This window comes from Rattus rattus, chromosome X, assembly GCF_011064425.1.
Source record: "Rattus rattus isolate New Zealand chromosome X, Rrattus_CSIRO_v1, whole genome shotgun sequence".
NCBI classification, from domain to species: domain Eukaryota; kingdom Metazoa; phylum Chordata; class Mammalia; order Rodentia; family Muridae; genus Rattus; species Rattus rattus.
In genome coordinates, this window is record NC_046172.1 from 129,055,528 (window position 1) to 129,126,212 (window position 70,685).

At 48.7% G+C, this 70,685-nt stretch overlaps 4 protein-coding genes across 4 annotated transcripts in view; 2 read left to right on the forward strand and 2 right to left on the reverse strand.

The window, feature by feature from the left end:
• Positions 1-982: 982 nt before the first annotated feature.
• On the reverse strand, positions 983-2,566 carry Trex2 (three prime repair exonuclease 2). Its single transcript, XM_032890466.1, has 2 exons — positions 2,548-2,566; positions 983-1,942 (listed from the first exon to the last, which is right to left on the reverse strand). Exon 2 carries the CDS (start codon positions 1,906-1,908, stop codon positions 1,198-1,200), a length of 711 nt encoding a protein of 236 aa, XP_032746357.1. The 5' UTR covers positions 1,909-1,942; positions 2,548-2,566; the 3' UTR covers positions 983-1,197.
• A 1,517-nt stretch (positions 2,567-4,083) lies between these two features.
• On the reverse strand, positions 4,084-24,373 carry Haus7 (HAUS augmin like complex subunit 7). The gene is given in 11 exon segments (XM_032890077.1): positions 4,084-4,336; positions 12,170-12,284; positions 13,290-13,424; positions 13,426-13,503; positions 13,971-14,067; positions 14,204-14,362; positions 14,822-14,913; positions 18,593-18,654; positions 20,636-20,703; positions 23,105-23,220; positions 24,071-24,373. Coding segments are annotated over 11 exon segments (1,098 nt in total). The 5' UTR covers positions 24,176-24,373; the 3' UTR covers positions 4,084-4,265.
• A 22,742-nt stretch (positions 24,374-47,115) lies between these two features.
• Bgn (biglycan) lies at positions 47,116-59,290 on the forward strand. The gene is made up of 8 exons (XM_032889590.1): positions 47,116-47,223; positions 54,510-54,762; positions 55,051-55,162; positions 55,663-55,876; positions 56,471-56,581; positions 56,728-56,821; positions 56,964-57,102; positions 57,963-59,290. Exons 2-8 carry the CDS (start codon positions 54,521-54,523, stop codon positions 58,158-58,160), a joined length of 1,110 nt encoding a protein of 369 aa, XP_032745481.1. The 5' UTR covers positions 47,116-47,223; positions 54,510-54,520; the 3' UTR covers positions 58,161-59,290.
• Positions 59,291-65,334: 6,044 nt separating this feature from the next.
• Atp2b3 (ATPase plasma membrane Ca2+ transporting 3) overlaps positions 65,335-70,685 on the forward strand; it is a 67,624-nt gene continuing 62,273 nt past the window's right edge. Inside the window, 1 exon segment of the mRNA XM_032889591.1 lies at positions 65,335-65,568. The gene's annotated coding sequence lies outside the window, so the exon portion shown is untranslated.

Sequence of the window (70,685 nt, forward strand, 5' to 3'; positions counted from 1 at the left end):
GTCATTATACAGCAGCAGGGACAGTATGCTAAGGGCACCACTTTCTTGTATAGGCTGCCCACATAAGCCTGGCCAGACAGCATAATAGGAATTAGGTCTGAGATACAACAAATACATAAGATGTTGCCTTTCTTTTAGACACAACCCTTTGTAACCTCCACTGCCCTCAGTCTCAGCCAGGCCATGTGATTATTCTGACACAGCCATCACCAGTGTCTTCTTACTCTGCCACCACACACATTGAAGCCTCTCTAGTCATTTTGACCTACTTAGGGGTCCCCAAACGGGCCAGGCTGGCGAAGCTGGAGGCTTCGGTCATGCGAGTCACTCTGGGGTGTGGCCACCCTACCCCTCCTTACCTGCCCCAGCATTTGGTGACACAGCTCTCACCTGGTCTGACTTCCTACAAGACATGAGTGCCTCAGGGTGGGGCTTCACAGGCAGGTCACCAGAAACAGCTGAAGCAGCTGATGAGAAGTTGCCCAGATAAATCATTCTGTGAAGGATCTGAGAAGATGCCATTCTTATCTATGCCTCAGGTCAGCTTGGCACCCTAGTCTTCCTGGATGGCCCCTCCTGTGGCATTCATGTGCTGTGTCCACAAATGATGAGATGCCTGCCTTTTCCTGGTGCTACTTTGCTGAGTGGGATCAAAGGGTGATGAGAGTAAAAGGTTGGAGCTGGGCATTGAACAAGGGAGGCACAGGCTAGCTCTCTGTAGGCTTAGTTACTGCTTTCAATTTGCTCCCTGGAGGATTCAGCCTGTTTATCCCAAGGGACTAACAAAGAGGGACAACATGAGACATACCAGAGAAGATAGCTGGGGCTAAGGGTCCAGCACTCCTACCTAGCACAAGCCCCTTCTGAGTATCTTCCCCTCTACATACTCACAGAGCTCACCACAGGGTCAGGCCAGCATGGGGCCCATCTGTCCTGGGTGAGATAATTTTGGGTATGGGCAGAGAAAAATCTGGCTAGTAAGTAAGCTGGTTAATAGTTGGTGATGTTTATTGAAAAATAGAATGGAGCAACTTATAGGAACTCATGGCCTGGCCAGAGGGTGCCCAACTGGAGGTGGAACACAGAGAAGACTCTAGGATCCAATGGCCACATAGGCCAGGGCTAAAGAAGGACATGAAGGTGCTACAGAGATCAAAGACATAACTCAAAGCCTGGATGAATGGATGGCGCTGGCATTCAGGCCTCGAGGCTTGGTCCATCAGGTGGCACATACATGGGCTCAATATGCACCCAGCTGCGGGCCTGCTCATCTGCCCAGGCAAGCAGCTCAGGAGCACGGTGTAGGAAGATCAGAAGCAGGGTGTTCACATCACCCTCTGCTGAATGGGCAGCACTGGGCTCAGCCTGGAAGTAGCGGTGGAAGAGACTGGCCAGGCTGTAGCTTTTGCGGCCTTGAGCCCTGGTGCCATGGCTATGCACACGGTCCAGGCCCCGCAATGCAGGCAGTGTGTCCAGGCAAACAGTGTCTCGAGGCAGATGGGCACCCAGACGTTGTAGCTCCGTGCATAATAGTGGGAAGTCATAATCGAATCCATTGTGGGCCACAAGGCAGATGGGGCCCTCCTGGCGGCTCAGGAAGCCCTGCAGTGTCCTCACCACAGCGTCATTGAAAGCAGCCTTCCGGCAGTTCATCAGGCCTTCACTGCTCAAACCAGTAATCTCACTGGCCTTGGCAGTAAAGGGGCGCTCTGGGCACATGCACAATGTGAGCTTGTCCAGAACACGGGGCAGCACCAAGGAACCAGAATCATCCCGTTCTGGGTTCTCCAAGGAAGATCGGTGAACAGCAAAAAGGGATATCTCTGCAATCTCAGGATCCATGTTAGGGAGCCCAGTGGCTTCCAGGTCCAGGAACACAAAAGTCTCAGCCCGCAGTGGCTCAGACATGCTGATGTTCTCACAGCAACAGTGAGGCCTAAAGCTGCCAGAACAAGTGGCATTAGCCAGAGGGCTAAAAACATGGGAGCAAGACCCTACTGCCTATACCACCTCAGGTCAAAGCTCTACTACACAGAGCCTCGCTTCCTGCTGCTCCACCTCACCTCATGAGTGAGGCCTTTGGTGCTAGTAGTAGTTTCTGATGCATATTCATATCTAGGGACACTTTGAAGGGGACTCCATGGGGCCAGGATCAAGTGACCAGGGTCTGTTACTGCTGTCTATCCTTCCTCCCCCCTTTCCTGGGTCTCACTTCAACCCAATCTTAGTATTATCACCTGACCAAACAGACAAAGGACTAGACTTTTAACCCAGGGGCCCTTTACTTTTGCTGCCAGGCCCAGGATCTAGCCATTGGGGAGGGGGACAGGTACAGTCCACAACTGGTGCCTTAGCCCAGCCCAAAATACCTTGGCTGGGAGCCTCATTATACCCTGCTTTTCTACCTTTGGGTGTCAGACCAGAGGAATCTGGCATGACCCTGGTCTCCCAACCTTTTCTCTTTCAAAACAAGTGCTACCTCAACCTGGCTTCTACCCGCCTCTAGACTCATGGCTTTATCCACCTATCCCCACCACACTGGCTTACCTGGGCCAGGCTTCGGCTGGCTTCCTGGGCTGCTGGGCACCTGTCTCTGCACAGGCTGTGCCAGGCAGCCTTTAATCAGAGGACACAGCCCGCCCCCAGCCGCCAGTTGGGCAACCAGGAGGCCTGAGGCTGCAGGACCTGTGCGGCCGGCTTGCTTGCCACCCCCTCATGAGCTTGCAGCCACCGGACACACGCCCCATGTTTATAGACTGAGAAGTAGGCTCTGACGGCACACAGGCTTCCGATGAGTGATGAGCACTGTCATGAACCAGAGGAATGCGTCCTCACAGGCAGGAGGAAGTCAGAGTGTGGTGGAAGACTGTGGCTTCTGTTAAGCCCTAACCCCCAAGTCTCATCAGATCTGGGTTGTGGTTGCCAGACCTAGACAAATCAGGTGTACTGTTTAGTTCTATACCAGGACACATTACATAGACAACAGGTCCTCTTCTCCAGGCCCTGGTTTCCTCCATTAGTGGGGACCTGGCTGTCCTTCATGTGGTTGCTACAACCTCAGGAGTGACAAAAGTACCTACTTGTGTTGTAGTGACACCCAACCATAAAATTATTTTTGTTGTTACTTCGTAAGTGTAATCTTGCTGTTAATTGTAATGTAAACATCTGATATGCAGGATATGTGACTCCCTAAGGGGTAGTGACCCACAGGTTAAGAACTACTGCTCTAAGGGCTTTTCTGTTTCATCTGAGAGGCACCATCAAGATGGGAGAGTGGCCATAAGACTAGAAGATTATCCATGGCTTCTCCTGAAGATTTCATTCCAGAGATCACACACTGCAGGCCCAGCCTTGGTTGATGCTGTGCCACACACTGCATCCACTACTGGGCATTTCCATAGAGCAGTTGGTTCAGCTGGACTGTAGAAAACAAGGACCTGCTTACCCATCAACCTCTCCCAGCAGTGTGTAAGCAAGAAAGACCTAGAACCCAGCTGTCCAAAAGCACTCAGGGAGCCTGGAGGAACAAAGGTGCAGTTACAGGAGCAGGCTGGGGCAGGCAGCCATGGGTGTGATAATGGGCCTCACCAAGTTGTGCCTGTTCTGGTGCTTGAAGGGAGGGAGGTGGCTATGACAAGCACACTACTCAAAAAGATACTGGGTCACTATGGGAATCCCAGAGAGCAGTTTCCTGGATAACCAGCCAGGCCATGGTGAGAATTGCCCAATGGGTGCTAGTACCCTAGAAACAAAGGAAGAGACAGGCTGGCTCCAAAGGACATGCCGCAAGAGGCCTCTGTGGAACCCTGAAACAAGATAGGAGGTGAAGGGCACATGAGCAGGGAAAGGGGTCATCAGAATGCAGGGGAGACCTCCGGGACCGGATAGGTCAAACTAACCCAGCAGCATCAGGAAGGAATAGAAGCAGCAGAGAGAGGAAAAGCCAAGACCCACTGGGGGAGTAGAAGGCCTGCCACCAGGCTAACCTACAATAGTAAGGATGAGGACAAGAGAGGAGGTTGAGCATCCCAGCCAAAGAAGATTATGATATGCAGAAACAAACAATAGTCTGAAGGCAACATCTCTGAGCAGGAGTTTTATTTTTACTTTCCCTGTCCTACTCATCTCTGCCTTCCTTCTCTACCTCCCTCTCCCTCCTTCCCTTCAAACTGCAAGCATCAGGCAAGTAGAAATCCAGGCAGGTTATGAAGAGGACTGGAACTGCCCCTCCTGACATCTCCAGGGAGGGCTTTATCCCCCCTCCATTATCTTGTGCCTCTGTGAAATCTGTCAGTGAGGATCTTGTACTTCTGTGTTACTTCATCAATCCTGGCAGCTGTATAGAGAAAGAAACATGAACAGCCAAGTGAGTAAAGGACTTGAAGGCTTGAAAGAGGCAGAAGGTGGCAATACATACAAGACCCATTCCTTCCTGCCTTCCTATCAGAGCCCCTGTCCTTCCTATTCTGCTCAGGCTCTCACTAGGGATGACCAGGTGCTAGGAGGAACCACTCACACCTGGTACTCAAGAGGCTTGGAGGCTGGGGTTGGGGTCCAACTTCTTCCATGACCCAGAAACACTAATCAAGGAGCTGCTAATGGGGTCTCTTGACTGGTGGTACTAGGCCAACAGCTTGGAGTCCCCGGCTGGGTCACACTGACCATAATCCATGTCAAGGTTCAGGCCAGGCTGGGTCCCTGCCACCTCATAGCCCAAGAGTTGTTTGTTTCAAATGGTGAGTTGTTTTAATCTGAAACCAGTATGTGCACACGGTAACATAGCCAGCAACATGGTAACCTAAAAATCTTCCCCCTTTGCTGTTAATGTTTCCACTGGTATCCTAGTTAAAGAGTTACCCTGTGGCAAACTGTGTCCCTCTGAAAATGACAGTTTGCTGGGTTCTGCTCTGATCTTTTGGCATCTGCCTTTATCAATACCTGAGTGTTGCTAAAATCTAGACCCTGGGCCTCACCCCGCCCTGACCTATCAGCCCAATGGCTCATACTTTCCCACCTACAGGAAGGCCTGCTTTGCCCTCACATGTGGACCTCGGCAGTTCTCGGTCCCCTGTTCCTAAGGCCACATACTGGCTTTGTATCTTGAAGTTGTGATCTTATATCCTGGTCCTGCTATAGCAGGGTGGGTTCTAGACTTTGGGTTCTACCTGCTCTGGCCTTGAAATAAGGAGCCCCCTGCTTCATTTCTGTTTCTGTGGATCCAGCTTCTGTGTCCTATAGCATGTGCTTACTCTCCCAGCTCACTTCTGTTCCTAGAGGCTCACTGCCTCACATGTCACTGTTTTCTGGTCTTTCCTCTCAGCTGGGGCTTTCACAGATAACAAGCACATCTGCCTGTCATGTTGCTTGGAAGTTTTCCAAAAACAATTTCCTGTGTTTCCAGGTCTTCTCCCTTCACTATACTGGTTCTCTGTACCCTGCCCTACTCTGGAGTTGGGGTGTGGAGCCTGAACAAAAGGTATTCCCCCCACCCCCATGCTGTTCAGAGGTTTGCACCCTTTCCTGTGAAGGTGTCTTAAAGAAGAGGTCCATGGAAAGCAGTAATGACTGATTTGGCTTCAGAAAAAAGATGAAAGGTCAGCCCTCATCATATGACCCCTCAAGGCTTCACATCACTAGCTTGTTTGTTTATTCACTGCCATTGTTTTCTCCACAGGCCATCAATTAATTCTGTTCTTTTCTGGGGCAGCTGCTGGGCCTTGAGACCACAGTGGTTTTAATTGGTTACTATCAGAGCATCTGCCTCTAATAGTCCCTGGGGCTGTTCTGTCATTTAACTCTTCTATAGGTCTGAGAATTTGTTCCCATTTGCTATCTCCCTTCCATGCCTAGTACTCTCTTTCTTGTCATTTGTGCCCTCTCCCATTCTCAGCTCTGGCAGGGCCACTTTGTCTTCTAAATATGTAGGTATTGCTACAGTAGTATCCATTCACACAATGCCATAAGCTGGGAGACACAACCTTTAGATGAGCCTCTTACTTGATTCTCTGAGACATACATCACCAACAGGGCTCAGCTACAGCATCTGGATCAGTAAGAGGGAAAATGATACAGAAACAGGCTTCCCAGGTAAGGGGAAGGTTGTTTCTCATAGAGGCCAAAGCCCATAATGGGTCAGGTAAAAAAAAAATGGGCAGTGAAAGGCTCAAGTAGCTATGAAGTGGATTTGGATACTGGTCTTTTTCTCTGGGCATATCTAGTATCCAAGAATTTGTCTCAAAGCAAATCAGGATTCCACACTGACAAGAGCTGAGTCAGGAGCCCAGCCCTGCTCTACTCATCACCTTCACAAAACTGAGGCCATTGATAACCAAAGGAAGGGATAAGAGTGACCAGCTCATACTGTCAAGCTTACTACCAGTGCTAATATGTCCCAGTCACAGTGAGCGGGCATACTGTTAAGACCATTAATGATCATTAATGATTATTGTAGAAATGATGGCATAGATTATGAATAATTTATTAATATAATTATATGGACTGCAACGAGAGCCACAGTGACAGTGGTGATTAGGGTAAATACTATAATAAATTTTAAGATGGAGGATCCTCTTGCAACTCAATAAGCAAAATGAGATTCCAAAGTGTCTAGTATACATGTGGCAGGTATATGCCAGGGCAGAACATAGAAACAAAGCCAGAGAGAATCCCAATCAAGGCCCTGGTTATACAGGCCTATAGTCCCAGGTATGTAATCTCAGCTACTAGAGAAAATGAAGGAGAAGTGTCACAAGTTCAAGGTCAGCCTGGGCAACTTAATTTGAAACCCTGTCTCAAATTAGAGAGGGGGTGGAGGGAGAGGGAGAGGGAGAGGGAGCGGGAGGGGCAGGCAGACAGTCAGACAGACAGGGAGATGGGGAGAAAGAGGGTTGGGAATATGTTCAATAGCAAATAAGTGGGGGTGGGGTGAAGTCCCCAAAGGACATAGCATAAAGGCTGTGATCTAAAATCACTACTTGGGGGGGGGGAAATCAGTGAAAATAATTATAGTGCTCTACTTGCTGTTCACTGAAACAATCAAGGAAAATAATATACTAACTCAAAAACTTGGAAGGAAAGACTGGGGAATAAAGGTTAGGGAGTAAGGTTGCATCACTGTGAAAATGCCCAGAAGAAGGCTCTAAGTCCTTCTCCTAGCTGATCCTGAGACACTGAGCTAATAAGAAGTAAAAGAGAAAGAAGAGCTGCCAACTGCTTAGCGATTGAGGAACAAGAGGAATCTACAAAGTCCAGAGGCCTCCAAAATGAGTAAACTTACAGTTATTAAACTTATAGGAGTTCGCAGAAAGACACATAACCGAACTGGCAAAAGACAGAAGCTATCAGAAAAAGGGGAGGTGAAGAGACCTGTTACATATAAAAGCCTTCAATAAGAACACAAATTGGTTTTACATTAGAAGCTATGAAGGTCAAATGACGGTGGGATGATATACTCAAAGTATGGAAGAACTGCCGACCACGAGCAAAGAGCAACATGAAGGAGAATAGCAGATGCTCCTAAAAAGATTTTTGGTCAGTGGGTGGTGGTTAAAATAGAAATACAGGCACTGGGGCTGGGGATTTAGCTCAGTGGTAGAGCGCTTACCTAGGAAGCGCAAGGCCCTGGGTTCGGTCCCCAGCTCCGAAAAAAAAAGAACCAAAAAAATAAATAAATAAATAAATAAAATAGAAATACAACTAGGCAAAAAGTTGTAGAGTGCTAACTCACAAATGGGAAAGGTGTATCACACCTCCAACTCCCTAGGCTCAGGAAACATCAAGAAGGAAGTGGTGGAAAGACTGTAAGATGTTAGAGAGGACTCAAACAAAACAGTCAGAGATGCTGCACTCATGACTCACAGTGGCTGTAATTGCTTACACAAGATCAAGCTTGCCAACATTCGAGTATGAAGCTGGCACAGCTCACAAGCCTACACCCTAGTGAAGGAGTTCTTGACAGCTGATGGATGCCGGGGTAAGAAGACTCAGTTTTCTTTAAGAATGTGGCCCCTTCACATGAGGGTTTGTGCCCAGTTTTTTTGCATCTTGCTATACCATGTTCGGTTGATATCCCTAGGAGGCCTATTCTTTTCTGAAGGGAAACGGAGGCGGAGTGATGTGGGGGAGAGGAGAGGTAGAGAGGACTGGAAGGAGTGGGAAAGGGAAGCCTATAATCAGAATATATTGTATGAAAGATGAAGAAATAAAAATAAAAAATGAGCCCCTGATAAGTCAACCATGTTCCCTCCACTAAATGACCCCTACACTCCAAAAGCACATATAAGGACAGCACAAATTAACCTTGGTGAGATTAAAAAAAGAGGACATTAAGGTAGGAGAAAGGTAGGGATGAATCTAGAAGACATTAGGGGGAAGAGTGAGGACTGAGTATGATCAAAATATGTATCATATTCTCAAAGAATTAATAAAATATTATATTGAATTTTTTAATGAAGGAAAAAGTAATGAAGATATTTTAAGATCAACAAAAACTGAAGAAATTTGTCACTGGTGGCCCTTCCCTATAAAGCAGGAATGAACAGTAGATAGTGATTATCAGCCTACATCAATAAATAACTTGAAAGCCAGGTCTGCTGATTCACATCTGTAATTCTAGCATTTGGGAGGCAGAGGCAGGCAGATCGCTAAATATTTGTGGCCAATCTCATCAGCATAGTGAGTTTCAGGCCATCCAAGGCTACAGAATGAGACCTTGTCTTAAACAAAATAAACACCAATAAAAGAAAGACAGATAAATATGATAATTGCATGAAGCAGTTATTATAAATTCATGATGATGGGCATATAATACATGAAATGACAATGTAAGTTTTAAAAATACCCAAGTGAAAAGGCAAGAAGTTGTATTAAAGTCCAGCTTTTGTACTAGTGAAATTAACACAGCACCGAAGTGCTTTAGGTTGTTAGCTATGATTCTAAAAGCAAATGGTGAGAAAATACATTTTTACGAAAAAATTATGAGCCAGCAATTCTGCTTTAGGCCAGAGAGAATCAAAAACATATTTGCACACAAAATTACAGCAGCATTATTCATATTAGCTAAAATGAAGGAATAACGTATGTCTCCCAATAGATGAATAAAACAAAAATATTTATTTATCACAGTCATATGAGCCATAAAAAATAATGTAGCACATGGATGAACCTCAAAACCAGGTGCTCCATGGAAAAGGATAAGCAAAAGTCATATACTATTCAATTCCTTTATAACAAATATGTCTAGAAGAGGCAAAGCTATAGAGAAAGAAAGTAGACCAGTATTTGTCAAGAGCTGGGGTTTAGGAAGAATGGAAAAGAGATTGCTAATGGTACAGACCTTTACTGTTGTTGTTTTTCATCTTTCTTTTCTTTTTTCATCTTTTCTCTCTCCTCTCTCTCTCTTCTCTCTCTCTCTTTTCTCTCTCTCTCTCTCTCAACTTTTTGAGATAGGGTCTCCCCACTTATCATTGGCTGTCCTGAACTCACTCACCCCAGAGATCCACCTGCTTCTGTCTCCCAAGTGCTAGAATTAAAGGCATCCACCACCACACCTGGCTCCTGGTATAGAACTTTTTTTTTTTTTCTTTTTTTCGGAGCTGGGGACTGAACCCAGGGCCTTGCGCTTGCTAGGCAAGTGCTCTACCACTGAGCTAAATCCCCAACCTCCTGGTATAGAACTTCTTTTGGGGATAATAAAATGTTCTAGGGGCTGGAGAGATGGCTCAGAGGTTAAAAACACTTGTTGCTCTTCCAGAGGACCTGGGTTTGATTCCTAGCACCCACACAGTAGCTCAGTTCCAGATGATCCAATGGCCTTAGTGCGTACTAGATCCATACTACACACAGATACACATGTGGGCAAAACACTCATATACATAAAATAAAAATAAAAGCATATTTAAAAAATATTCTGTACTTAGATATGATGGTTGGCAAGTATATGAAAACACTTCAAAAAACTAGATTGTTCACTGTTAGAAAGGGTAAGTTTTATACTATGTGAAATTATAGCTCAGTAAAGCTGTTATTAAAATAGGGCTTGGGTGTATCTCACTTGTACAGCATATATGAAGCCCAGATTTAATCGCCAGTGAAGGGAGGGAGAAGGAAAAACAACTTTTATTTGATGAGTTATTTTGCCATTTTTTTCCTGATCTCTAAGACAAAAGAGAAAGAGAGAAAAACAGACTAGAATAGAGAACTCAGAGACCTGATGATTAACAGAGGTGATGGGTTTACAGACCAATGGGGAAAAGAATGAATTTCCATTAAGTGCTACTGGGACAGATGTGTATCCATATAGAATAAAATGAAACTGAACTTCTGTCTCATAGTATACAAAAATCAACTCTGGAAAGATTACTAACCTAACCACAGAAGGAAATACTATAAAACCTTGGGAGATAATGTGTCAGAGTAGGAATGCTATCTATAATAAATACAAAAGATTCTATCCATAAAGAAATTATGACTACATTTGACTATATGTAAATTATACAACCAATGACCACATACACAAGTTATGAAAAGATAACACACATTTTGGGGGAAGATATGCATGCTACATTAAACATCCCAGGACTTGTATGTACCCTATATGAAATAAGCTAAAAATCAGTGAGAAAACAAGCCTTTACAAGAAAGATTGCGACAGGCACTTCATAGAAAGTGTAAATGATCAATAAATGTATGCAAGTGTGCAACTCTGTAAGTAATCACTGAGATACAGAATAAACATGCAGCAAAATGCTGTTACACATGCACTAAATATCATCAACCAAACCAGGTCATAGCTAGAGCTGATGAAGACATGCAGCTATGATACATCACACTGGTGCTAGGCAGTGTGTCAGGATGGAATAATTCTCTTCCCAGGAAGACATCCTGGAGAAACTGTCATGTATCTACACAGACAGATATGTTCAAAAATGTTGAGAACAGTGGTATCTATAAGACTCTTAAAATGACTGAGTATGGAAGCTGACACTGTTATCTCAACACCAAAGAGGTTGAGACAGGAGGATTGCTATGAGTCTATAGCTAGTCTAGGCTAGACAGTGGGTTCTAGATAAACATGAGGTACAGTGACAGGCCTTATCTCAAAATCAAACAAACAAAAGAACCCTCAGTTGGAACAAGCCCTAAAGTCCATAAAGAGTGGAATGAAGAATATTTATAGCATTGACAGCATAGTGTGACACAGGGTGTGCTGGCTAGTTCTATGTCAACTTGACACAAACTAGAGTCACTTGGGAAAAAGTTGTAACCTAAACTGAGAAAACATTCCTACCAGATTGATTGATAATTGATATGGGAGGGCCCAGCTCACTCTGGGTGGTGCCATTCCTGGGCTGGTAGTCCTGGATACTCTGAAAGCTTGCTGACTAAATCAGTAAGCATCACACCTCCATGGCCTCTACATCAGTTCCTGCATACAGCTTCCTGCCTTGAGTTACTGTTCTGACTTCCCTCAGAGATGAACTGTCAGATAAAATAAACCCTTTCCATCCCAAGTTACTTATGGTCATGGTGTTTTTATCACAGGAATAGAAAACTCTAATACATAGGTAAGATGTAGCACTATGTAGCAGGATCAACAAACCAGGTCAAGTGCCTATTATGGAGGAATTTTTACTGAAACATAGCCACACCCATTAATGGAGGTATGGCATGCCTTTCATCCCAGTACTCAGAAGGCTGAAGCAAGAGAATAACCATAAATTCAAGGCAAGGCTAGGCTATACAGAGAGACCTCACCTAAAAAACAAATAGTACAAAAACAAACTTAGAGATGGGGAGATAGGATGAAAATTAAATTGATAAAATTTTGCTCCTATCTAAAAGCAATAATATAAAAAGAAAGGAAATGATAATAGGGAAAAGAGTAACAAGAAACTGATGAAACTTCTCACACCCAGAACCTATGTTTGCCAGAGTGTGGTTCATTTCTTTTAGTTTTATAGCTACATATTTCTGAGTTATACTCTTTCCTGCAAAGAATGGTGAAAGCATTTTTTCCAAGGGAAAGAAAACAAACATTAAAAGAAAAAACTAAGTGGCCAGCCTCCTAAGGACTGGCCCAGCACAGAAAGAAAGAAGAGATCCTGCCATGAAGTAGACCTGGGTTAAGTAGGCAAGGACAGCTGCCCCTCAGCCCCAGGCACTTACTTACCCAGGCTTATCCCAGAGTTGTTGCTGCTCCAACAGTTCGGCTCTCCTTCCTGCTTCCTTGCTGCTTCCATAGCTTCAGCAGAGGTGTCTGCAATCTCCATGACTGCTTTCAACAACTGTCAAGACCGAGAGGGCACACAGGCCATAGTGAGGCTAGTCTGACATAGGGATGCATCTGTAGCATTCCACTCAACCTTACACTGCAGGCCCCAAAGACAGCAGAAAGAGGCAGAGCTCTCATCTGGAGTTGGCCCCTCCAATCCAAGTCTCCTTTTTCTTCATTCAGTGGAGACTCTATACTATTGTGCTACTCTGGTACCACTCAGTTCTTAGCTAGCACTGCAAGTTGTGCCACCTGAGCAAAGCAAATGGCAAGCGGGAAAAGATCTCCTACCCAAAAAGTGCCTTTGTGATAAGAGCTTCCCTCTACTGGGAGAGTCTCATGAGAGACTGGGAAGGCTTGGGTTTTCTTGTTATAACCTAAAATCAACATCATGGCACTATGAGCTAAAGCTGGAGTTACACACACTGTAGCTACAGTGATGAGAATCAATTCAGCTGCTAAGCCTGGCCTCTGAGAACCTGAAATGCAGAGGAGCCAAGTGAGCCACATTCCCCCGATGGCTTAGCCATAGACCCAAATGTCTACCTACCATCTTGCTTGTCTAGCTGGCCTAGTGCTCAGACAAAAGATCAGAGGTAACTCGGCATGTTTGGGCATATGAAAACAGTGAAGTAACACCAGCACAGACACTAGGACCAGGAAATCCTATACTGAATCAAGTAGATTCCAATGCAAGCAATATATAAGCTTCCCCAGGGGTAAGACAAATAAGAATGGAAACTGCCTTGGGGGGTGGATCTCTTGGAGAAAATGCCCATGTCTCTATCAGCTTTCATCACCTTCCCAAGGAACTAGAAATGTTTGTCCTCATCTGACAAAGGTCCAAACCCAGAGCTCTACCATGTGACTGGTTGAGGAACCCAGGCTAAGTCCTCTCAAGCTCTTTCCCAGCCCGTACACTTGACATCAAGGGTTGCTAAGATCCTGGGCCTAGGCCTGGTGGGCATGCACTCTTGAGGTGCTCAGCAGCACAGAGTTGGGGAGGGGAGTATCTTACTTGGCCACAGGAAGCCAGAGTCTGATAGACAGCTTGGATGATGGGACCACTTGGGTGCAGGCTGGGTACTGGGCGCTGGCAGCACTCGCCTAGCTCATCATCATAGACTTGCAGGAAGGCCAAGATGATGCTGAGCTGAGAAGTCAGAAATGACCAGACGGAGTTTCTGGTCTATGGTGCTGGTGTCAGTCCCTGCTTTATGCTGTGCAAAGCACTGCAAAATGAAGGGTAACAGTCACTTGAGGCTGTCCTTCCCAGTCAGCCTAGGCTGTCACCAGCCCACATAACATAGCACAAGTTAACATAACATGGCACAAATTGAAGGAACAAAGTCTCCATAAAGAAAGATATGGGGAGGGTGTAAATGGGGCCTCAGCCATGAGGCTAATGTTTGCACAGACCTCAGTCTCCATAGCTAAATATCTAGCCCAGCCAACAGACGCCAGTAGGGCTGAATTTGAGAAGATATGTAAAGGCATGCAATTCAGGCCTGGTGCATAGTTGCCTTCTGAAGGATATTTTTCCCTTTCATGCTCAGAACCTTAATCACCTACCTCCACACTCCTACTGTATCTCACTGAAGCCTCACAGCACACCAAGCTGAGGGGGACGCCACTTTCCCTAGAAATCAGCAGAGCCTGTTCCCCAAGTCCCACAATCCCCAGAGCTGATACCCTTCACCTGGTCTCGGAGTGTCTGAAGCTTAGTAGCACTCTCCTGTAGCTGCCTGGCCAAATCTGCCACCTTCTCTCCCTCTGACTGGGCAGAGGGGCCAGCCCTGCAGGAGAAAAAAGGAGGTACACTGTCAACTCTCTGCTACTGCTGCTACAGGCAGTGGCTACCGTGAGGTCCACCATACTGGACAGAAGCAAGATGGGGGGATACTAGGACTAGCGCCCTCCCGGGACACCTACTTTGGCAGGTCATCACATTGCTTGTTGAGAGAGGACTGCATGTCCAGGGGCCATGGGTCACTCTCAGGTTTCAAAATTGCCCACAGGTTGGGGCTGGAGAACAGCTCCCCAAGCAAGGCGTCATTCTTCTCTGTGGCACCTTCAAGGTGTTCCTTCAGGCTGCAAAATCAGGACAAGCCCTGAGTATACTCTTAGCAACAGGAGCACTGGCCCAGCATTCCCAAGGATAGGGAATTCCAGTACCTGCATCCCCCCTAGTCTCTGCTTGCTTTGGCCTCTCTGACACCCTCTTGTCTGCAGACATTGGGTGCTAATTCCCCTTCTATATGCCTAGGTTAGTTCCCCCAAGGCCTATAGTGCAGGGATCAGGCCATGTCCCAGCACCCTAGAAATACATCTACCCTTTGCTGAGTCACTGCCTGGCCTCTGAGCAGCTAGCCTAACCCTCAAGATGGTGACTAGGGGGAGCTGTCTCCAATTTATCAGTCCTGTAATTCCTGGATCAGCACATGGCTACTGTCACCAGAGGGGGCACATTCCCTCACCACCCTACCATCTCTATTAGTTAAGACTAAGACCAGCTGTCAGGGCACCTGCCTGTGCCACTGACACCTTTACCTAGAACTACTGGAGCATCCAGTGGCCAGGCTCTGCATCATATCCAGTAACTTGTCCATGAACTGTAGTTGCTTCTGGGGACACTCACGGCCCTGGCAGGAAAAGCCACACACATTTGCTACTAGACCCATCAAGGCCTAGCCAGCTGTTCCAGGTGCCCAATCCTATGCTGCCCTTGCTGGGGCCAGTGGCAAGGGGGCTGGCCAGACAGTTCCTCTTCCCTGTCCCTGACCCCTGCTGGTAGCCTCTTGAACTGGCTCAGCAATAGCATCCTCAGACTTCTGCCACATTTCAGGCTGCAATGATACCTGGAAGACCACTGCAAATGTAAAACGCAAACTGTTGTCAAACATATTACAGCGTGATTTTTGTCACATAGTCAGAGGGGAAGGATTATTCAGTGAGTGGGTGGCATGCAGCAGGGCCTACTAAAGCAGAATAGCACTCACAGGGATCTGATGGTGGCCTAATCCTCAGGGCCACCTCCAAGTAAAGATCTGGTATCCTCAGTCAATCCCTCCTGGCCAAGAATGGCAGACGCCAACAGGCACAGCATGAGGCCTGGACATGACCAGCAGGGGCCTAGACTTTCCACCATGAAGGCCACAGGCTTCTATGTAGCAACTCAGGCAGGGCTGACCAGGTCTCCTGTCTGCCCATCTGCCCAGGTGATGCAGGGAGTTGCCCAATGAAGAGTCCAATGCTTGCCTTCTTCTAGAAAGTTGATGATCCCCAGAAGCAGATTACTAGCTTAGAGGCCATAACTGCACCACAAATACCTGTGCAAATAAGGCACCAAGCAAGGCCTATCCCTTACCACCCAGGCCTGGCACACAATGTTCTGAGGAAGAAAAATCAAAGAGTCACTCAATCACCACTCCCAGCACCTTACAAAAATTCCCTTCAAGAAAAACAAGCACTAAAAGCTGGTGCTGAATGCAGATGCCAAAGAGAAAGCACCAAGTTGCCCCTGGTGAGGAATAATCTTGGGGGTAGTACAGTTCCAAGACTCACAGTTCCAAAGAGACCTAAATGCTACCTCCATGACTGAGTTAGCAAGACCCACTCCAAAGCCCCCAAAATTCATGTCCTTAAGTTTCTAGGACCCTTTTGCTCTTTCTTGTTGACTCAATTTCCTCATTTGTCTAAGAAACACATCTGTAGGCCAGTCTGGAGTAGAGGGTCAATATACTGTTTAAACTGGAATCAGCCAAAACACAAAAATGGCTCCACAAAGCCACGTATGACCCTTCTGGATGACCACAATCCAAGCTGTACAAGACCCAGAGTGCTACAAAACTGGCCCAGCGGGCTGGACTGTGGCCACCTTACCCTATCTTCTGCTTTGTACTCTCCAGCAATACTCTAGAAAGGTCTAGAGATATGGTGAGGTATAAGAGTTTGTGAACTCATTCTCTAGATCTTTCTAGAGTGCGATTATTGAGTCTTGACTATACCTTACAACATCAGCAAATCCAATGAGTCTGGCTGAATCTAGCCACTACTCCAATTTCCCCGCTACCACTGCCATTCAAGATATTTGCTTACATGCCTGGCCAGTGCTGTAATCTAGCAACATGTTCCTCACAGTCTACTTCACACATTAGCCATAGCAGTTACTGTCATACTAAATAGAAATCTATGTCCCCCAGCTCCAAGCTCCCCAAGCCACCACTGTGTATATGCTAAAGCCTCCTCTAGCCTACAAAGGTCATCACATTTATCCCTCTGTTTTATCCCCTTTCCTTATTTTCATTCTGCTCTACCCGAACCAGTCTGCTGACAGTTTTTTTTAACACATCAAGCACAGACTACTCCAGGTTTCTTGTACTTGCTATTCTCCTAGATGTTCTTTTTTTCATTTGGCTATAGTATTTTTGCTTGTTAAGTTTTAATTCAATGTGTTAAAATACATTAAATTAAATATTAAAAATTTTATATGTATAGAGCAGTGGCTATTAAAATAGTCAAAGAGTCAGGAGGCCATTGTCAAAGTCAATTTTTAAAAATTTATTTATATTATGTGTCTGAGTGTTTTCCTGCATAGATATCAGTGTACCACATGAGTGAAGTGCCCTAGGAGGCCAAGAGAAGCCACTATACCCCTTGAAACTGAAGTTACAACTGGTTGTAAGCCAGCATACAGGTGCTAGGAATCTGACCCACTCCTCTGGAAGAATAGCAAGTTCTCTTAACCACTGAATCATCTTTCCGGTCTCATAGCCACATTTTAGAAACATCTCTAGTATCCTCCAAACAAACTCTAAACCCACTGACAATCATTTTGTATTGACTTCTTCCTGAGCCCCTAACAATTACTATGTTCCTATCTTTCTTCATGGACTCACCTCTTCTGAACAGTCCACACAAAAGGAATCTTGCAATATATGACCATTTATGATGACCTTATACTACATTTTATTATCTGCTTCTCACTTAGCATAACATCCTCAAACATCATCTATGTTGTCACATGTAGCAGCATGTCTTTTCTTGAAAATTACCTTACCAGTTGATGGGCATCTATGAACATTCACAGTGAATTCTGGTATATGTGTATTAACTGCCTTCTACAGTAGCTGCATCATTTTGTGTCCCTACTAGTATGTATGAGGGTTCCTAAGTCTCCCTATCCTTGTCAGCCTGTGCTTTTTTTTCCTTCTAACTCTACACATCATGGTATGAGTGAAATATGCCATTGCAGTTCTAATTTTCATTGGTTGTGTAATCGGTGATAAGAAGTGTCTTTCCAGGACCTCTTGCTAGTTTTTCCTTTCTGCCCTACTGCTACTAAATCAGTCATGCAAGTGGGTTATAGCTGGAGGATAGAAAAAGACAGCTCCAGGGAAGTGAAAAGCTTAGAGAATGGCAGAGAGGAAAGAGATGAAGAAAATGACTCCAAAATTCAGTTTTGGAAAGTTTGGACCAGCCCTGACGATTACTAAGCCAGGAGTGAAGCCAGGCTCAAGCCTCAAGGTGACCACTGGGTGGCGCATGCAGGATAGTGGGGAAGAAGGTGAGCTGACAGTGGAAATTCAGGCCAGGGAGGAGGGGTTAGGGTTAGCCTGCTGGGACATATGGATCTTTAACCTCCCAGAAATTTAACAAGATCCAAGGAACAGCCAACATGAGCAGGAAAAGCTACAATCATCCAACACATGAAAAACCACAAAGACCTCAACTTGCACAAGAAAAGATGCCCAGTAGATGCCAATCCAGGGGTTATAGAAAGGCAGATGAACTGACAATTTTAAGTAGTCATTAGAAAAATGCTTGAATAAGCAATTGTGAACAAGAAACAGAAAGGAGAAGGTATCAGCAAAGAGCCATGTAACAACTTTCAACCAGAAAACAAGAGAAGCACAGCCCATGAGATATACACTTGAGAGATAAAGTTATCCTTATCTCTCTTAACAAATATTCCCACAGTGAGGGAGGCTGTCATGGGGCCAGTGGCAGGAAGGAGATAGGAATTCTTTGTTCTTGATGATCACATTCTCCATCAACCAGCTCTACTTGAAAGCAAGCTCTAACTGGAGAGAAACTAAACAGCACAATGGAATAGAACCCCACCAAAATGGTTTATTCATTAGCTCTCCCAATTGTTTGTCTCCCAAAAAGATTTCTTGCAATGCTTAACCAGGGGATGCCTAGAGGAGCAGTCTTGCCAGCCATGTAGGCTCTGGAGCCAGAAGCCTCTCCTGTCCTCTCACCAGCCCAGGATAAAAAACTGTGCATCCTCTGCAGGAACAAAAGAGGGTCCTTTCTTACCATTAGAAGATCCTGGTCATTTGGCGCACACAACATCAGGTCATGACCTAGCTTCACCATCTCTGTTAGAATACAAAGACCTTGTCACTATAGACCACCCGAACAGAGGAGGATATAAGACAGACATCCCAGCACTTACAGCATAAAGGATACTGAGGCTCTTTTTCCCATGGCAAAGGTTGGGGGCACAAAAGACAAGACGGACCAAATGCTTCTCATGGCCCATTCTCCTGCCATGCCCTCTTGAATGTGAGTGAGTCTAGGCTATGTTTTACAGATAAGGAGTCTAAGGCCCCTCAAGGAACAGGGAATACCTAGCCACATCTTCTGGAGTATTGAGCACATCTTTACATAGCCATCTAGTATATAAACAAAGGTCAGAGAGCTTAGGACCAACACCAGTGTTAGAGCAGTACCTTCACTCCCTCTCAGGCCAGGCTATGCCTCAGCAGAAGCAGAGCAGGTACAAACCTGTATAGGACATGCTGGAAAAGATCCACTGGAAGTAATGTCAGAGCATCTGTGTAACAACTTCAAAGCCCTGGGAATACTCTTCAGATGCCAATATGCCTTCAAGCCAGCCTGCTTCAACCATAGCCCTTAAACCCTTCTGATCCCCTCTCAACAAATCCAGTAGAGCACACCTTCCTACCAATTCATTCCTCAATATCTTGCCTAAGTTACTGCAAGAGCTTTGCTGCCTGCATGTTCATATTTTCTACCATACTCCAGGGAGCTCATTGAACCCACAGAGGGCAAAGCTTTCTGAAAAAAAAAAAAGCCAGTGACTCCATGACCCATAAGGCCTGGCAGGACCCATTTTTTCTCTCCTGATTTCCCACTCTATTATTTCCTCAACAGTCTTGCTCCTTTACTCTTCCTCAAAGCTGCCAAGAATAGTCCACTTCAGTCCCTTTGCATTGGACAGTACTCTCAGCCGAGCTCAATTCCGCCCTTCTAGTCATCTGCTGTCAATAAAATCCCCTTTATTCCAACTCTTTAGGTCTCACCTTTCCCTTGACTGGCAGCTTAAGGCCTTCTTTCTTCAGCACCTGTGCTTCCCATCATCTAACATACAAGTTCCATGAGTATGGCACAGTTCACTGCTGTACCCTAGCACATCAAACGCTGCCCCACATGGCAATGAAACTAATGATTCCCTGTCCTCACCTCTCCTACTTCCACTCAGATAAGTACTCAACACATTCTAAGGAGGTGAACAAGGCAAAGGTCTTCCTCTTCAGAGAGGGAAGTGAGACTGGATCCAGTGAAGTCTGTGGATGAATGAAGACAGCCTACAGGCTAGGGCTTTCCCCAAGTGTACCTGAGAACTCAGATACTGCTTCCAAGACTGTGAGGGGAAACCTGACAGCAGAAACACAGGGATGATGGGATGAAGGCCTGGTTGTTCTAAGACCAACAACCTATTACACCCAAGAAAACAACTCTCCTCAGATAATGCATTTGGCAACGCTGTCTGTTGCACAGTTCAGGGCCTAAGTTCAGCTCACTCACACTACAGTGGTCAGGCTTTTGGTTTGGAAAACTTAGCATTTTTAAATTTTATCTATGTTCGACCATACTATAAGGAAGAAAAACCTAGCCACTTACACAGATAGCATTTTTGCTCATCTTTATCTAATATTCACACTAAGTTAAGGACAGTTTCTACCAAAATAAAACAAAACTATCAAACTAACATTCAGACAAGGCGAACCACATTAAAGAGCCACCAGGAGGCTCCTAGGAATGCCATATAAACATAATATGCACACAGAGAGACCTCTAATGACACCAGAAAAAAAATGCTCTCTACATCTCAATGTTGTGGTAGAGTAATGTACTATTTGATCCTGCAAAAAGCTTCCCATTCACTATATCAGAGAAGGCCCTGATTCTAGAAGGCTCTAATAATTTCCACAGAGCATACACCATACAAAGTAAAACATTAGTTAACAGAAATTTTACAACTCAGTGAGACACTATGACCAAGCTCAGAATTGCCCAGAAATGCAAATGTAACACTCCCATAAAGAGACCTACCCTGTATCTTCATATCCACTGCATTTCCTTTCAGCGAGCTGAACTTGTCTTGCAAGGAAGGACAGACCCTGTGGGAAAATAACAAAGTCAGTCATGTGCCTGATTCCTCATCACCCCTCTGTGCCTACTCTCTAAACAGAGAATTGTTTGTACAATGACAGTGAAAAGCCACTTTAAAATAATTTATCTAATATCATGTTACTCTTATCATTAATTACTATGGGAAAATACTTGAGAAATGGAAAGAAAGTTCTCTCTCTCTCTCTCTCTCTCTCTCTCTCAACACACACACACACGCATAAGTGATGGGTGCACAAGAAAAGAAAAATGTGGCCATTTGCAGGGGAATTTGACACCTACCTATTTGGTCTGAGTATGCACCACTGGACCACCTTCCCATTTAGCCCTGGCATACCTAAGTTATCACTTCAACTCACTCCTCAGCCTGGACAGTCATAGTTATAAGGATTTCCAAGAATTCTACAACCTCTTTGGCCAAGGTACCCTAGACTTTTACAAGACTCTATCCTCTTGGAATGAAAGCTGGCTGGGGCCAGCAACTGGCTTTTCTTTGGGTACTTCCTGAGGCTAGCCCATTTCTAGGCAGTGATCAACACACAAAAAAAGAAGTCAGTGAATATATAATGAAGGAGCAATGGTTGCCTCTACCATTGTTACACTCTTTTCAGAAAAGGTGATTTTACACTTTTTTTCTTTTTTTGTTTGTTTGGTTTTGTTTTGGGAGATATGGTCTCACTATGGCTGTCCTAGAACTCTCTAAGTAGACCAAGCTAGCCTGGAACACACAGAAATCCACCTGCCTCTGCCTCCTTCATTCTGGGATTAAAGGTGGGTGCCATGGAGTCCTGTTTCATTCATTATACACTTTTCAAAAATCCCAGTTTAAAGGAAAGATGTTGCAGGATATTTGATGACACTTTGAATCCCAAGATTGTGTTATTTATTGAAAAATACCTGTTTCTGGTTGTGGTGTGGCTCAGCCTTAGCACACACCTTTAATCGCTTTTTGGAATACTGACACATCTTGGGCACACACTTTTAATCCCAAACAGTGAATGTAAAGTTAGTTTGCAGAAGGAAGCACCCATGTTTGAAAGATGGCTAACTGAGGGCAGAGAAAGTGATGAGTCAGAGAGAGATTTGACAGAATAGGATCTGCCCAGCTCTCATGAGAAGAGAGAGCAAAGAGAGGCACTTAAGAGAGCAGCACAGGAAGTAGGAGGCAGGTATTACCAGGAGAGTTGTACAGAGACAGGTTGAAGAGAGGGGACAAACTAGAAACTGGTGAAGACAGAGCCAGAGAATAAAAAGGACCCAGATTAGAACAGATTGCCAAAGTTAGTACGAGGCCAAGCAGAGCAATTCAGGAGAGGCTGAGAAAGAGAAGCCAGATTGGGTCAGTCAGCTTGGAGGGGAGTTTAACTCAGAACAGCTGAGTTGATCCAGCCAGCTAGAGTCAAGAAAGAACAAGAAAGGGTGAGCTTATTCAGCAGTAAGTCTCAGAGGCTGAAAATATTCTAGGCCTAGATTAGATTGTATGGAGGCTAGAAGCTTCCAGGACTAGGCCTAGGTTACCAGATGGAGGCAGTAAGCCCATGAGATGACAATTATATCAGGTGAATAAAATATACTTTTACAGAGAGATGAACCTGTGCATAGGCTCCCAGGTTTTTTTTTAAAAGAAGGTTTATTGCCACAATCACCCATCCATTCCTGCACATGCTGCCTATTGCTGTTTTTGTACTACCTTGGCAAGATTGAGTTGGAACAGTGTCTATCCCTTCAGAGAAAATGCCATGCTGAGCTCTTCTTTAAGACACTAGAAGGCCCCTATTGTGAAAGAGGCTCTGGTGACTTGGCTGTGCAGTCCTAGCCTTGAGAGGAAGCACACAGATAAGCTTAACAATGAAGCTCTGCATTAAGCATCTGTCTGGCCTTGGGAGCTCCTAGCTGGACAGAACTGGTTCCACAGATAATTCCAAGGAAAAAGTCCTCCAACACCTAGCATTCCATTGAAAAGGCCTATCCAGCCAGGCTGTCCTAGAAGCACAGCCCTTAGGATGGACTAAGAAAAACCTTCATTCTTTGCAAGTTGGGGTGGAGAAGAAGGCAAACAATCTAGAAGGCTCGTTTCCGTTACTGAGTTTCTGGGCAATGTCCCTCGCTGATCATCAGGTGCCCACCAAGCTGACAGTAATCACAGTTCAGTGACATGAACCACATCAAATGACTCAACATAATAAAAAACCCAGGGGCCCTGATGCAGAGAAGGCTTTCATTAAAGTCCACCTTGGATTGCCAGGGCCACCTCCCCATCATCTTGGTCATGGCTCAGTTAACTAGCCAGCTGCTTTCCTGGAGCTGGTTGGTTATGAGACCCTCTAAAAAGACACATTCCCATCTCCCCCAGGAGACACCCCATGGAAAGGAAAAAACAGAGAATATTACCGTATACACATCCATTCCAGTATGTCCAACCGGTACTTTGAGGGCCTACACAGCAGTTCCATAATTGTCTTTGGTTCTGTAATATACAGACCATCGAGGAAGGGGCAGCTAATACCCTAAACAAGGAATAGGCAAGTCAGAAGGAAGCCTGTTACTGTAGGGTGGCAAAGCACTTCTACCAGTTTGTGCCCCTTCCTGGTCTTGCCAAAAGTTCAAGTCCCTCATCTTCACCCCACATCTGTTCTTGTGACTTGCAATCCCACCACTTTTAAGTGTGTTCCCTCTGAGTTCCACGGCCACAAACTAGAAACATGCCTAAGTGTAGGTTAGGAAGACTAAGATTAAAACTGAGGGGCAGTGGAGAAAGACTGCAAGTGATCACTGAGTCAGTAGCAAGGGGAGATGGGAGGGAGCTTAGCGAGGGAGCCAATGGGCCTGGGATAGCTCTCTAACTTTATAGGGTCATGTTCCTCACTGCTGCATGTACTTTAGACCCAGCTGGAGTCCCTGGCTCTGACCCAACAAAATGGCAAGGTGTTCAGCCCATCTGTTCCCCAAACCCAACTCCATCCACTTCCAGCTCTTTGAGATTGGGGACTGCATCCTTCATTTTTTTTTTTTTTTTTTTTGTTCTTTTTTCGAGCTGGGGACCGAACCCAGGGCCTTGCGCTTCCTAGGCAAGCGCTCTACCACTGAGCTAAATCCCCAACCCCGCATCCTTCATTTTTGCACGTGCTCCAAGTTCCCAGCCTCAATCTTGTGAAGTTCTGTGGGAACAGCATGAGCAGAGAACCGAGAACCCCGAAGACTTAGGACAGATGGTCCACAAGTCAGCTGCAAGGCTTTGCCAGGGCCAGCCACTGTGGACCCCTGTAATGTGGTCAATGTCCACAGGAAGATCCAAACGGCGTTGGGACAGGGCCTCGCCTGGTTCCCTCCTGGAGCGGTTCCCTTGGCTCACAGTACCTTTAGCTTCTCGAACACCTCCACAGCCGCCTTGACCACGCAGTCATCACCCACATCTTCGTAGTAGCTGTCATCAGAACCGCCACCAGCACCCTTCTCCGCCATGTTTCGCGCTCTGAACCGAAAATGGTTCACGCCCCCAAGCTTACAGGCTGCTGCCGCACTGCTAAAGGTTCACCAGTTTCTTGGGTCTCTCCGCCCACTAGCCCGCGCGGCAGGGGCGGAGCCATCCGTCAGGACTGATGTCACAACGGCCCACCCTCTTTCCCAACGAGCCTTCCCATTGGGCTGTCGCTCAGTCATTGCCTGCGCGCGCCTCAGGGAGCAGAGGGCAGAGAGGAGGGCTGGACGAGGATAGAACAGAGGCGGGGCTAAAGGCGGGACTGAAGGGGAGGGCTGGCGGGAAGGAGGCGGGACGAGTGGGACTTACCCAAAGCCGGAGTAGCTCCTTTTAAAGACAAAAGTGAGGGACTCACAGAGGCTTATCCAGGAGGGGGCGCTCCTACCTTGTTCGGGTTCTAGCTGATGGATCCCCACTGATGAAGGCAAGCTTTGGTAGAGAAATTAAGACCATTTCTTGGGCCAGAGTTCTATCTTGTCTCCTTTGCACACGAAGTCAGAGGGAAGGGTCTTAAATTCAAATCAGGCTCTGACACTCACAGTCTGTGTAACTTTTGTTTTGGTTTGTGTGGTCTCTTTTATTTGGGGAATTGAACCACGATTCGGCTTTGTAGCCTAGACTGGCTTCAAACTTGTGATCCTCCTGCCTCTGCCTTCAATGCACTGTGGTAACAGGTAAAGCACCAGCATGCCTAGAAAACTTTGGACCACTTACCTAACCTCTCTGTGCTCCTTGCTCTCAGATAAACGTAGGGTGAGAGCACCTACCTCATTGGTTTACAAATGAGGATGAAAAACAGGCAGTTGTTTCTATGAAATTCCTAAGGTGAAGTCTGACAAGTAAATATTCATTGTTATCATTGTGCCAACCGGACCCCACATCCCATGGATGCTCTTATGCCTCAGTCCTGTCCAGTCCATTTAAAAATCTGTGTTTCAGGTTTCTTAAACTCAATACACCTGAAGAAATATTAATCAGCCTCCCTCCTTCCTAAACCCCAGTATGCTATCATTCTAACCCTGGGATCAGCTAATTGGATAAGACAAGAAGGAATTGAAGGGTGATTGTTGCTCAGGAGCCAAGAGCCAGTAACCATCTATTGCACTCAATGTGTAGACCCGCTGTGCATTGCACTGCCATCTCCACAAAAAGAGATCATGGAGACAGATCAGGAGGCAAGAAAAAACCAGTTGTGAAGCACGTGTCTGCAATTCTAGCACTTATGTACTTAGATCACAAATTTCAGGCCAACCTCAACTACATAGTGAATTCCAAGCCAACTTGAGCCACTCAGAGAGATAGAGACAGAGACAGAGAGAGAGAGAGAGAGAGAGAGAGAGAGAGAGAGAGAGAGAGAGAAGGAGGAGGAGGAGGAGGAGGAGGAGGAGGAGGAGGAGGAGGAGGAGGAGGAGGAGGAGGAGGAAAACCATGTTTGTTTGTTTTAAAGTTAGATTTAGGAGCATGCCCAGTGCAGAGATGATTCTACCCAACTGATAAGCTTCAGGTTCAGTGAGAGGCCCTGTTTCAAAAAGTAAGGTAGAGGGTTGGAGAAGTGTGTCATCCATTAAGAACACTTGCTGTGGGGTTGGGGATTTAGCTCAGTGGTAGAGTGCTTGCCTAGCAAGCGCAAGGCCCTGGGTTCCTGTCCCCAGCTCTGAAAAAGAACACTTGCTGCTCTTGCACAGGACCCAGGTTTAGTTCCCAATACCCACTTTGCAGCTCACAACCATTTATAACTCCTGTTCCAAAAGACCCAATACCCTCTTCTAAACTCCTTGAACACTGCATGCATATGGTACATAGACATAAATGCAAGTAAAGACATGCACATAAAAATAAATATTTAAAAATAACATAGTGAACAACTGAAAAAGATACCCAACAATGACCTTTGGCCTGTATACTCTTGCATACCCTCCCCGTGTGTGTGTGTGTGTGTGTGTGTGTGTGTGCATACATGAAGGCTTGGCAAGATACACAAGCATGCGTGCACACACACACACACACAAGTCTGCACACACACACACACACACACACACACACACACACACACACAGCTGCACGGGGTCAGGAGAGTTGTTGTTAGCAGGCAACTGAAGTCCTCTAACTGGAGAAGTCTCTCAGTGGAATCCTGGAAGGAGGGAGCAGTCAAGAGCTTGGGGCTAACAGAAAAGAGCCCCTAGACTGGCCCTGCTGAGGGGCCAGGGCCTAAATGCTTAGTAAGAACTTGGAATATTAAGCTCTTCAGAGGAAAAGACATGGAGCCTCCCAATTTGATCTGAAAAAAATCTGAGAAGAGGAAGGCCCAGCAACTTGGCTCAGGGGCGCAGTTCTTTCCAAAGTACTTAGTAGCCCCTTTCCACCCTCCACAAGGTTCCTGTGGCCTCAGACCCTCTCTGGAATACAAGGGGGAAAGGGGCTTTTGGTTGCTTGTTTTTCAGTTTTACTTTTTCCTGCCATTTTCTGTTTTTGTTTTTTCTTCTTTTAAAAAAACAGAAGAAAATTTCATTTCAATCATGACCCTAGCCCAGACATTCAAATTCTTGTGGGTTTTTCCTGTGGATCTTTCCTAGGACTGGGGAATTTGGCGGGAGAAACCACTGTAGTGTGGCTGCCTCCCTCCACCCTTCCCATAGCCTCTGCTCTTGAATCTGCTCTGAGGAACGGAAAAGAAACCAACCCCTGTGTATTCTGGAAGAAAATCATCCTTCCAACCAGTCCCAGGAAGCCAAAGAACGGAGCCGGTCTTTCCCCAACTCAGCAACTTTGTCTACAGCTCCAGGTGGAGCCTGGAGAAGCAAAGTCCATCCACAGAAACCATGGAGGCTAGCCTCCTGCACCAAGGGCACAGTAGCAGGAGGCAGTCTACCTTCCTATTCAGTCATTTCACCTCCACTGGAGACTGGGTGGAAGTGTAGAGAGTCATGGACTGCTTAGTAACAGGAAAGAAGAGGCCCAGTCACAGAATCTTCTGGAAACACAGAGTCAAGCTCAACATAAGGCAGCATTTCTCCAAGAAAGTCCTGTCTAAACATTAGCTGGCTGGAGAGGGAGGATGTTACATGTCTTGGAATGTGTGTTTGCCAGAGAAGTGTGTAGAGACATGGACGTGGGCTCCTACAATGGAGTGGGAGGAGTGGGAAGAACCCTACAGACAATCCTGCCCAGAGGATGTGAGTTCTATAAGGGAGACAGGACGGAGATGAAGCATCAAGAGCACATTGTGATGGGGCTAAAAGGCCTTGAGGCCTGCAGGGTGGAAGGCCTTGGACAGAACTAGAATATATAGGAAGCAAGAGCCAGCCCATGATCCTGAGGAAAAACTTGGCAATGTATTGCAGCAGGGCATAAGCCATATGTTAGTGCTTGGCACCTAGGTTGGCAAAGGAGAACAGTTGACTAACCCCAAAGTGCCAGGGATGGACTGGTAGGCTGTAGAGACACATGAGACCCTTCCACTTGTGAATTTGGGCTCCTGGAGTAGGTAGGCATCCTTCCCTCAGAGCATTGGGCTGCCCCTGGAAAATATCAGGATAGTAAAATGTCATGAAGCACTCATGTTGCTTCTAGTATTAGACCCAGGCTTCTATAGGGACCTTAGGTAGGATTCTCAGTGGAACACTACTAATAGAAGAGGCTGAAGGGAATAGTGGAGATAGGCCCTCCAAAGGTACTGACTTGTTAGACTAGCTTAGGGTCAAGAGTAGTCACAGGAAGCCTTCAATGTACCAAGGCAACCTCCACTCCCAGATATTCTACACCTGAAGCTCTCCAAGAAGGACCATTTGAGGCAAGCAGATCTCTGTGTGTTCCAGGTTAGCTTGGTTTACAGAGTGTGTTCCAGGACACAGAAACCTGGGCTATGCAGGGAGATCCTATCTCAGAGTGAGGCGGGGGTGGGGAGGAGAGGAGAGAGAGAGAGAGAGAGAGAGAGAGAGAGAGAGAGAGAGAGAGAGAGAGAGAACAGTCCATGTGTGCTTGTTTCAGGGAAAGAAATGAATCCCCAGCAATGAGGACAGGCTGAGGGTAGTCCATTTTGAGACTCCAGTGAGATCCCAGCCCAGTCTCTAGGGTGGGCCCAGCATTTGCCCAGGTGTCCATGAGCTGGCAGTAGAAGTAGCCTGTGTTTTCTCTTTCCCCAGTTCTAACAATTCAGGACAGGGTCTGTGTACTTTTGTGCTCAAGTACATGCCTCCAAGTACCCCTTACCCTTGCTGTGCCTGTAAATGGACAAAACAGGGAATGAAGTGTACAGCTGCATATGCTCAGGGCTCAGCCAAGGCCGGTGAGGAAACGGCGGCAGGATCACCCCCTTCATAGGGAGACTCTTGGGTCTAGACTTCTTGGCAAGGCCAGCAGGGCTGAGTCACATGTGTCTGGAGCTAGAGTCTCGGGCGCCAGGACTGGAACACAAACGTGCCCACTCAGAGGGCCGCCAGGGAGGGGGTGCTCGACTTTGCATTCTTACCATAAATCCCTCTTTTCCCCAAGCCAAGCCCCAGTTTCTATCCAACCTCTGTCCCATGCCCGAGGCCCACCTGGTGGGGTGAAACAGCTTTCATGGAGAGTCAAATGGGGCCCACATTTTTGGCAGGAGTCAACTGGAATTTCAGGCTGGGAAGGAGGATAGAAAAGTGGTCCCAAAGCCCTCCTTGCTGCATGCTGCCCTCTGTAGCCCTCCTTCTACTGCCAACCTCCCTAAATATACCCACACTCCAGCCAGAGAAGGTCTTGGGCTCTGCCTGTCAATGCCTTCCACCCTCCATTCTCTCTCCAGCTATCTTCCCAACAGTGGTTCTGTTTCCTCCCTCCCCATCTCCCAGTCTCATCTCAGGCAAGGCAGCCTACAGCATGGTATAAGTGTGAATGGGAATGGTCTTCTGTCTACAGTGCTCACAAAAGCATCTGTAAGAGGACTTCTTTAATTGAGAGCAGATCCTCTGAGGTTTCAATGGCATTAAAATAAGCTGAGTTTCCTCTAGGGAAGGGTCGCTGGCAGTAGGAGGAGAGCATGGAAAGTTTTACTTCTCTCTTCTGAAAGCTTTAAGTGGGAAAGGTCCCTGTATCTTTGCCCTGAGACCTGCTCAAATGTGTATATGCAGACTCAGTATGTTTGTGTAATTGTACACATTCATTTGCATGAACACACAGATGTGCTCACACACACAAGAGCACACACATACACACACCAAATAATTGTTCTGCCCCACACACTGGAAGGAGCGAGGGTATACAAGAGAAACTCCATGCACTGAACAGAATTCCCTGTACAGAATGACGGAACAGCAATGCTATCAATAATCTCCTGAGCTCCAGACACTTTCCTGACACCAGCTTGGATGTTTACTGAACCCCTTATAATCCAACTTGATTATGGAAGCCATGAAGTTGATACTCATTTCACCCAGGGCAAGCTAAGATCAACTTCTCTCCTAGACAGCTCAGTCACCTTCACACCTGTTCCCACTTCTGTCTTTGTGACCCCAGTGAGTCTGTTTCAGCTGGCTTCCAAGAGCTACATTTAAAAGTTGAATTGTGCAATTCTTTTGCTGAGAAGCCCACAGTGGCTCTATTTTCTTTGAGAGCAAAGATAATTTTTCCTGATCACCTTTGACACCTTCCTCAAACATGACCCTCCCATCCTTTCCTGTCTCAGTCCCTCATTCAACCTACTTCACTCTCCCTATATTTCTGAATTTAAGTCAAACTCCCCCAACTTAGGGCCTTTGCACTGACCAGCCCCACTTTTTTGGAAAGGCTCTTTACTAGAGTGTTTTTCGCATAGAACTTATTTTCATTAATATCTCTGCCCAAGTCAATTTCTCAAGGTCTTTGACTCTTTGTTTCTGATGGGATCTCTGTGCCTGCACTTGCAGTGGCTCAGGGGGTGTGTGGTGAGAAAAAAATTATGTTCTCGAATCCTCACCTGATGAGAGAAGAGTCCTAAGGTTGTAAGCTTTTAGAAGACTTGGGGGACAAAAAACTCTGCATATAGGGAGAGGGCCATGTGGGAAGGAAAAATAAAGTTGGCAGGAGACCCTTGGTATTCTGGAATTGTGTAGCTAGAAGCTATGGTGATTATATAGAGCAGATTCTTCTCCTTGTCTGCAATCCATATCTATAGCTTTCTAAGAGTGCTTGTTTGCCATATTGAAATAGAAAGACTGAGGCACTGAGCAGGGATGTTTGCTTCTGAAATCACAGAACCGGTCAGGTCATCTGAGCATTAAGTCTGAAGCCCTTTACAGCAAGTCCTTCATTCTAGTTCCTGGAAAATCCCAGTGTCCCTCCCACCCTCCTCTCCAGACACAGGCTTAGGATCTGTGCTGGCCTGGGGCCCTGGCTGGCTCAGTCTGAGTGTGCAAATGAGCTCTTGAGAAGAGGGGAGTACAAAACCCAAAATTTAAAGAACTGTTGATGCTGCTGAGCTCCTCTCCAAATCTGGTTCTGCTCTATGGGGACCCTCAAGGACCACCCCCCAAGGTTCCAGAGATGTCTGGGTGGACAAAGTAGCTTGCAGAAGTAGCATTCCCCAAGTACCCACCTGGGTTGGTCAGTGTACTTCCAAACCAAGAGAACAGCATCCAGCCCAGGGATCCATAGGAGCTGGGGAACTGGGAGCACTTCAGACCTTGTTTGGGCCTCCTGCCTAGGTGGGGAAGAGGGAACGTCTCTCCCTCTCCCAGACTGGCTGTGCCAGAGAAACCTGGGAGTAGGCTTCTCCCCACCCCCAGTCCAGCTAATGGGAACCAGATGGCAGGATGTTTAGTCAGAGCCTGGGGAGCTTCAAGAATGGGGGAAATGGGTAGGGGGCCAGGATTCCAGAATCCATCTCAGTCATGGGGGAGGGGGCAGAGCCAAGGGCATCTCCAGGGACCTGGATTCTAAGCCAGCCTCTGTGATGCCTAGATCAGGAGACCTGAGCGAGTCTCCCACCCTTTCTCTGTAAAATGGTGGTGGTGGAGGGATGTTCCCTCTCTCTCTGGCCTTCCAGAATAAGGGAGGACTGCACGCTTCAGTCCTCTCAGGCCTGAGGAGTCCCTTCTCTCAGCCTCAGCAATGGCCTCCCAGACAGAAGACTAGTTTCTGGCTATTCTTGTCAGATGTTGGCCTTGTCCCTGGCTCCCAAGACAGGCGTAGTGTCTGATTTGTGTGTGGTGTTGTCCCAATGTTCAGTTCATAACCAAGAAACCTGCATGGCAAACGTCAGGAAAGGAGTGGAGGAAAGACCTGTAAATGGACTCTGTGTGGTTCAAAGTGGAGACTCCTCCTCCAGGACACTGATTCCTAGGTTCTTCTCTCACCAACTGTAGTACAGCTGTTTCACTAGACTCAAGCAGGGAAATGTTAAATCCAGTGAAAATCTACTTGCCAGGGACTCCTTCAAACATCAACTCCTATCCCTGCCCCTCTCCTAGGGCCTTACACACTCACTGCCCTATGGCTCAGGACCGAGATTCAAACTTGCAGATAGAGCTGAAGCTGTTAAGTCCTTCTCTCCCACCCCTCCACCCACTCATCCAAGCCTTGCCCACAATTAACTCATTTTTTTTCAGATCACTTCCAAACATAACTCGACACTGGACAGAACTGTAGGAAAAGCTTCCTCAATGCTGGCTCCAAAAGGCTGAGCCCTGTGGCAAGCTGTGCTGCTTGCCAGCCCCAGCGCCTGCCCCCTTGTCCCGAGAACTAGGTTTGGAGCTGGGGTTGTGAGGATGCCCAGTGGCTGATGTCCAGGCCATGGAGCAGAGATTGCTGACACTCCCTGAGAGCTGTTTAAGGGACCCATGTAGACAACTCTTTGCCTTTTGCTCTTGTCTCCACTCCTTTGCCTCTACCCATCAGCAGCTTCATTCAAGCCCAACTTCCTTCCTACCTGGAATTATCCTAACCCACAGGGGCCTCTCAGATTCACCTAGTGTTTGGGAAGTACAAGGGTATACGTGGCCTAGGACTCTTGATCAAGAAGTCTAGGAGTCTTGTAAGATGGATACACCCTAATGCACATGCATTCTGATGAGGAATTCAAGGTACATGTTATCCCCCATTTCACAGAGGAAAAAGTAGAAGCCTGGAAGAAATGGAAATGGCAGAAGCATTGAGAGTCAGCCCTATCCACAGGAAGGACAGTGTGCAGGCAGCCTAAAGTCTCTGCTGTCTGTGGCAAGGGAGGCTTCCCTACTACGTAGGACAGAAACCCAGGGGATAAACAGGTTTTGTGGACACCAGAGTCTTTACTGACCCAGACAGCCCTGGTACCTGCCCCATCTCCTGGGGACTCAGAAGGCTCCCTTACCTCTCCTATTCCTGACATGAAGGTGGGACCTGGCAGCCTGTTGTGGGTATCCTGCCCTGTAATGTGCTTCATAGGCCCACAGTGTATGGAAACAGATGCCCTATTCATGGAGGTACTGGCCTGGGCCAATGGAGAGTCAATATGGGCCTTACAGAGAAAGCACATGCTCTTAGATCCAGGAAAGATTCCCTGTCTTTCTCTTCAGGTGGAAGCAGTGTAGTGAGCTGGGCACAAGAGACTCATTGGTTTGGTAGAAAAGTGATCTTGAGAAGGGAAAGAGAGGGGTTGGGGATTTAGCTCAGTGGTAGAGCACTTGCCTAGCAAGCGCAAGGCCCTGGGTTCGGTCCCCAGCTCCGAAAAAAAAAAGAAAGAAAAAGAAAAAAAGAGAAGGGAAGGAGAGACAAAGTGGGCAGAGGTGGCTTTCAGAAACAAAGCCAGAGGTAATAGCCCAGGCAGCATTGTCTTGGACTGTCCTATCATCACTATGGTGCACATGTCCCATTCAGTTGTGACCACCATTCTACCTCTCCCAGCTCTTCATGCTCTTTGCTGACTAATAGGGCCTGCCCATGGGAGCCACATAAAGGTATGATGATTTCATCCTGTCTCTTTGGGTTAGGTGCTGCTCTGCTGGCCAGGCAGGGACTGAATGAGAGAACCCGTTTTGGCCCCAGTAGCCCCAGCAGCTTTGCCCATCCTACAGCCACCACCCAGGTGGTACAGGTCCTTCAACAGTGAATAGCTGTCACTGGAGGGAAGAAGAGCACCTTGCTCTGCCAGTGGAATGTTCTTGGGTTAAAGGACATGGGCAAAAAGGAAGTTACTCAAGGGTACCCATCTGAGACATCCAGAATGAGTCAGGGCTTGCTAGTAGGGAGTTAATCTAGCTAATGTAAAACCTTCTGAGACAGAAGAATCTTGGAAGACTGGAAATGTGCGTGTGGGTTGGCAGCCAGATCTGGGTTCAAGGGGCCCCAAGAAAAGAGCTACAGGTGTGGCCTGCTTAGTGTTGGGATTGGTGGCCCTGTCCTATGCCTATGAAGGCAGGAGGAACAAGTTGTGTGGATCTAGGCCCTTATTCTATTCCCTGAACACAGAGTAGTGAAAGTCCTCTGAGCCACTGGGCTTCTAGGACATGAAAATGCCCAGAAATTATCACCCTTTCATTAAGGTGTCTGACACCCCCTTAAGAGCCTTCGAGTTTAAGTACCCCCAGGCACTGGGGCTGCCATCCCCAAAAGTGAAACATGCCAGGTGACAGTAATATCTTCATCTCCTCAAAGACATTAGACTCCTGCTTAGCACTGAATGGGGTCAGAAGGGAATGCAGAGGCAATGTTCTCACCTTCTGCCCTGGGAGTTACTGGAGAAGAGAGACTGAGGAGAGCTTTGGCCCAAGATCTGAGTAGGCTGACCTCATCAACCAAAGACAAGCAAAACTCTCCTTGTGACCTGGGAGCCAGCCTGCATCTTGTTCCAATGGACTTGGAGAGTCTCTAGTGGAAGCACTGCTTCAGATCTAAGAGGTAGGCTAGACAGCCAATGGCATAGGATGGCGCCTTGCTTGCTCCCTGGCTCTCTTCTGGAGAAGGAAGGATGGCAGTGGAAGGTCTGGAGAGAAAGGGGTTGTGACCACTCCACCATCAATATCCTACAGTGGATGAGGACATTCTTTGAAACTGCTATTCCACTTTCAAACATTGGCACATTTTGCAGATTTGGGCAACCCAAAGAGGTCTGAAGTTGAGCAGCTGGACTTGGTCCACTCTAAGAAGCAAGTTCACTGAGCCATTATCCAAGTTACCTACCAGGCCAGACTCAACTGTGAGGAAGAAGTCACCTCCAATAGTCTCTGAGCAAACACAGTGTCTCAACAATGGAATGGACATACAGCAGGCTCAACCCTGGGTAATAGCTTGTCCTAGGGATCAGGACAGAGGAGCTATGGAGAATTGGAAACCTTTATAGGCCATCAGGGTTCCAGGAGCCCAAGAAGGGGCAGTGATCATAGTGGAGTGCCAGAGAAGAAAGGCAGGAGGTCAGAAAACCAGAAGGATTCTGAAGCCCAAGAGGACCTCCAACGGTAAAACTAGTCAGAGCTGATAACCCCCATGTGGTATCTTCTGGGTGTGGCAAGGCTACTTTTGAGTGTCCAAACTGACCATGGCTTTGTCAAGTAAAGCATAAATGGTAGGAGAGGAACCTTCCAAAGATATGGCCCCTACTAGACTCAATCACTGACAAAGCCCTTGCCCCTCAGATTGGGCTCTTGCTGCTTGTGACTAAGCCAAGGCTATCTTTCCCCTCTTAAAGGAACCTTCTGCCAATTTGGGCCAGAAGCCTGGCACCAATAGAAGGACCAGAACAGAGGCTGAGACATTGGCAGGAGCACCTCAGAAGCCACAGGATATGTACAAAAGAGGCCAGGAAGCAGACAAGGGCCTGGGCCTGAAATGACAGAGAGCTAGGCACCACAGAGCAGGCCGCCCCCTGCCAGCCCTCATGCACACTGGCCCAGATGTTATTGCCTGCTCTGGACAATCAGAAGAACTAGCTACTTTAAAGAAATGAGAGAACAGGGAATGGTGCATGGGAAATAGTTGTCCTATGTGTATAGAGAGAATGAAACTACCAAGATTCCAACTTGCATGTTCTTGGGACTGTCCAGCCTGGAGTGGCTAGATCTGAGCAAGAAGAAAGTGAACATCCACCCAAAGCCTACATGCACATGCCTCTAAGGTGCAATGCAGCCTTTCATCTACATTCTGGGGGTCTGGGCCTGGTTCAGGGTCTGGGGACTTCAGGTTTCAGATGGCCCAAAGGGTCCATTGTCCATTGCTTTGCATAGGCCTACAACATCGAGCTGCTAGAGGGCAGGCCTAGAGAAGACACTACATGAAGGTCTTCAACATGGATGGATTCCATGATTTACGATACATGGGCCTACTGGAGCAGTCCCCTTTGCAGTAGATATCCTTAACATGCCTAGGTTCAACGACAGATAGGAAGCCACAATGGAGCCAAATAGAAATGTTCCTTGGCTAGGATGGGCATAGAGTCATGCCCAGGAAGGCTTAACTGACCAGTAGCAGATAGACCCCATCCTGCCTCCTTCACCCTCCACCTAGAATTAGAGGCAGCTGAAGCAGCTTAACCCGGATGGAAATCCATTGTCCACATTGCCAAACTTGCCCTCCTCCCTGTATGTGTTTCAATGCATGACAACTTCCTTCGGGGTCTACAATACAACAACTTCTAGAGTGCAGACAAGGGCTTCAGACCAGAACAGTTGGCGAAACAGCAAAGAGGCAAGCAGCAAGAGAACAGCCAAGTCAGCTCATCCAGCACCTCTGTCTGCCCTAAAGAGCTCAGCCAGCTGCAAGGGAATGAATTGAATGACAGGGACAGTTACCCAAAGTTTTTGGTTAATTTAATTCAAACTATAGTCATCTGGGGGAGAAAGGAGCAAACCATGAAGAGCAAACCAGTAAACAGCATTCCTCCAAGACTTTTCCTTCAGTTCCCGCCTTGCTTCCCCTCATGGTAAACGGTAAGGTAAAAAATACCTATTCCTCTTCAAGTTTCTTTTGGTCATGGTGTTATCACAATAGAAAGCAAACTAAAACAGTCAGCTTTTCTTGTACTTCTTATACAGTTTAGGACCCCCCCAGCCCATAGGATGGTGGTGCTTACATTTAGAGATCCCCAGTTAATCTACTCCGGAATCACACACACACACACACACACACACACACACACACACACACACACACACACACACACATTGGGGGAGGGTATACCTGACTAATATCCTAGGTGCTTATTAATCACATTAAGGTGGATAGCAAAACTCACTATAATCTTGAATGCATCCCATGTCTTCTTTGTACCACACCATCTCCTGAAATGTCTACCACCATTTGGGGAGTGCTTTCTGGAGAGGGAGTTATGGGACTTAGGGGAGCCATGGCCCAGCCAGCAATGCTCCCAGGACTCTTAGCATAGATGAGTCAGTGAACCTTCCTCATGACTCCTGATTCTAGGAGCTGGGCACCAACTTTCTCAAAAAGATGATAAAGTGTGCTGAATTGCAGCTATACCTTAGTGTGCTGGGTATACTAGCAATAGCAACTAGCTTCAGGAGGACCACCTGACATCCCAGGTTTGGATCAATCTCCCATGTGTCCACTGTGGGGGAACATTCCTCTGACAGGCATATGGAAACTAGAAAAGAAGGAAAGGCCCCAGAAACACAGAGGAAAGTATAAAGGGCAGCATGGAATCAGGAAGCTATAGAGAACCTGTAACAGAGACCTGTCTGAGATGTGTCTTCAGGGCCCCATCACCACCTCCTCCTCTCTAAGCTGTTGCTAACTTCTAAGGCTTCTCCCTACAACCTACCCCTCAACCTCAAGATCCTCCTCCTTCAGTCATATCCATGCCTGCCCTACTGGCACTCAGGAACCCATGTGGAGCTGGCCCAGAGCTGGTTTCAGCTGAGGCGACAGCTACAGGAAGGGACATGAAAGGAAGAGGCAGTGCAGAAACCAGTGGTGTCCTAGAGCTGCCATCACAAAGTCCCACAACCGGGTGTCCTAATACAACAGAAACCTAGAATCTAGGTATGAGAGAGCATGCTCCCTCAGAAGACCCTAAAAAAAAAAACACCTTTCCTCTGATTTGGACAACTGGTTAGGGTATTAGTGCATGACCTTTCTCATGCAATGACCAGAGGCCACAGGGTTAAGGATCCAAATCTAAAAAGAGTGGAACAGGCTAAGGAAGGTTTGGAGAAAGCTGTCAAGAGGCCAGTGATGATCTGCTGATCGCCAACACAGGACAGGCTGTAGTGGGGATGGAAGGCAAGGGTCCATAGACAGTCCCACCCATCATTCCCAGGACCAGAACCTCCCGCCCTATGCTTCTTGTTCCAGGAAAAAGTTACCAAGACGTTTGGGTTTAATTATTCTTTTTTTCCTTTTTCCTCTTGCCAAGGGGGCAAAGAAGCAGACAGCAGCCTGGGAGGGGCCACCCAGCTGCTTTCCACTCCCCCCCCCCGCCTGCTGATGATGTGGGGCCTGGGCAGGGGGCTGGCTGCTAGTCAAACACAGGCTCAGCCCCTGCTTCTCTTGACTGCAGCCCTGTGGTGTTTTCTCTGCTGATGGAAGGCATAGAGGCTGCAGCCTGCAAGGATAGGAGACAGCTGAGCTCTCTCAATGGCTTGCTCCACTTATAGACACTGGAGAGTGAAAGGTCACTGTGATAAGCCACTTTTCCTGCCTTCACCCATTCTGGCCACTGCCACCCTTTGTTCTCTTTCAGAGTTGCAAGGACCAGATCTTGCTTGCCAGGAGAGTCAGAGCCTTAGGGATTCACCATGGAGTAATAGGGGCTCATAGTGGCCTAAAGTAAAGTGGCAACCTGGTCTCCACCATCAACCTAGCTTTCCTATAATGCCTCTGCCCCAATAGATGTAGATGTTTTCTCTCTCTCTCTCTCTCTCTCTCTCTCTCCTCCCTCCTCTCTCTCTCTCTCCCCCCCCTGCCCTGTTTAACCTTTTCTGGATTCATCCTTGTCACTCCTTTCATAGACATGTGTTCCTGAATTCCATTTGTGGCACACATGATGTGGCCCAGGAGTCCAATCCATTAAAAGACACACACACACACACACACACACACACACACACACACACACACACACACACCTGGACAATAATGTTATTGACCTGTGACACCCCATCCACAGCCTTCTTCTATATCAAGCCCTACCGCAGTGTGGTTCTTCAGACCAAACAAAGAAAGGAAAAAGACCCAAGCTAAGTTCCACTTGACCTCTGCATCACTTGGACAGTTTTAGATGCCCCCTCTTCTTCACATGATGGATGAAGATCCTTTCAGCAAATGTCCTGGAGGAGTTCAAGGGGCTGAGGAAACACTGCTTTGTACATTAATGTAACAAATGCACCTCATTCAGGCTTCTGACAGTCCCCACCTCCACCTCAGATTCAAGCTGCATGCACTGAGAGCTCTGGCTCTCCTGGCCATATCCTAGATGCTGCTTCATTAGCATGGGGCTCAGAGACCTAGTTCCCATAGTTCCTCTGAGAGCCTCCTCATCAGAGCCTTGAACCCTTGCACCTCACCCTAATTGTTCCAGAAACCATCTTTAGCCCTCTTCTATATTAGGTGTTCCTGTCCTGATCTAGGACATATAGGAGCATTTGGTTGCTGGTGCAGGTTGGTAGGGAAGCCCAAAACACCTTTTGTCCTAAAGTAACCAGGAGCTGGTGACTGCTGCATATTAGTAACTTTGAGGCCCCTTATCCGTTCCTTATACTGTAACCCTTATCTTTGTCCATGCATACACATCCTCAAGTCAGACTGCCTAATATCCAGGGTCCTACCCACAGTTTGAAGATAGGAGACTAAAATGCAGGCAGGGAAAATAATTTGCCCAGCATTGTGCACCTCACTTCCTACAGAATCAAGTTATAGCCCATGTGGTCTGATGCCAGAGAAGGGAGTAGTCACATTTACCCAGCAGTTACTGGGGGCTAAGCTTTGGTCTGTGCAAAGCCAGGCCTACATCAGAGAACCAGTCTTGGAGATCTATCAGTGACTATTTCCTGATCCAAGTCACTGACTGACTACCTGACCTAGATCAGCCTGCAGTGCCAGAATGGTAATGGCTCAGACATACTGAGTCCTGAAGATAGGACTGGCCAGTTGTACTGGGTTGAAGATATGCTCTGAGGGGCCCCATGAGGCCACTGAAACCGATATCTTTGAAGGGATGCTAGCTGTCCTGAGCATGGCAAGTATGTTAGCAGGCCTTGCCCTGCTTCCCTTTTCCCTCTGCCTTGCTGAAAAACCCTTAGGTTACATTCCTACCTTTAGCCTCCAAGGTCAATTCCTTAATTGGCCACTTCCTTCTCTTGAGACTGATTGCCAAAGTCCAGCTGTCAAAGTATTGAAGTCCAGAAATCACCAGCTCCGTTTGTTTGTCTCATTTAATTAGCATGCCCAATTAAAATTAAACACCTCATCCTAACAAAGGGTTTCTTCCTTTTACCTTTATAAACTGTCATTTGCCTATAGGTCATGTGTCTCCTCTATGTCCAAGGGCAGCAGTTTGCCACCACCCCACCCCCTTTTTCCAGGACAATACTCCTCCCCTCTCCCTTGTTCTCTTCCCCTTTTCCCTCTTTATCTCCTATCTTTGTCCCTTATCCTCACCCTCTGTGCCTCTGGGGAAAATATATGTCCTTTGTGCTACGAACTTGGTCTTCGGGGGTCCTAGGCTCTACTTTTTCTATCAGTCTCGCCTGTGCTGAGAAGCACAGGGAAAGGTCTGAGGTCCCTGCTTCCAGAGCTTATAAGACCAGAGCATCAGGTGACAAGGCAGGTAGAATGCAGCAAGAGGATTCCCTGCCTTGGGGTTGTGAATGGAGGAAGGGCACAAAAATACAGACTACAGAGCCCTGTGACTGCCACCAGTTCCAGCTGGCCTCTGAGCCTGCAAATTTAGTCTAGCTTTGGTCTCATTCTACTGCAATTCCCTATACCCCGCCCCATTCTCAGCAGAAAAAGGACAAGCAGACTGGGGGTGGGGGTGACTAGGAAGCTGGTGGAATGTTTGCTTTGGACTCATCCCCACATTCCTTCTCCTCTGGGGTCTGGGCCCACAGATATGGCACTTCCTGTTTGGGTTGGGTCAGAGGTCAGCAGCCCTGAAGGCACTGGACTTGCTTTCCCAGCTTTCCCAACTCCTCCTCCCCAGCCTAGCCACCCCAAGCCCTGCCCATCCTGCTCTGGCCACCTAATTCATCCAGCTCCACCCCCTTCACAGTCTGAATTCAGACCCAGAAGGCACGGGATGTATGTGCTACGGAGCTCCAACATCCTATCCTCTCTATTCTTTGCCTTGCTGTGCTAATGAGTTAGGGAGGACCACTGTGTGTCAGAGCAACAAGTTCCAGACCCTGGTCTAGACCCTCGAGGACAGGGCGGAAATCCCCTGCACAGATGGGGGGAGAGCAAGGAACAGGAACTCCCCAAGAATGACTCCTGAGTTATTTCCAGGTTGTCTATGAGGCTGTTACGTGGTGGCAGAGCATGGGGCAAAGAACATACCTGCTGTAGCATTCCCAACACAGATGCAGGGAATTTAAATTTAGAAATTCTATGAGATGATTCTTTGACTCAACTCATGATCAAGGTTGAAATTGGACGGCGATCAACCTAGCCTCTACTATCCCTAAGAGCAATCAAGAATTGGGCTGCTACCAAGATGAGACAAAAGGAACATGGTTTTGTGTCCCCAGGTCAGCAGTAATTAAGGATGCCCGGCAAACAAGGCACAGCTGAGGCAAGGATGATCTAATTCTCCAAAAGAGGCAGGGTCTTGGAGATATAGGGTCTCAGCAGCTGGAGGCCAGGGCCTTCAGTTCAGTGGTGATGTGGGAGGAGCTGGCCAGCAACAGATATGAGCTGGTAGTACAAAAGGACATCCCCAAAAGAACCCCAGACAGGCTAAGCTTTCAGTATCCTCCATTTCCTAATGCCATGCTTACTTGTCCTTCTTCTCCTTAGAGTCACTTGGCAGGTACTAGCAGTATAGGCAGTCCAACTGGGAACATCGGGGTGCTGAGAATACAGCAGTAGCAACCCAGTTGGCATTAATGGCAGGGATGGGGTACCTGGGGTCATATGGCAAAAAAGAAAATACTCATCAATCTCCAAATTAAAATGGAGCACTGAGGTAACAGAATAGTACTGACAGTAATGGCAGTGGGGCCCAGAAGGATACTCCTGTGGCTGTCAAGTTTAAGTGGACAATGAGAATGGGGAGCAAAGCATTTGGCGAGGTTACACCTGATAGACTCCAGTCGAGTTACTAGAGCCTTCAGGTTCCACAGGCCATAGGCAGAGGCAGACATCACTCCTAAGGTGTAGCCTTATTCAAAGCACAGGGTCTTTCTGGCTCCTCAGCATTGACGATGGCCATCTACACAGGCCACAATATAGTCCCAGTCCACTTTCTCTTTTCTGGCCATGCCCCAGACTGTGCCTCTAAAGATAGCTAGACGCAAGCAGGCTGGGCCTTCAAGGAGCCCCCTTCAATCCCTGAAATTACAACCCTGGTGGCCCAGAGGGGAGAGATGCTGTGTGATTATGTCCTCAGGGGAAGGTCTAAAAAAGCTCCTTGTGTAGAGAATGCCAGCTTTCACCAGCCACGCCTTGGCCATCAGCACTGGGCAGCATCCAGACTGTGGAGGCTTGGCTCACTAGCACTACCTCAGCTATCTCTTGGGCATATTGGCAGAAGTGGTGTCCCTAATTGCTCCACCTCTTGTACTCATCAAACATCCATTTCATACCACCTTGAGGCTCTCGGTCATCATTCAGTAGCCACATTAGTGGTAGTAGGGGCTGCTCCCTACAGTCTGTGGGTCTCAGATCCTGACTTTGTTCAGCCATGGATGGTGAAGGCATTGGCCAAGAGTGGGTACCTAGCAAGGCTGTGAACTTGGGAGCATTCTGGGCAAGATGTTTGCTAAAGAAGTGGCTCTGATGTGCATGTGCCATGTCCTAGAGGCTGAGTTCCCAGGACTCAGGGCTGGCTTTAGTGGGAGCCCACAGGAGCACTGCAGAGTACTGAAAGACAGCCTAGGATACTGCCTTCTCCTCTGCATGTCGTCCTTGTCCCCTTGGGCTGCTGTAATCTTTTCCCATCATCTCTTTGATTCTACAGGCATGGCCTTGTTCACAATCTAGTAGAATGCAAATTCCACGGAGCCACTACCTGCTTCAACTCAAGCACTGGAGATTCTCTTGAGTTCCAAGGTGTCCCCTGGGTCCCTGCAGCTTAGCTTATTCAGAAGCTAGGTATTGGACTGACCATTAACAGTGGCTGACAGAACAAACAGAAGGAGTGTTGTAGAGAGCCTAGATTCAAGCTGCAGTTACCCACTAGGCTGACTGGATAAACTATGGGAACAGGACAGAGATGGACTCAAAGGGGAGCCTAGCAGAAGGACCCTGAATCCAACCCAGCTGCATGAGTTCTGGTGTGTAGAAGCCCCTGGAGCAGTTTTTTCAGCAGCTGCCACCTATGCAAGGGGCACCTGCCAGGCTTCCAGGCCCTGCTCACCCCTACCCCAGAGACTCTCACCAAAAGGTAGTATTTCATGTTCACAGAGAACCAACATGTTCACAGCTGCCCTGTGGGCGCCTCTCCTCTCTCTCTCTCTCTCTCTCTCTCTCTCTCTCTCTCTCTCTCCACATCCCCTTCAGCTTTGAAGCTAGGGCAAGAACAGCTGCAAAACAGCTGTAGGGGGAACAGACTGCAGCTGATGCCAGGCCCTTTTCACACAGGCCAGGCTGAGATTCCCCTGAGGGCCCTCTCCTTTTCTTAGCCCCCTTCTTCTGTGGCCCTTCCACAAGACATAGGCCTTCAATATATCCTGTGTACTGCCCTTCTACCATCTCTTGTCCAGGGTGTTCCCTGGGCAAGCCAGGAGAGTAACTGCCTAATGGTGGATGAGGGCTGGCTGCTCAGAACAGGAAGTCAGCAGTGTTTCCTAACCAGGTCCCCAAGGAGTTCAGGTACCCATGGCCGGTGTTTACGGCAGTACAACTTCTTCCAGCTGTGGAGTGCTGGCTGCTCAAGGATGTGTTTCCCATACATCTAAAGGTTTAGGCTCATTGCATTCTTGGCTCTGGTCAGTAAGAGAAAGAGCTTCATGGGCTGCCAAGCAGGCAGGGGTGGTGGGTAGCTCCTCAAGGTAGCCTAAGCTTCTCCAGGCCTCTGGAGAATCTTACAAGCTGGAGTTGTAGGGAACCTGTTCCTGTCTGGGGTAGCCTGGAGTCACACACTGATGAGTTGTCTCCCAAACCCCTGCACAAGACTGTCCTGATTCCTGGGGAGCTAAGACAGCTGTGTAGTTGCCTCTTCCTTAGGAGTCCTGGAGGCTTCAGGAAATGCCTGTTCTTTCTTCCTGTCTTCCTCCCCTCCCACTGCCCTCCCCCTGACTTCACTGCCTTCTTCCAGGCATGGAAGGCCAGAGGACAAGAGATTGTTGTTGTTGTTGCTGCTGCTGCTGCTGCTGCTGCTGCTGCTGCTGCTGCTGCTGCTGCTGCTGCTGACCAACAAGGATGTTCTGTTCCTAGACTTGCTACAGCTGGGGTCCAGGTTGTTTCCCAGCCTCCTCAGAGAAAGTTGAGACATGAGGAATGGGAACTAGAAGAGGGAGAGGGGCAGGCTCAAAGACTGAGGTGCTGCCTGGATGCTCTGGGAGTGGCCCCCAAATTAGAGGGCCAGGCTGAGTGACTCAATGGGCCTTGGGCTGGGCATGCAGTTATAGCTTATTGCAGACTGTAAACCACAGACACAAGGACCTTCCAGGCACAAAAAAGCATATTAACAGAAGTACTGCCCTAACCTATCTCCTAACTTTAAGGAAGAACCTGGAAGTGTACAGTGTACTCTCCCCTTGGCCCCCATGCAAAAGGTCACCTCCTTACTACCCCAAGCTCCATCCAGAAAGGAAGACAGGCTGACTTACTGCTCAGCTTCCTACCTACCCCTAGGGCACATTTTCTCAACTGTTCCCTATAAAGGCAAAGGCTCTCTTCTGCCCGCTCTAGTCTGCTCACTGTTCCTGGCTCCTCCAGAAAGTCTTCCTGGGCCTCTGTCTGATGCTGGGTGTAGTAGCCCTGTTGAGGCCAGAAACAAGAATACATACCTGCCTCCTTGTGGAACTCAACCTGTGATTCTCAACCTATAGTGGTTCTCAACCTGTAGGTAGTGACTCCTTTGGGAGTTGAAGGACCCTTTCCCAGGGGTTGCCTAAGACCATCAGAAAACATAGATATTTGCATTATGATTCATAACAGTAGCAAATTATAGTTATGAGGTAGGAATGAAAATAATTAAATGTGGTATTAAAGGGTTGAAGTATTAAGAAGGTTGAAAACCACTGATCTAGTGGGTCATGGCTGCTCTATCTTTTGATCACTATCTCCATCATACTTCTCCTGGCTGGGCTCTTGGAAGCCTGAATAAAAACCCCTAGAATAGTGAATGTAGGCTTAGGCCAAGTGGTACCATATTTAATAAAGGCTTTGCAGACAGGTCCCTGGGGTAGTGGGTATATATTCTGTGAGTTTTCACCCTTAAAATAAAAACCTCGGCTAGGTATGGTGGTTTGTGCTTCTAATTCCATCACTCAGGAGGTAGAGGCAAAAGGATCAAGGTCATTCTGGATCACACAGCAAATCTGAGTTCAGCATGGGGTAAAAGAAACCCTATCTCAAAAATCAAAGCAAACAGAAAGATTTGTTAAACATACTCATTGGGTGTAGTAAAGACTCCCTCTTTTGTAATCTCGGCATTAAGAAGACAGATAAAAATTCTCACTACAAGTTCAAGGTTATTTAGTGAGACTTTATCTAAAAAAAAAACAGAAAAAAAGAGAGATGAAAGATATATAAAATACAAAGCATGCAATTTAAATGAACCACTTGGCAGCTTCCATTCAGTATGTTCAGAGAAGTTTCATTGTTTTAAACTGAAGACTCAGAACTGATAAGATGCTGTTTCTTTCTGTTTCATTCTGGAAATTTCACATGAATAGGCCAGATATAATGTGACCTTTTGCCATTAGCTGCACTCACCAAGCAGAATGTTCCATATGTGCCTTGGACCTGCTATAATCCCAGCACTCAGGAGGTAGAGACATGAGGAGTTCAAGAGCAACTTTACTTACATAGTGAGTTGAAGGCCAGCTGGGGCTATATGAGATCATACATACATACATACATACATACATACATACATACATACATACATGAGCAGACAAAACCCAACAACCTCAGAAACCTGAGTGCTTTCCAGTCTGGACCGTGGAATCCAAAAGTACCCACCAGCTCCCAACCCATATCCTGCTTCTCCCATTTTTCTCCTCTTTGCAGCCAGAAGAGAAGGTTCTTGAAGGAAAGCTTGACACTGATTCTGGCTCTAGGCAAAATTCTACTGGAGATTCTGTCCCCAGCTGAGATCTTGCAGTAAACTTCACCCTGCCCTCTATCCAGTGGGCCTCTGCCTCTCTGCCTCTGCCTCTCTGCCTCTGCCTCCTCTCTGCCCTCTGCCTCTGCCTCTCTGCCTCTCTGCCTCTCTGCCTCTCTGCCTCTGCCTCTCTCTGCCTCTGCTCTGCCTCTCCTCTGTCTCTCTCCTCTGCCTCTGCCTCTCCCTCTCTCTCTCTCTCTCTCTGCCTCTCCCTCTCCCTCTCTCCCTGTGCCTCTGCTTCTGTCTCTCTGCCTCTCGGCCTCTGCCTCTGTTTCTCTGCCTCTCTGCCTCTCTGCCCCTCTGCCTCTCTGCCTCTGCCTCTGCCTCTGCCTCCTCCTCTCTGCCTCTGCCTCCTGCCTCTGCCTCTGCCTCTGCCTCTGCCTCTGCCTCTGCCTCCTGCCTCTGCCTCTGCCTGCCTCTGCCTCTGCCTCTGCCTCTGCCTCTGCCTCTGCCTCTGCCTCTGGCCTCCTGCCTCTGCCTCTGCCTCCTCCTCTCTGCCTCCTACCTCTGCCTCTCTGCCTCTCCTCTGCCTCTTGCCTCTGCCTCTGCCCCTCACAGAAGTTCTTTTGTTGCCCTTCCCTACCTTGGTCTCTGTGGTACCTTCTTCAGATTTCAGTGTGGCTCCCCAATTCAGTCTCTCCCACCATCTAAAGGTTCACTTTTACATCTTGGAAGCTGCCCTGGCAAAGGAGAGGTAGGACAAGGAGATGGTATACTAGGGACCATGTCTCATTTGGACCCTAAGAAACAGCTGGGGTTTGGCAGCCTAGCTCAGTTAGGTCCTGAAATTGAAGGGAGGAAATGCCTCCAGAGAGACCAGAGTTAACTGCATCCTGGCCAGCCAGTAGGGGTTGAGCAAGAAGATAAGGAAGTTATTCCTCTCCTCCAAGTCAGCTTTGCCAACTTCTCCAAGGCTTCAGGGATGTGAGCCAAGAAGGCCTACAGAATCTGGAGGCAAATGCCTCTTTTTAAAGGAGGAAGGGATGGAGAAGAGGAAAGGCTAACAGAGCCAGTGGGAGCCTAGATCAAGCCCTACCAGAAGCCTACAATCCTCTACTTCTCTGATCCCCAAACTGCTTCCTGGTTTCAGACTAGGTTCTGGGTAGCCATCAGGTTACCTTTCTTCATCTTCCTCTCACTTTCTTCTGCCTGGCAACATGACTACAAGCACCTCAGTGTCCCCGTTTGGACAGTGGAAAGTTTGACTCTGTAAGAGTGTCTGCCCAAAGACACCAAGGATCTGTCCCTAAGTAAGTGAATGTGTGTCCTTTCAAACTATGCTTGAGGCAGGGGCCAGGGTGGGGGGCGTGCGGGGGAGGGGTGCCACATAGCCCAGCCATCTACAAGAAAATTGCTTCCTTTGAAGCTGCCAGGGGGGCAGGCTTCCTGCCCCCTCCCTCCCAGCTGCCCTTCCTCCCTCCTTTTCTTCCTCTCTGTTCCACTAGCCCCCTCCCTCCTTGTCTCCCTCTCCGCCCCGTCCCCTCCCTGTCGGCCCGCCCGCCAAGCCTTTAGCCTCCCTCCCACCGCCTCTGTCTCCCTCTCTCCACGAACTGCCCAGGAGTGAGCAGCTGCTCCCGGTTGGCCCTGACGGACAGACAAACCGACAGCCTGACATCCTAGTCCACCAACTAACCAGCCTGCACCTGGCTGCTTCCCCCTCCCCAGGTAGGGCCTGCTCAAGCCGGGAACTGACTCCACTCTCTCCACAAAGACCTCAATCTGTCCTCCCTGTCTTCATTTCTGGCTATGCTATACCCTCACCAAAGAGCTGGCAACCCTGCTGCCTCCACACCAGCCCTGCTGCATTTATAGTCTTGCCGCCCCAGTGTCTACACTTCCACTGCGTCCTTGCTGCTCTCTCTATTCCCCCCAGGGCACCCACCAAAGGCTTTGTGTCCTTTTCATCAACACCTCATTTCTGCTTCTTCTCCCCACCCTCTTCCCTGAGCTTTCTTCCTACCCTTCCTTTCCCTTTCATCTCTGACTGCTCAGTTGCTAAGCTCACCTATGCTTTGCTTCTCTGCCTCTGGGGGTGGACAGGGACCTCCCCGGGGTACTGCCCAGAGCATCACTGAGGCAGGGCTGGGTGGATGGTATGCTAGCTCTACCCATAACACTATCTCCTTTATGGCAAGGCCCAGGCACACCCTTCACTCCTTTTATCCTTGCTCTCCCAGCTCAGCCTTTCTTGGGGTCTTGGCACCTAGCCAGGTCAGGGAGGATGGGGCCAATGCAAAATGCAGGATTGGCACAGTCTCCCCTTGGAGTAGTCAGAGAGACTTGTGCTCCCAGGCACACCTCCGGCAACTTGCCCTGATATTTCATACTCACCACAGACTAATGTTCTGCCTCCACTCTCTCCTGGGCAAGGTGTGGGTCCACAGTACCCGAGCTATAGGGGCCCTGGTAGCCTGCCTGGTTACCTTAGTACTATCTGTTTCCAGAACCCTCTTGAGCTGAGATGCAAATGGGCAGAGGGTGGGATGGGTGTAGAAAATGGGGAAATTATGCTATGTTTCCAGGGAGAAACATGACTTGGGGCCCTGAGGGGTCTGTCAAGGAATTCAGAAGAAGAAGCAAGAGAAACAGAGTCAACTGGGCGTTCACTAAGTCTGGGGAAGGTTAGGAGACTGGAGTACCTTGTCACTACCTTATGGATGGGACCAGGCTCCCATCTGCCTAGAGTAAGAGGTCCAGGACCCTGAAAGGTGGAGCTGTAGGTGGGACAGGCAGAGGAAATCTTCATTAGGCCAAAAGCATAGCACCTCGGTGACTTCAATTTCATGTTTATGAGCTGTTGCCTTTCTGCCAGTCTTCTGCCTTGTAACAACTGGAATTGCCTCTGCCAGCATCATCTACCCTGCCAGCAAGAGTCCCAAGGACTGGCATCTGGACATGCAATCAGTTGCCTGTGCCACCTATACCCTAGGAGAGCTTGTGGGTGGGCAGGGTTGGTTTGTGTAAAACATGACTGTGTATTGCTGCTGAAGGCTAAAGGGGGGTAAGCCTTTGAGTACAGGTTATGCAGATATAGTGATAGAAGGATGTGGGTCTGCCTTTAAGTCACAAAGGCAATGCAGAATGAGGAGACTCTGATCCAGGCAGTAGAGAGGGCTCCATAGCCAGCGGGCCACATGGGTGTGGCAGCTGGGCCTCTCTGGCCCACTCCTACACTGGCTCTCTCTCCACCCCAAAGGTGCTTCTCTTTCCTACCCAGAACAAGGGCCAAGGTCCTACTACATGCAAAGTGAATCTGAACCAGCTAGTTTAGAAGCCCAGATGAGTGTGCCAGCCAGTGACCATCATGTTAAGTAACTTGCTTCCACTGACCCAAATCTTTTCTCAGTTCCTCTAAAGCCCTAGGCTGTTGGGGGATTGGCAACATGGTGGAATAGAAGGGAAAGGGATGCTGTAGAGATAAGAAAGAGCTTTTCTCAGCAATATTTATAGCCCTCTAGCACAGTATTAAATCTTCTGAAGAGAGATTTGTAATGAGGCTATATTTGACAATTTGCACTGGGATCCTCTCCAGAGGACTTGATTCTTCGTCGCCCTGTTTTGGGATGGAATGGGGACTAGACTCCATTCCAATCTCCCTTTTGCCTGGGCTCACCCACCATGGTCTTTCACTTTCTCTCCCTGTAGAAACATAATACCATAAGTCTGTCCCAGAAATCAGTTGTCCTTGATCCCACAGGATTCTCAGCATGCCTCCCCAATGAGGCCAAAATACCAAGGGCCTCTGATACTGCACATACTGGAGTCTCTCAGCTTCCTTGCTTATCTGCCCCATTACCTCCACACCCACCATGACTCCCTCTTGCTCTTCCTCCTTTATCCTTGCTCTCAAATACCCCACCCATTTTCTAGTATGGCCCTCACATCCCAACAGTTCTGGAAGCAGGCTTTCTCCATTGTAGGGAGGCCAGTAGATTGTAGAGAGACACCCCAGCACAGGACCTCACTCACACCAAGGAATAGGGACAGTGTGAATAAATGATCCTGGAAGACTGAAGATGAAGATGATCTTTGGCTTTCCCAGCTGAATGCATAAGGCTGAATCCGCTCTAGCCAAAGTTCCTGGCAAGCAGTACAGAACCTGGTGTTGGGGAGAGAGTTATAGAACCCCAAGACGTGGACGAAAGGGGGCTCTTTGGGGTCTGGAACCTGTTGCCTTGCTACTCTTTCTCCAGAAGTGAGGCTTGGGATTAGCAGGTAGACAGATAGATGCAATGACATCACAACCTGATTTTACCTCACTGTGAGGCTATGGGCAAGAGTTTGGGACAAATTCTCCGAACCTACTAGATATCTATCAATGTTAACGGTGTCATGGTCCTAGGAATGGTTTAGGTTAAAAAAAATCACTTAGGGTTGGGGATTTAGCTCAGTGGTAGAGCGCTTTGCCTAGGGAAGCGCAAGGCCCTGGGTTCGGTCCCCAGCTCGGAAAAAAGAACCAAAAAAAAAAAAATCACTTCGTCTCCTCTTTCCCATCACTGAGAAGTAACAACATCCTCCTGTTCTTTGGAAATTCCAGCACATGGTGAATAGGAGCGTACACTTTGTTGGTAAGTGGGAGGAAATGGACAGGCATATGGGTCAGTTGCAAGAGAACTAGGAAACCTAGTACTTCCAACTGATCAGGGTTATCTACTGTCCGGCTCCTTTCCAGACGATTCTCAGTAGAGCAAGAAACGAGGGATAGAAGACTCTCCCTTGATACACCCAGCACCTCTATATATCCCACGCACCTCTGACACACATTCAGGTAAAGCCCACCCCCAATTCTGATGGATGGCTGTACCTGACTGCCCAGCTACTCTGTCAGTGCCACAGCCACAAGTAGTGAGATTTGGCCCTGGCCAACTAGGATTCTTCTCACCTTGTGGCATACAAGGAAGCACATATCTCATCCCTCCATTTGACACTCAAGTGTTAGGCTTGAGCTAAATGACTTTGGAAGACGCAGGAAGCAGGCCAGGTACAAGCTTACCTTTGGTGATCAGAGAAAGGAAAAACAGTGCCTAATGTCTCCTGTCTCTGATGCATTTCCTCACCTGCACAGTCTCAGGAGCCCAGCACAACTTGGTAGAAGGCAGCACCTTCCATTTATCAGAGTTGAGGTAGGGTTGCTCAGCTGGGACCAATGCCCTAGGAGGAGGCTGCTGAGACTGCACTCAGTGTCTGCACCTTGGCAGCTTCCAGACCCACATCTGCAGGCAAGCTCCCAGAAGCTGCCAGACCTCAAGCCTTGCCCCTGCCGCCCTTGGCCTGGCCTGAATGCCTGGCACAACCCTTCCATGTTCTCAGAGACTGCCAGCACGTCTTGCTTGGCTGGTGCCCAGAGCTATCCTGCATGGAGAACTACACTGGCTTTCAGAGGGGCAGACAAGGAGAGCCCTATTTGGGGTGGTGGCACAAACTCCAGGAAGCCCAGTCCTTTCCCTTGTTCAACCTGTGGTCACCAAGCTCAGCTCACCACGATGACCACTTTTTTCCTTTGCTCTGAGGAACTGGTGCCCAGCAAGTGAGATCTCACTTTGATGGATCATAGGGACATAGTCAAAGCATCCAACAAAGGTAAACTGAGGCCTGGAAGTGCCAGTAGCTGGAGGAAGTGTAATGGGAGGAACTTTTATAAGTTTCACGGAGTCTGTCCACAGAATGTCTCTTCCCGACTTCGACTTTGCCTTCCTTCTCAGTGTATGGGGATGAGGGATCAGTTTGAGAGAATTGAAAAGAGAGGCATGTGAGACTATCCACAGCACCCCCTGTCACTAACACCCCACATGATGATTCTTTTCACCCTCTGACTTGCTGCATTACTCACCTACAGACCCAGAGTCTCCCTCATCCATGGCCCAGCAGCAAGACTGAATATTCAGACCTAGAGTGACCAAAGCTGGACTCTGTAAACAGGGGCATGGGAGAAATCAATTCCTCTTCGTAGACCTCAGTTCTCTCATCCATAAAGTAGTGCTACTGGTGGTGCAGACACCAAAAGCCTTCCTTCTGCACTCTATTAACTTGATGTGATTCCCTTCTATGGGCTCTGTATTTGGCATGCCACCTTCCCTGCAGAGTATGGGTACTGAGTCTAGTGTCAGTTTTCTAAGTGTAAATGAGCGTTGTACTGGGAAACCTGCCTGATCCCCACCCTTCAAGCCTTGAGCCCTGAAAAAGCAGCCAAATTCTACCCTGCCTCTACATGGGCTTTGAGCCTCCTACCCCAGCTTGAGCCTGGACTGGAACTGACAACAGGCTGGGATCTCCCCTGTATTGCTTTCCTAGCCCTTTGTGCATCCCCACAACATGTCCCCTCAAATCTAGTCTCATAAGCCCACCTAGGATCCTGTAGCTCCTTTCTTTGAATGGAGGAGGCTTTTAATCTGAGAAGGCTGTGGTGCCCACAGAAAAACAACATGTTCTGAGTGTCTGAGGGCCACACAAGGCTTCTGGAGAGATTCCCATCTATGAAAAGGATGTCCCGTGGAGATCTCCAGGCCACTCTGTGTTCCAAAGCATCTGGGTTGGTTCCACACCTTTGTCTAACTGCATTCCCAATCCATGTCATCTCTCCTGACCCTGGCCTGTGGGTGGACTTTGGATCCTATAACTCAGCTGAGCAGAAATTCTAGACCCGATTCTTCTTTCTGCAGGATAACAGCTTTGGCAGCGGGGACAGATAGAAGGGTGGTCAGTGCAAAGGGCTGGAGGCAGTGCCTCACTCTTTCTCTGCCATTCCATCTTGCTCTCTGGCCTCCCTTCAACCTTTTATGCCTGGTCTGGGCTGCTCCTGCTCTTCTCAGGCCTTCTAGTCCATGTGCCCTGGACAAGATCTCCACCCTGTCCTGGATGCTGCAGGCTGAGGGAGAACTGACCTTTCTAGAGACAAGATCTGGGGGAATCACATGACTTCCTAGGCCAGGCTTGGGTGGGCTTCTTGAGACTACTTGGAATGAGGGAGGCTGGACACTCCTTCAGCTGAGGACTTCCTGTGGCCTCAGGAATCATCAAAGAAATTGAGCAAAGCCTTTGTCTGGGTCCCCTACTTTTCTGTGTGACCTCTGAGGATGAGGAAGGCTGCTCTATTCTCTCCAGGAAGCAGCTGTGCTCTAACCTCTGTGTATGCCTTTCTGTCCACTGGTATTAGATGAGAGCCAAGGAAGACCATGAGAACCACTGGGTTTCGGTCTGTATGTGTGGATGCTCGCCCCCCACCACAAACCTAGGGCATTTTAAGCAGCAACAGCCATTAGATGGGCAGTGCTTATGCCTATGTCTAACCAAACCAGGATGTCCCAGCCTCCTCTTCTGCCAACACACACACACACACACACACACACACACACACACACACACACACACACACCACACTTGCTGGTGCTGAGGATTTCAAAGCAGCAAGCAGTCAGTCCAACCCCCCTTGTTAGCGGGTTCCTTCCACTTTTGCCTCTAGCACTTGAGTTCAGAAGGGCTTATTTATCCCAGATAGACCCCAAATACCCCAACTTCACCACCAAAATGGGCTCTATATGAGGACTCTTTGAGCTGAGGGTGCCTTGAGTCTTCAGGAGGCTAGGCTTCCTATCCACCCCTACACCAGGGCAGCCCAGACACCCAAGCCTGGGAGGCTAGCAAGACCACCATGGAATCCCTATTTAGCAAATGAGGTAAGTGACTAAAATACCTGAGCCTTTGCCATGGAGTTGGGCAAAGAGGAGTGCTAAGAGAGGCAGGGGCTCTGGACTTGTCCTGCAGACTACACCCTGCTTGGGTGGTTGTATGCAGGAGAAAGAAACAGGAGATGTGGGTGCTGGGGCAGGCTCAGGCAATGCAGAGTCTCCACCCCCATCACACTGTCTCAGCCTAGGGGGCCTCCAGACAAGCCCGACCCTGCCCTGTTTCTCTGGCAGCAGTCTACTTTCCTTGGGATCTTCTCCAGGATGCCAGGTCCATGGGCACAAAGAAAGAGTAGAGGTAGATATGGAAGCCCCAAGTTCTGCACCCTGAGTCCTGGGGAATGAGAGGAACAGAGATATGAAGTGTTGATCCCTTAATTCCCAAGACCCTTGCTGATGCTGCTACAGCTTTGAAGAATCTACTTTCCCTCCTTTCCCTCCCCCTCTCCCTTTCTCTCCCCTTCCCCTTTCTCTCCCTCTCCTCCCACTTCATGTCTTGGCCTCTGGTCCTTCTCAGAGCAACATGGGCACTGTGGAGGGACTCAGGCAGTGAAGGGGGTGATTCACTCATTGCCCAGTTAAACTAATAGCATCCAAATCTTCCAGGCTCACTCTCAGAAAGGGTGGCCTGTAGGGCCAATAGCTTCTCTTCCTCTCAGCTTCCAATTGGCCTCACTGACCCCCAACCTCAGCAGTGAAGCTGGGCTCTGGCTGACTCATGATGGTGGTGTGGGGGAGGCAGCCTTGAGCTAATTTCGAAGACATTTCACTGCCCGATGAAACCAGTCCTTCCAGGAAGGGGAGGGGAATGGAAAGAGGCATCCTCCTGGCCAGCCAGCACTCCTACCCTAACTGGTGCCTCTTACTCATATCTCTGCCCTCTCTCTGCTGCCATCTAGCCATCCCTGGCGAGAGTTGGGGAAATTCTCTCTCTCTCTCTCTCTCTCTCTCTCCTCTCTCTCCTCTCCCTCTCCTCCCTCCTCTCTCCCTCTCCTCCTCTCTCCTCTGTCTGTCTGTCTGTCTGTCTGTCTCTGTCTCTGTCTGTCTCTGTCTCTGTCTCTCTGTCTCTCTCTGTCTCTCTCTCTCTCTCTCTCTCTCTCTCTCTCTCTCTCACACACACACACACACACACACACACACACACACACACACACGGGGGGAAGAACACCCAGATACTACTGTTGGGAGGATAAAACTGAAGACAGCAGGAAAGAGTCCAGATGGTGGTGCTGGTGTTATCCTACAGCTCTTCTCACTTTTTGCTCCCAGGAACATTGACCATGCGTCCCCTGTGGCTACTCACCTTGCTGCTGGCTCTGAGCCAGGCCTTGCCCTTTGAGCAGAAGGGCTTCTGGGACTTCACCTTGGATGATGGGCTGCTCATGATGAATGATGAGGAGGCTTCAGGCTCAGACACCACTTCAGGTGTCCCTGACCTGGACTCTCTCACACCTACCTTCAGTGCCATGTGTCCTTTTGGCTGCCACTGCCACCTGCGGGTTGTTCAGTGCTCTGACTTGGGGTGAGCACTAGGCAGGTAGGGTGGAGAGTACAGGAGAAGCACAGGTTCTGCCTGGGAGCCCCTACTAAAAGGGACTCATGGGCTATCCTGTGAGGGGTTTAGAATGCTAAGAGAGGGGAGGTTGAGTCACTACAGGATGAGATGTATGAGGGTGCTCAGAGTCCCTGCATTTGTCCCAGTGTCTTTGTGTGTGTGTCCATATGCATGTGTGTGCCCACCCCTTTACACCAGCTGTGACAACAGACTGGATGAGCCAGACTTATGCTGGTGATGGTGCCGGCCCCCAGGTCTGAAGACTGTGCCCAAGGAGATCTCACCTGATACCACACTGCTAGACCTGCAGAACAATGACATCTCTGAGCTCCGCAAGGATGACTTCAAAGGCCTCCAGCACCTCTATGTAAGCTTCCTCCTGCCTCCTGCCCTTTCTCAGGAGCTAGGCAGAGTTAGATGTTCCTGTGGTTTGGAAGAGAGGTACTCACAAATGGGACTGGGAAGAGGAGCTAGGAACCAATGGAATCCTGGGATAAGTCTGGAGGTGGCTGTAATGGGAATGCCCAAAACTATGTATTATATGTATGGGTACAACACAAAATCCATCAGGCCCATTTTTTGACAGAAAGCTTTGCATTTTGTTGACTCCTCTAAACAACACTGAAAGAGTGTATTCCATTGTAGCTCTTAGAGAAACTGCCTAGCAATGTAAACTAGGCAGTGATGGCATTACTAGGACAGCTTGGAGCTAACCTCAGCTCCTTGCCCTGCATTGTACTCACCAACACAGACTGATCTCCATGAGACGTGTCTCAAGTGCCATCAGTAGCAAGTTCAGGAGGCAGAGGAAAGGGGAGGTGGGGTTGGGAACTGGGGTGCTCACCTTGGTTGCCTGCCCTGCTTTAGGCTCTGGTCCTGGTAAACAATAAGATCTCCAAGATCCATGAGAAGGCCTTTAGCCCTCTGCGGAAGCTGCAGAAACTCTACATCTCCAAGAACCACCTGGTGGAGATTCCTCCCAACCTGCCCAGCTCCCTGGTAGAGCTACGAATCCATGACAACCGTATCCGCAAAGTGCCCAAGGGCGTGTTCAGTGGGCTCCGGAACATGAACTGCATTGGTGAGACTACTCTGTACCTTGACATCAGGCATAAAGGAGGCAGGTAGAGGACATCTCTTCCAGCCAGGACAGCTGGGTCCTGGGCTGTCCCATGTAGTCATGGAAAAGCCTTGTATGCCTCAGAATGTTCCAGAAGCTTGTTTTGGGACGTGAAGAAATACACTGTGGTGGCTATAAAGGCTCAGTTGAAGAAAGAGTCTCAAAAATAGTTTAAAAGAAGACCAGTATGTTTCTGAAAAAGAAGCAATATGGGTAAAAGGAAGGTATAGGACACAGGAAGTCTGGACTGAGAGAGAGCAGGTAGAAGGGCAGTGGATCACCACAGCAGCAGGAGTTGGATAACTTTCTGGAAGCTCTGACTTTATTTCTGGGTCCCCACAGTTTCTTCTTGCTTCCCAGCTCCAAGATACCAAGAATGGTTCCAGAAATCTTGAGCTAGTCATTCTGAACAGCTAGAATTTGTAGTTAGCTGGGCAAACTCATAATCTGCTTGCTAAGGAAGTGCGAAGAGCCGGCAATCAGCAGAGCTCCAGTCCAGGAAAGAACAGGCTCTAACGGTGATTGGCTTCAGAGCTAACAAGACTTCTCTCCTAGAGATGGGTGGGAATCCCCTGGAGAACAGTGGCTTTGAACCCGGAGCCTTTGATGGCCTGAAGCTCAACTACCTGCGCATCTCAGAGGCCAAGCTCACTGGCATCCCCAAAGGTAGGAGTTGTCAATACACAACCTCCAAAAGCATTCTGGGCTTTGCCCAGTGTAGTTGAGCAGGGCCCTCTTCCTGGAGCAGAGAATGGGCCTTCCATCTGCCCCAGGCCCTGCACTTAACTTCCAGCATGCTCTCTTCTGGATAGATCTCCCTGAGACCCTGAATGAACTTCACTTGGACCACAACAAAATCCAGGCTATCGAGTTGGAGGACCTACTTCGCTACTCCAAGCTGTACAGGTGGGGCTAGGGCATCCCTTGGGGGGTGCAGGGATCCATTAGCAAATGGGGCAGGTATAGGATGCCACCCAAGTCCCTGCGCTCTGTCCCAGAGTCCTCCTCTCCCCCAGGCTCTGATGACCTCTAATTAATTTAACTCCAGGCTGGGCTTAGGACACAATCAGATCCGAATGATTGAGAACGGGAGCCTGAGTTTTCTGCCTACCCTGAGGGAACTTCACTTGGACAACAACAAGCTGTCCCGGGTGCCTGCTGGCCTCCCAGATCTCAAACTCCTCCAGGTGAGAGCTGGCTCTGCAAGACTAGATGGAGTATTGTAGAAGGCCCATTCTCTGCACCAGCCTCTTAACTGCCTGGATCCCTTGACCCCTTTTGTATAGGGGCCCAGGGTAGAGAGCAGAACAGGATCTAGATTCTCTTCTGGGTCCCAGGTCCTCATCCAGGCCTCAATGGAACAGTGTTTACATGGAGGCAGCGCTAACTCCCATCTGTACGGTGTCTGGGGAAAGGCAGTCTCACTCCCTGACTTAGCTTCCAAACACATGAGCAAACTAGGCCTTTCCTAACCTTATTCTGAACTTCAATTTTTATCTCAGTTCAATTCATAATGGTAGAAAGCACATTCATCCTCTAGGGCAGCACAGCCCACACCAGGCTGAGAGCACCCTCTAGTGGCCAGTAACCTTTCTACCACCAGTGAGCTCCTAACCTAAGGCACCAGATATCACGTCAGGATCAATGTTTGCTTCTTACAGCCTCATTCTACCAAACACAGCCCCCACCCCACCCATCCCAACTCACCACTCTCTTAGACACTTCACCTGAGCCCTTCATCCTGGTCTGGATCCAGCCAAACACCAGTGCCCTAATCAGAGCTTATACCCACTTACATACTCTAGTATGTCCCCCTGTCAACCCTGAGAAGAATCACCAGCTGACCCTCAAAGAGTGACTATCAAATAACACTAAGAAGTGATTGATGGGATCCAATGTGGAGGCAGGCCTGACCTTTCTTATGTCTACCCTCCATCTTGCCTACAACTTACAGCACCTACCCAGGCTGGGACAGATTAAGATGGGTGGGTGCTCTGTGGTACTGATCCCTAAACGAAAGCCTCAGACACATTCCCTCTGCCTGCAGGTTGTCTATCTGCACTCCAACAACATCACCAAGGTGGGCATCAACGATTTCTGCCCCATGGGCTTTGGAGTCAAGAGGGCCTACTATAATGGCATCAGCCTCTTCAACAACCCTGTGCCCTACTGGGAAGTGCAGCCCGCCACCTTCCGCTGCGTCACTGACCGCCTGGCCATCCAATTTGGAAATTATAAGAAGTAGAAGCAGTGGTAGCCACCATGGTGGCCTTGGTGAGAGTCTCTGAGGAACATAGCCAGTTGTTCCACAGGGGAAGGGGAAGCAAAGAAGCAACACCTTTGTTCCCCAATATTAACTCACTGCCCACCACAGCTTCCTCTGGCTCCTAAGCATGCACATATGCACATGGCCTGGCCTCTCCCATTCCCCTCAGCCTTTGAGATTTAACACTCACCCACCATGTCCACTCAGAGACTCCCTATAAATCTTTCTTCTTGCTCATCCTGAAACTCAGATGTTTGTGGGAAGAATGGACAGAGCACACGGCCACAGTTACTGTTCCATCCAGGCATGTGTTCCTCCTTTTCCTTACCCATGTCTGACTTCTAGCTCTCCTGGGCTCTGCCTGCTGCCCTCATCCTCTGGTGAGCTCTCTTCAACAAGTTCACTACCTGTCCATCCGAGCTGCCACTTGGCTCTACTAACTCCTGGCTCCTTCCCTCTCTCTAACCCTGTTATGCTTCCTGGCACTTTCCTTCCTTCTGGGGTTATAGATCTGTCCCTGCCATCTCTGGACCTGGTTCATCTTTCTGTCTCGGTCTCTTTCTATATTTCTTTGCCTATATCTCTGTCTGTCTCTATTTCTGTCTCTGTCTTTATCTCTCTCTCTCTCTCTCTCTCTCTCTCACACACACACACACACACACACACACACACACACACACACACACACACACACCACCTTCTCCAGGCTGCTTTCTGCTTCACAGGTCTCTGCCCAGTCCCTGCACAAACAAATATAGGGAAACTATTTTCCTGACTGCCCTACCCGACACTTGACCTCCCATCCCTGGAGGAAGCTGGAAGCTGGAGGCCCAGAATCCTGTCCATATCATCCAGGAAAGGGTCCATACTCTGTTATCAAGATGAGGATCAGGAAGCTTCCTAGCCCCTGGAGAGGCTCAGCAGTCCACCAGAGCCCCCCCCCAACCAGTTTGCATTGGCCCCTGCCCTCTCCCCAAGATGGCTAGGTCCCCTCCCTCACCCCTGGGTCCCTGCTGTGGCAGGAGGTGGTGGTCAGTTGTACCCAGCAGGAGGGAGTGCTGCTTATGAGGCCAGTTGTCTCTCAATTAAAGAAACACTGTGCAATATGACTCTGTGTGCCACTTCTTTGGGACATCACTGGGCATCAAGAGGAGAGCAGAGGGCTTCCTTAGGCCACCTCAAAGGCTCTTCCTTTCCGTGCCCAGTTTCCATCCTTATGCTTCCTCTTCATTGTTGCCATTGCCCTCAGAAGTCCTTCTCCCCCTCAGGTCTGAAACTATAAAAACACATCCCAGATGACCAGACATAAGGCCAAGGCCCTATCTGCTTTCCCCTCCTTTCTTGGTCCTTCCATTGCCTCTACTGTTCTTAAGCTGGACCCAAAAAGCAGGCCACACCTAAGGTGTCATCTGTCCTCCCAGAGTGGACCATTTGTCAAGGACCTGCTGGCTATGGGATACCAACCCACGTCCCACTCCCTTCAGGATGGAAGCTTTAATACCCAGCAGAGAGAATTCTGTCTGCCTGTCTAGATGGAATTAGTAGAAAAAAACATTGTTGTAGTCTGAGCTATGACTAGTACCTGTGCTAACAATAGAAAAAGAGCAGAGGGGTGGAGCCCTTGGCTTTAGGCAGTATATTGGGCCAGTACAGCTACTTGGGTCGACCTGGCTTGCCTTCCCACCACTATTACACAGATCACTGAGAGCTGAGAGCAAGTTGCAGCTAAATCTGGAGGGAGACTCCTGTTTGGGTCCATGGAAGCATGCCTACTGAGGACACAAGCTGCCCTGGAAAGTAACAGACTCCTAGAGGACTGAAGTGGGCTGAGGCTAAGCCCCTCTACTCAGGTCATTGGAACTAGAGCTTCCCTATACAGCAACAGCCAGGCAGCAAAAAAATAGAGTACCAAGGCCAGTGTGAGTGACAGGCCAGAAGGGGGGCACCCAGAGACAAGCTTGTGGTTTCTTACACACAACTATAACCTCCTGGCCTGGCAACCAGGGCAACCAGTGTCCCCAGGTTTCTCCTTTTGGTAGTGGGAGGCGCCACTTGGTATTATGGCCCGGCGATAGAATGTCACACAGCAGCATCATAGCACTATTCTGGGGCATGTGCTCCACAGCCTGGCAATCTCTGCTGAGCTAGGCAGACACAGGGCAAGGGCACTGGCCAAAAGCCAGGAGTCAGGGCCTCAATTTGGTCCCCATGCTGGTGGGAAGGAGGGGCAAGCAGCAAGGAGCTCTGGTGGGAATAGAAAGATGGGTAGGGGTGCTCTGGGGGGTAGGATTCACTTCAACAGGTCCTCCATATAGTCCCTCTGCGTTTGCCTTCCCTTCCTGTCTTGTTTCCTGGCCATTTACCTTTTTTCCCCCAATTCAGCTGTCTCTCATTTCAGAAAAGTTTACAAGGCTATCCTCTACAGGTCTCATATCAGGTACCCTGTAGGGCAGTACAACCACCACCAGCTAAGGGGACATGGTAAATAGGTGTTAAATTCAGAGAAACTATTCCACAGACAGTCCCACACTATCTAGACCAAAAGCTGTAAAGCCCCAGGCAAGAGCCCATGAGACTGGTAGGTCATAGTTAAAGGTGGACTCCATCTTCAGAGCATTTGGTCTTGGCTACAGGGATAAATTCCTCTGCCTTGTGACTGGAGAGGTGGCTCAGCAATTATGAACATTTGCTGCTCTTGCAGAGGGTCCAAGTGTGGTTTTCAGCACCCACATTGAGCAGCTCACAACCAGGGGATCCAAATCTCCTCTTCTAGGCACTAAATACCTTCTTGTGTGGACACCAGGTTTGCATGCCTGGGCACTCACACATATGCATATAAATAAATAAATCTTCATATATATTTAAATTCTTCAGTCTCACTTTACTATTGAGTACATTTCAAATTATTAAGAATGATGAACTCAAAAAAATAACAGTGAAACCAGGAGTGGAGTTGCACATTCTAATCCTAGCACTTGGGAGGTAGAGGCAAGAGAATCAGGGGTTCAAGAATGACCTTAGTTACATGAGACTTGGTCTCTAAAAAGCCCACAGTTACATTAAAAGTAGTAGTGACAGTAGTCACCTACTGTCATTTTCATTGGATCGAAAGATAGGGTTATATCCTGGGCACTGACTTTGGCCATAGAAAGCCCCATGGTGGTGATTCTGTAGAGCATAGAGGACAAATTCCAGTCCAACATTTGCTTGTACCTGGACTTTGGGATAGACTGAATGAGGAATGAAAGGAAGAGTACAGTGCAGGGTCATGGCACCAAAGCAGCCTAATGTGCTGAGCAGGAAATAAGCTGTGGTAAGGGGGAAAGAGCTGTGAGCACTAGCACTCCCACAGACAGTGGGAATGTTCATATGGGGCTCAAAGCAGAGGCCAGCCAGGCAGCCATTAGACTGGTGAACATTCACATGTGAACACATGAACACACTGAGACAAAAATACACAGATACACACACAAGTTTGGGCATGAACATGCATGAATATGTGCAAACATATATGAGCCCACAAGCACAAAGAGCAACACATATGCATACAAACACAAATTAACACACACAAATATATATACATAAGGTTATAGGCACATACAAGCCTGTGCGTGAAGACAGAAGCTCATGTACATAATGTGCATAGGAACTTATGAAAGTACACACTTATGACACAACATTGACACATATGTATACATGAATATGAGTGCATAGAAGTACATGCACAGATGCATAGTGATGTGTCATTGGAAACAACTGTTTTATAAACAGGGTAGCTGCCAAGGACTGGCCTCTGAGAGGCATGGGGCTTGGAAAAGGGATTTTTCTGAGCACTTACTACAGGTCAGGTGCCTTCTGCATTCACTGGGTCTCAGCTGGAGCCTAAGCCAAATCAACTGCTTAGGTTTAAACAAGTCAGATCTTGTAGAAGGGGCAATTGGCCAGGTATGCTAGACCAGGGCCTAGATGGGAACAGGGGCCCTGGGGGAGAAAATCCCTCCTTGAGAGACTGAGGGAAGGAAGAAAAAGGCCTGGGAATAGGAGCAGCAGGGCTGCTCTGAGAGTGTGGACTCCAGGCTCTCCCCATGGGCCCCCGGCTCTTCTATGCACTCCGGGCTCTCTCAGGAAAACAGAGACCAAGAGGTGAAGATTCTATTTGAACATAATGGAGTTGAACCTTTGTTCCCCTTGGTTTCTGAGGACACACGTACCTTGGGAACCCAAAGAATCCAAGGTAGCCTGGTGCTGAAAGGTGCCAGTGCCCACTGCACAAGAGGTGACTAGGGAAGAGGGTATGCAACACACAGACACACCAAAACATAGCTGACCACGGTTTATGGTTTTCCAGAAGTTCTAAGTATGGAATCTACTGAAGCGAAGCAGGCTGGAAGGTTGTAGGTATGCAGTTGACAATCAGTTGAAAGGTGACTCTCCTTGGTGACTAAGTTGAGGTTTATATGGTTATCCTGGGACCTCTTTGACAAATAATCACAGATGGCAAAAAAGAAAACTGTATTTTTTCTTCTGTGGTTCAGTAGTTATTGTGACAGGGAGGTACTTCTTCATGAGATCTAGGAAGACATATATTACCTCTTGTAGCTCCTGGTGACCCCTGCTGCTTCTTGTTTGGTGTCTACTTCACTGAGCCTGTGTTATTCATGATCTCTGGCTCTATGTGCATGGAAAATTTCTCTCTGCTTCTGTCTTAGAAGGGCACTCTCATTGCACATAGGGTCTGCATGAAACACCAGCGATCATCTGCTCAGCTCACCATCCTCCATTTACAAGTTACATCTGCAAAAACCCTGTTTTCAAATAAAGCCTGTTCCAGCTGTGAGAATCAACCAGGATAGTTCCTTGGGTTGCTGTCAACCTGCTCTAGACTTTTGGGTAGATATTGACCTTGAAGCCTGGGTGCAGGGGTAACTGTGAAAGATTAGAGATAAAAGTGGAGATAAAACAGGGTCCACCACAGGGAGCAGGAATCTGGGCCCCACCAACAAACTGCCACCCCAGAGGAGGCTTTAACAACCACACTAAGTGGTAGAAGGGAAATTGAACAGGCAAGGAGCATAACCTAGAGGCCAATGGAAGCAAGGTGGTCAGCCAGAGTGTCCACAGAGAGGGGGTGCCTGGTGGTAGTGACAGAGAGTGAACTGAAGACTCAGGAAAACGAAAGGGGCTGGGCATATAATGGCCAGCTGGAGAGTGGCCAGCTGGCTGCTTCCTACAAGTTTCTTAGGCTAAGGTGACTCTTTTTTGAGATTGCCCAAGAGTAGTGATGAACAACATAGGAAAGGACCAAGACTCGATCCTGCAGTAGCTGGTCCAGACACAGTGTGCTTAAGGGTAGGACCAAGAGAAAAAGAGGAAAGGGGACAGGAAGGGAGCAGAGAATCAGCCTAGTGGCTGTTCCCATCATGGGCATCTCTGGATCTGGCTCCTTAAAGATTCCCAGTTTAGGAAACTGGGACAGGCCTTGGTGTAAGGAAAAACATTCTAGCAAAGGCAACCAGGAACCTGTTCCTCCCTTTTCTTATTCTGGAGCCAGGGCCTTCAAGCCATGAAGGGGACCTAGTCTGATAAGTTGGGCTGGTTCCAATTTTAATTCCTTATTCTAGGCAGTAGAAGTCATGGAGTGTGCCATGGGGCTCTGAAAGTATACCCAGTCCCTGAAGAACCAGATGCTAATTCCAAGCATGGAGCCTCTAGCAGACCTACAGCAAACGACACTGTGCTGGGGGGTTGTGGTGCTCTCACCTGGAGGATAGCCAGTACCCAGGGAAAGCCACTTCTGTTGGAACAGAAAGAAAGGGTATATGGGGGGCGGTGTCATGTGTGAGTACACATATATGGACAGGAATGTGAGGGACAGTGAGTAAGCACAGGTGTGAAAAGTAACTGTCCAAGTGCTCATGTGTGGATGAATACCTGTGTGTGATGGGGGGACTCTCTCTGTGTGTGACATTATACAACTTTGCAAATCATAAGTGTGTGGGTGAATGTATGCAGGCCAGCTTATATGAATATAAGAAAATATGTGTAAGTGACCTTCTGTGATATCCACCATGATATCCACATCACCCCACTGAGCCAGGTGCATAGGCTCCCTTGGTGCTCTGTGTGTTCAGGTTTCTCCATCCCCTCTCTCCAGTAGCTCTAGCTGGTGAAGTGACCCTTCATAGGTTTGGCCCATAGCCTTCTCAGAGGTTCAGCCCCTACTTCTATTCGCAGACCCAAAGCAAGGTAGGATCTGGGGTCAGAGCTTCTGCTGTTCCAGAAGCTGGGAAAAGTACAGTGGCCCGTGCAGCTCCCCTCTGGTGGTCCAAGGGCACACACAGTGGTTGCTCATTGCCACGCATGCAGGCTGGTAGGTACATGTCAGTGTCTGCTCTAGGGTATCCCCTGTACCTGTCTCTGGATGTCCACTTTTGAGTAGCATTGCCCACTTTGTCCTGAAAAAATGATGTTCACTTGATAACCTTTAGGGATCAGAGAGTGAAAATCTGTTATAAACTCCAGCTTCCCTCTGGGGAAATGTATTTGGATGCCTGCACTCCCAGTGCTTACCAGGCAATTTCAGATAACCACCAGCCACAGGAACCCACCAAAAGCCCAGAGACCCCATGCTACAAATCAGCTCCAATCCCCAAGGGTAGAGAGGGTCTTTAGAAATATGGCAACCTGCTGCCCCAGTCACTTTCGGAGGCGGGGGCTTTCTCTCTGCACCAGCTTCTCAGCCCCCACTTTCCAACCACGCCCACCACTACTCTGCCAGTGTCCTTGGAGGGCCATGCCAGGCTAGGAAGTGCTGGCATTCTCTTGCATCCTGGGGACAGAAGGGCGCACACCGGGCGCAAGGCTCAGGAGCACCTTGTCCCCAGAGCCTGTTTGCCAGTGCACTGCCCCTCTATTCCTGCTCCTCCTCCCTCCTCCTCCCTCCTCCTCCTCCTCCTCCTCCTCCTCCTCCTCCTCCTTCTCCACCACCACCACCACCACCACCACCACCACCACCTCCTCCTCTCTTCTCCCTCCTCCTCCACCACCACCATCACCACCACCACCACCACCACCACCACCACCACCTTCACCACCACCACCACCACCAGCTCCCTCCCTCCCCCACCCCTTCCTCCCTCCCTCCGCGCTCAGAGCTGCGGCTGGAGTCGAGCGCGCAGCGTCGCCCGCCGCCGCCGGTGCGGAGCGTGGGGAGCACTCGGCCACAGCCCTCGCCTGCCGCGGAGGGTCCTGCTCCGCACTGCTGGCCAGGCCGCCCAGTGCCCGGGCCTTTCCGTCCTTGGAGCGGATCGTTGCTCGCAGGGAGCTCTCCTGCAGCAACAGCGAAAGCTACAGCAGAGGCCGCGGTGGCGGCTGTGCCCATGCCGGGGTAAGTGGTGCCCTGGGCGCACAGGCGGGCGCGGAAGGGGTGGGCGCGCGAGCAGGCGGGGGGGGGGCGAGAGAGCGGCCCAGCAGGTGGCGCGGCGGCAGGTGGGGGTACGCAGGATCCCGCCCAAGGCACCTGCTCCCTACAGGCCTGGCCTGTATGTCCTTGCGGCACTATGGGTGCGCGTCACCCTGGGGCCTCAGAACTGGCGGGTAGCGCCCCGCACCCGCACTGTACCCTCACCCGCACCCTGCACCCCGCATCCCGCGCGCACGCGCATCTGTGTCTAGAGAGCAAGGCTGCTGGGGGCTGCGGGCTGCGGGTTGCAGGCTGCGGGCTGGGGCTCCTGGCAGGCATGCCAGGGGCGCCAGGCCTGGGCTGAGAGTCTAACCTCTGCGCACACACCTTCCCAGGGCTTCGAGGTACCCCCTCCCCCGCCTCCTCGCACTGTATCATCCTCCTCCTCACATGTTCCTACACTGTCCCCTGCACGCCCACATAGCTACCCAGCCGACCCTAACGCTGACATGGACAGTGCCACTGGCAAGTGGCAGAGCCACACTTGAACAAGTCCTTCATCTCTGCCAACAGCTGCCCTCTCCTCTTCACCTGTGTGACCTTGGCCAGAGGGTTTCAGTGGTGGGAAGCCTCAATATTCTTGGGTTTGAAGGCTTCAGCTCTGCTATTCTAGGATGTGGAGCCACTGGCAGTATCTCTGGAGCCCAGGAAGACCCACTCCTCTCTATAACTTGGTCTCCCTAGCGTTCTGTGAGCCACTATGAGGCTTGGTGACTCAGCCAACAGAGGAGGGGCAGAAGGCAGGGTCAGGGTTCAGGGTCCTGATGCCTCACCTGGGCAGGACAAATAGGCAAGGACTCATAGACTGGGAGCTCTGACCAGGGGCTCAGGAAGGATAGGGAAGTATGCAAGTATCCCTGTGTCACTCTTCTGCTGCAACATAGGCAGAGCCAGGATCTCCCCCTCCCCACTAAATGTTTGCCCCTCCAAGGACAAAGCCTGAGTGAGGCTACTACTTCTTTCACAGATGGGGCCTTGGGTTTCTGGCCTAAAGTGGGTCCTGGCATGCTACAAGATCAAGTCCCCACCCGTCCCCCCTAGCTCTCTACAAGGAGTTTGGCACCAGCCTGGCACATGCCACCTGCCACCCTCGCCCATAGCTCTGGGTTCTGGATCTTTGCCCTTGCTCCATCCTGATTATTGACCAAATTAAAGCAAGGGTTTGATTTTTTTAACCTACATGGACTTCCCTGGTGCCGGGAAGAAGCCTGACAGGGTGGGCACTTAGTTTCTGTGTGGCACATCCGTGACCTTGATTCTGCTGAATCTGCAGACTCACTAACAGGATGGAAAACCTTGATCTCTGTCCCCATTTATCAGACAGGATCATTGAGGCCCCAGGAGGTGAGGAGACTTGGCAGTACACTGAAGGCATGGATGGAGATCTCGTTGGTTTTTTTGTTTGTTTGTTTGTTTGTTCTGTTTTGTTTTGTTTGAGCAGATAGCTTTGGGTGCGCCAATAGAAATATGCAGGGTATTGTATGAATAATATCATAGAATCCACCTTCCTGAGCATCTCCTACATCCAAACATGATTCTAAGGAACCCCCTGGTGGAGCCTTCCATTAATCATATTCGAGAACCGATATGTTTATACCCACTGCTACCACCCTTCATAGACAAGGAAACTAAGGCTTCCTGGCTTGCAAAGGGGCAGTTGGAGGAATGGTCCAAGAGGCTGCCAAATTCTACTGGGACCTAGATTAGGCCTAGCAGAAGAGCTAAGGGTGAAGCTGACCCCTCAAGTCTGCACCAGAACAGACAGCTGGTCAGTCGGAAGGAACTGGGCACTTGTGGTCCTGGGGCATCGATTGACTGCCACTAGCCTCAAGGCAGGAGAGGACCAAGGGCATAAGCAGTCTTGCTCAGCTCCACCTGGTCCAATCCCAGGCCTGCCAGGTGGTTTGAGTGGAGGGCAGCCATGCTCTGGCGCAGAGGAGGTGAGGCAGGCAGATGGGAGCAGGGTGGGTGTGGGAGGGGGTTCTGCACAGAGCCAGAAGAAGAGCCAGTCCTTGGGGAAGGAAGCCCCCAAAGCTAGAAGCATGCTTGAAAGAGTGCCAGCCTCAGCAGAGAGAATGCCACCATGAGCCCCTGAGGGCAACCAGGGGCACCAGTAGCCTGTGGCAGACAACCCATCTTGGTCTCTAATGACAGGAGCTCCAGGCTGTGGTGCCAGCTCTATGCCTGATGGTTTCTGTGACCTTGACTGAGTCCCTTTCGTTATCCAAATCTGGGGGCAGGGTGCACCTTGCAGGTCCTGCACTGACATTTCAAGATCCCTAGCTGGAGATGCTGGGTTGAATCATTCAGAACAGAAGAGCTGAAAAGCTAGCCAGCGAGTGAGCAAGGCAAACGAGTCAGTGAGCAGAAGAGGCCAGCCTGTGGATCACTGCACACTCTATATTCCAGTTGGGCCCAGCCAGCCAGAGAGGCAGCCAAAGGAGGTTATAAAGAGCTGCCAGAGCCCCTCTGAACATGGCTGCTCTGAGATGAGCTTGGCTGAACACTTAGAGCTAATGCAACCATGTCCAACTTCTCCAGCCATTTGCCCTGCTCCCCCAACCTCTCAGTGAAAGTTGGTACTCCCTTCTGATCTTAAGCTGGTGGATTCTGTGATTCAGTAACAGTTGCTATCTCCATCCTAGGTTACTAGCACATCAAATGTCAATAATGACAACACTAACAATGAGAGTCACCAACAGTGCCCACTCAGATAGTGTTCTGAGTGCTACACAGACATCTCTTGTCCTGCCCTTCACTGAAATAATAGCTGGATAAAGCAGGTGCTGTTATTATCTACATTTGACAAATATCAGACTGAGGCTCAGAGAAGTTAGGTAACTTGCTCAAAGCCAACAAGCCAGAGGATGACAAAACCAGGACTGGTCCGTCACAAAGGCACCTGTTATGGTGTCCCTAGAAGTTTCTTCTGATTTCTCTAGAAGTATGTGTTGAAGGGAGCACTGAGTGTTTGAACTGACTGTCTGGGGAACCCTTCTCAGGTAAAGCTATAGATGGATACTTGGGAACATTTCCCAGCTCAGGAGCTGAGATATTGATTTCTTCACCCTATGTTCCCACTGAGAAATGGATAAAAGGTGATTTCTAGCCATCCAAAGCACATGGAGAATGATTCCCTTTCAGTAAATTATCTATGTGATACTTCCAGGGGCACCTCTAAAGAAAAAGCAAATAATTAACAGGGACCTGGACTGTGGCACTGAAGTCCCCCTGAAGCCTCTCAGTGCCCTTTCTGACTCCAGAGTGAGCCCTAGCTATACCCCAGACTGGCCATGGCAAATGGGGACCTGCAATGTACAGATGGTCCCTCATTGTCCCCTGTCATTTCCCAGCTTCTCACTGTTGCCCTCCTCCCTGCCATGACTAGACCAGTGTAAGTCAGGCCAACAGTGCCCAGCTGGATAGCCCTCCCCTGCCAGGACACCTTCTGTTGGGTGGGCGGTGCTGGCAGCAGGCCTGAAAGAAGCCTGAGGAGAAAGGTATGAACCACACATCACCAGGGCAGAAAAAAGGAGGTTCTCAGGTGTAGAGGAATTTGGGCATCTGAGACTGTGCCGGGGTTGGGGGAGGACAATTCCAAGGTCACACGGCTGAGTAGATGGCAAAAATGAAGCAGAGATACATGGTTCAGACAGACTCTTGAAGCACAAAAGGTTTCCAACAACTTGTGCCCAAATCAAAGATGTGCAAAAAGGGGATAATATCATTTATCTCAAAGTTTGCTTTTTTCCCTTCTCTTTTAAAATATTTATTTCTTATTTTATGTGCAAGTGTGTATGCCTCTGTGTGTGTGTGTGTGTGTGTGTGCGTGTGCTGTGTGAGTGCACACTATATGCATGCAGGAGTCTATGGAAGTCAGAGGGCAGCATCACATTCCCAAGACCTACAGTTACAGGCAGTTGCAAACCACCATGTGGGTGCTGAGAACCAAACCAGGTCCCCATGCAAGAGCAATAGGTGCCCTTAAGCACTGAACCATCTCTCCAGCCTGAAGTGTGCCTTTTTCAAAGGGATATAGAACCTTCTGTTTTGGTTCTCCCAGAAATGGGTACTTTCCTTGAAATAGGTTCTTTTCATGAACCCCAGTCTTGAGAGACACTTTCTAAACTAACACTATCTGATATACCCACAGCTATTAGCCACAAGTAGCAATTTAATTAAAATGAAATTATAAATTCCCTTCTTTGCTTGCACTGAATGTGTTACAAGTCCTTGGACTGGCTGCTAACTTCACTATTGGCTAAGGAGGTATAAATGTTCCCATCGCTGTCTTGTGGTACCATCTCAGTGTGGATGCAAATCTGACATGGGTCTTAAAGCCATCTGTCCTGTGCTTCCCTGTGGCATTCAGGCGCTAGTTTCAAAAGTAAGGCTCAGGTTCTCTGAGAAAACCTGCCAGAAATGAAGCCCTCAGGGAGTTCTGGGCACTCATGAGCATTTGAGGAAATGTTCTTTGATTAGCTAGTCTGATTGGAAGGCTTAACAGCTGAGGACACTAGATTTCAGGATGGGTTTGAGTGGTTTGCCTCTAGGAATGAGTGTGTTCCATTGTTGAGATGTGGCCAGCCATGCTAGGGGCCACATCTTATTGGTGTGATAGTCCTTGGGGATTCTGCTCCATAATCGTTGTGCCCTGTGTCTGGTTCTATGAGAGCAGAGAGGAAAGCTAAAGTGCTTCCCACCCTCACATAGCAAATGTACTTCACTGTGTTCATCAAAGAATCCGCTGCCACTGAAGCACCCAGCTGGCTGCATCCAGCAGCTTGGGTGGAGGCTGTGAAGCCAGGCTGCATCTCTCAGGGCTCAGCCTCCAACTTTGACGCTACCCTGCCCAGCCTGGCTAAGCAATTCAGACTTAGCCTCCACAGGAGCCACATGGGACTGGAAAACTTGTTCCAGCATCCTCAACAAGATGCCACTCAAAGTCCCTGCCACCCTCTCCCGACTCCTTGAAAGGGAGTAATGGAAGCAGATGGACACTCCAAGTTAGTCCATCCGTACCTTGGAAAGTCCATTAGTAC

Coding starts and splice junctions, on each gene's coding strand:
- Trex2 (XM_032890466.1), bottom strand. CDS start 1,908: ATGTCTGAGCCACTGCGGGCTGAGACTTTTGTGTTCCTGGACCTGGAA.
- Bgn (XM_032889590.1), top strand. CDS start 54,521: ATGCGTCCCCTGTGGCTACTCACCTTGCTGCTGGCTCTGAGCCAGGCC. Junction 55,163..55,662: donor AAGGCCTCCAGCACCTCTAT/GTAAGCTTCCTC, acceptor GCCCTGCTTTAG/GCTCTGGTCCTGGTAAACAA. Junction 56,822..56,963: donor CGCTACTCCAAGCTGTACAG/GTGGGGCTAGGG, acceptor ATTTAACTCCAG/GCTGGGCTTAGGACACAATC.